Below are 70,930 nucleotides of genomic sequence, written 5' to 3' on the forward strand. Positions count from 1 at the left end.
AGGAAAAAAACGTGAGAAATTAGAAAGGTCTTCAAACCTTTCATTTCCTTAAGACCTTTGGCCTTTCATATGGTGTAACCTTCAAATGCATTATGACATGCCTTAATGCCAAGACCTTTGAGGTGGCCTCCCCTTTCCTATAAATAGGTGGAGCTTTGGGAGATGAGAACACACAATCAAATCATTCTTTTTTCTCTCTAGCTCTCATTAAGCATTCTAGTTCGCATCTTAGGAGCATTGCATTGCTCGGTTCTCGCCTCCAATTCAAGTTCGCCGGTGCCTACGAGTTTGAGGTGCTTCAACTCGGTAGGAGGAAAGTCGTTTCATCTTTGGGGACGTTGCGCCAATCCGTGGGGATGTTTGCATCTTGTTATTTTATTGTATTTCCTTTGTTTTATTTGCCTTCTAGTTTTTGGTTCATTTGTAATAGCAAGAGTTTGCCCGTGTAAAGGCTATACTATTTCCAACAGCTATGATCTTTTGTACTCACTCACAAATCTTCTACTTGTTTTCAAACTCAAAGTTTGATCTTTGTGTAGGCAAAGCTTGTCAAACAAAAAAAGACTAGACTAGAAAACGGATAGATTCCCACTAGAAGGGAAGAGAGATTTTCGATTTTCTCTCCACGGAGATTTCCAAAAATCTCATAATAATATAAGCAAGAATTATTTATGTCTTATCTGAATTTTGGTTTTGTCCATGAACTTAAAACTTTATCGTATATATCACAATCTTTGTTTTTGTTTGTCGATTCCCACAATCCTCAAAAGAGAGATTGGCTTGGCTCAATTAAGGCTAAATTGACAATTTAAATATTGAGCAATTGGTCGCTAATATCACACTTAAGTTTTAATTTAGTGACGACAATTTCGATTATGTGGGTCGTGAGAAATCAGCAAGAACAACAAAGTTCATGATATTTATGACTAATTTTAAAGTTCATGAAAAAATTTAAAGTTCATGATATTTATGATCAAACATTGTAATATTAGCAACCAATTGCTCAATATTTAAATTGTCCATTTAGCTTTTAGTTTAGCCACAATTAGTTTCGATTTTGGGGATCATGAAAAATCAGCAACGAAAACAAAATTCTTCATACCTACAACCAAGTTTTTGGTTCGTGAGAAATTCTATAATTCGACCAAAGTTTATGATATTAACGGTCAAGTTTTAAGTTAGTGGTAAAATTCAAAATTCGATCAAAATTCATGTTATCAGCGACCAATTGGTCATTTGAAAATATAAACTTCATAATGGAATTTAAAGATCTATCTATCCATAGATAACAAAATACAAACAAAAACTACAAGAAAAAACCATGTTCAATCTAATAAAAGTTAAATATAATCTAGAAGGTAGAACCTTTGCTTATATCTTGATCTCCCTAAAATTCTTCTACTTCGATGTCTCTATTTGACATTTCTCCGAATAAGCTTTTATACAGTGTATTCATAGCCTCATCGATCCATCATTTTTATTCACAAATAACACTAGTGCTCTCCATTGTGATATTCAAGGTCGTATGAATCATCGGTTGAGTAACTCTTGTAGTTGAGTCTTTTAACTCTTTCAATTCAAGAAGAGTCGTTCGATACGAAGCCATAGACATTGGTGTTGCATCAGATTTTAGTTCAATGGCAAATTCAGCTCATCTTTCTGATGGCAATCTGCGTATCTATTCTAAAAATACGTATGGGGTGTCGGTTTGCAAGATTGTATCTTAGATTAAATATGTAGTGTGTTTGGTTCGTGAGATTCAGTCCCACAATTCAATCCTAGATGGATAATCATGGGATAATTAGTCATAGCTAATCTCTTATGACTAAAATAATCTCATAACTCAATTTCAGATTGTATGTTAATATTATCATGGGATAATTAGTCATAGCTAATCTCTTATGATTAAAATAATCTCATAACTCAATTTCAGATTGTATCTCAATTTCAGTCCCACAATTCAATCCTAGATGGATAATCATGGGATAATTAGTCATAGCTAATCTCTTATTACTAAAATAATCTCACAACTCAATTTCAGATTGTATCTTAATATTATTTTATCTAGAAAACCGAATACCACCATAATGTATTCATTCGGGTTAAGACATGTGTGATGTGTGACACACCAACTAATTAAAACGATGGGGTAATAATATCATTTGTGGTTTGATTAATACCATTAGTGTAAAGTGTGTCAGCTATGAATGTTAAGTGGCAGTCACTTTTAAATGGAAACTACTACACATCAAGTTGGCTTGAAAATTTTAATAATTCTTCCTGAAAAGTGAAAGAGTAATTTGGTTAGAGTAAATCATGTAGTATAAGGACGTTTTCCGCAGTTTACTCCATATATAAAAGACTTGAAAATAATGCACTTGTTAAGCATACATTTGATTTGGAAATATAACGTTTAGTCAGCGTAGAAGAAGTAATTACTAAGTTGGTGTGTCATTGTTCCACAATTTATACAGAATATTAATTTTTCTCAAGAATTTATGCTTTTGTTTGTGAAGGTATATGAGTGAGACTGGTACACACAACACAATTGTGTAGGTGATTATTGTTGAATGAATAACATTGGAATTTGAGATATTAGTATTAATTGTATACTCTATTAATATAAAGTTCCCCTTGTTTCACGTTATACGAGTTGTTTTATACTCCCTCCGTTCCATAGTAACGGAGGCGTTTCTTTTCGGCATGAAGATTAAAAAAAGTTATGTTAGGTGAGTTAAGCAAAGGGAGAATAAAGTGGAAAATGAAAAAGAGTAGAGAGATGAAAAGAGGAAAAAAAGTAAGAGAGGGTAAAGTAGATGTGGAATAATGTGTTACTAAAAAGAGAAATGACTCAAATACTATTGAACGTATTAAAATGATAAAATGACTCTATTACTATGGAACGGAATGAGTACTACATAAAAATTTAAGAAAGTGATTAAATGAAAAAAATAAAGTAGAAGAGATTAAAAGTGTTACTCCATTTTTTGATGATAAAAGAAACCGAGTAAAGTATAGCGAATTAACGATACAAGAACTTTGGGATGAAGGGAGAATTAAAATATGGCAATATAGTTTTGCTTTACAATATTCAAATATCCAATAGAGATCTTATCTGTTTAACTAATCATAGATTCGGTGAACTAACTGCGATTATTATCGGGACATACCACTATCACAGAATTTTGTTACTATTACACTTTATAGCAAACTACAGTAAGAGTTTGAATCCCATAAATTTTTTTCCAAACTCCCAAGTAAAGGAAGAAATTTCGAGACTAGGTAGTTACAAATTGTTTTCAGATCTCTAAGTCAATTATAACAGTTTGCGGGGCCTACCACCACATTGCAACAGCCAACTAATTTATTCTTAAGAAGTGTAGTGTAGGATAACTAGACACGCTATAGGATAACTAGACACGCTATGTAAAATCAAGTACACATTGAAAACTTAGGCATGTGCATGTGGTTTAATGTCAAAAGTAAATTAATGCCTTTATGTACTAGTAAGGGTGTCTTGCGCTCCTGCCACTAGGACCTCCACTAGCCCTTTTCATAAAAACTGTCTGTCACGTCAGCACTAGTTCTTCCCATTCCACTGCCATATCACTAGCCCTTCCCACTGCACTAGAACTTCCCACTAGGACTTCCACTAGCCCTTCCCACAATTATTCAATTTACGGACTGAAAATTTACGGAATTATTAATACGTCGAAACGGAATACGGGAAAATTCGAAAACTTCATTAAAAAAATTACATAAAAAAAAATTACATAATTAAAAAAAATTACATAATTTTAAAAAAAATACATAGTTTAAAAATAAAATTACATAATACCCTCGGCTCTCACTCCTCCTCCTCGTCCTCGCCCCCGTCGCCCGTGCCGCTGCCGCCTCCGACGTCCCCGCCCTCGATCTCGACGCCATAATCATCAATGGGTGGCAGCCTTAAATCGCGCCGACATTGGTCGACCACCTCCTTGCACAACCTTTTCAACACTGGATCCTGCGTGTTATACCACTTCATAGTGCTCTGCATCAGGGTCTTCGTTTGCTGCGCGGGTGCGAGGCAGTCGTTCTCTGGGCCTCCTAGGGACTCCGATTCGACCTCGTAGGACCCGCTGCCGCTTCCCCTCGCCATCCGCTGCGCAGCCTGTTGCCCCATCGAGCGCCGACGACGACGAGAGTCTGTTCGTGGTAGCGGGGCCACTTCCTCGGCTTCGGGGAGCTCATGCGAACCAGCACTGCTGCTGTACTCACCGGAAGAGTCGATCTTCGTCCGCTTCCAGCCTGATTCGACACCAATCGCAAACTTTTGCGAATCCTTGACCACGAGAAAGGCCTCCCACTGGTCAAACTCTCTGATGTTCAACTCTCGGTTGGGGTACTGGGCCAAGGTTTGTCTCTTCACATCATCCTCAGACATGCCGCTGGTTACCATGCGCATGTTGTTTTGGTAGAGGGCGGCAAAACGACTGAGCTTAGGCCTCAACCGAAGCCACTGTTTCCGGCATTGCTCGGGTGGGCGAGGCTTCACCCCAGACGGTTTCCGGCATCCCCGCCATCTGGGGATTCATCCCCGCAAAATTTTCCTCCGATTCGATGGGAATCGAGGGTGTGTTTCCTCCGCTCGTGGTGGGGGAGTTGCTATTGTACTCCATTGTAGTAGAAATGAAATTTGTAGATTTAGAGAGAGAAACTTTGTCAACACAAGTGGTGTGAATGAAATGAAGTTGGGGGAGCCTTATTTATAGAGTTCATTAAAAAAAAAAAATTAAAAATCTCGGACGTCCGACCTTCGCCACTGTGGCGGACGTCCGGTCGGACGTGCGCGAGAGGGGCGAGCCCATGGGAGGGGCACTCGGGACGGGCGTGGGCGGACGTCCCGCTCACTACGGCGGACGCCCGGTCGGACGTCGGTGAGGGGCGACCGGGACGTCCGCCGGTGGAGACACCCTAATGATATGCACTCTTTTCATTTGAGTTTTGTCCCATAAAAATATACACTTTTTAAAGTAAAATATTTTTTTCTATCCAATGAGATGAGACTATTTATACACTAACAATATTTAATTATTTTTTTTTTCTATTTCCCTCTAATTTTACTAATTACTATTAAAACTCGTATTTAATTAAAAGTGTATATTGGAATTTGGGAGTAGTATACTGCTTCTAATCTGAAGGTGGTGGTCCCTAATTTAGTTGCAACCCAATCATTCTTCACCCACCACCCTTATCCACCTCTATTTTTGTGCTACGTACAGTGCGGGTTAGAAAGTCTACGCAAAAACATTATTAAAATCATTTAATTGGAAACTGAAAAATTGTAAACTATCAAACATATTTTGCATCTGCAAGTAATATCCAAAAAATAAAAGGCCATAAAAGAAAAGTGGAAAGCAAAAGAGTTTAAAGGAATCCCAATGCTGCATGACTTTGAGAAGAAGCAGCTAGAGTTATTGAGTACTAGCAAAGATGGCAGGCAGAGCTAGAAAAGCAGGGGAGACCAAAATGATGCTAAAAAATGATACTAATAAGATTCTCATTGCCAAGAGCAAGATCGCAACGCAGAGATCTGATCCCGGCATCAAGCCAATTAGAGATGAGATTCATTCGGTCAAGCTGAGGAAAATCAAATCCGATTCTGCTAAGATCGATCAACACGAGGATCTCAGGGTTATCGAATCTACATTCGAAGCCGATGAGCCAATCACAATCAATGCAGATCATGGCCTCAAAGAGGAAAAGGAAGAGGAAGAGGAAGTGAAAAAGGAAGAGGAAGTGGAAGAAGAAAAGGAAATCGCAATCGAAGTCGAGATTGAAAAGAAAAGCCTCGAAATCAGTTTGCAAGAGCAGAAGGAGGTTGTGGAAGAGGAGATACCAAATCAGATTCAGGAGGATGGAGCTTCAGCCAGACTTGAGAGTTTGGGTGAGTTACAATACAAATCCAAATGCATTGACATTTGCTTGTCAATTCTGATTGCCTTTTTTTAATTTGCAGCTGATTTGATAATGTGGAGAGATACAGCAAGATCAGCCTTTGTATTTGGTGTTGGAGCATTTGCCATCATCTCCTCTTCATACACCAAAGACCTCAATATTAGGTCACAAATAAATACAAATGAAATTTACTCAACACACATTTTACTCAATTAATTATAGTAGTATGTTTTTTTGGCAGCTGTATCTCTCTTCTTTCCTACCTTGCTCTGCTCTATCTTGCTGTAACTTTTGTTGTCAGATCCCTCAAAAGCAGGTAAAACCTATTGTAGTTGAGTCGTTTCTTTTTTTTTTCATCATTTTTGATAAAATGTCAGTACTAACAAATAGTTAAATTACATTACTTTTTTATAACTCGAACTATTTAATAGTACTACCATTTTCTCAAAACGACTGCAAAAAAAAAACGACTCAACTACACCATTTTGTTTTTATCATACCATATCAGTAAAAAAACTAGTGGTGGAAATTATTAGGGGAAATATTGATGTGGATAGCAAAGATGAGGAATATGTTGTTGGAGAAGAAGAAGCTGTTTGGGTAATAAAGTTGGTTTTGCCCTATGTAAATGGATTCCTTTCCAAATTGAGAAGCCTCTTTTCTGGAGATCCAGCTACCACAATCAAGGTAAAAGAAATTCATTTTTCTTGACTATAGTATTTTCGATTTGAATTGGGCAAAATGTCAACTACTGTCTGTTGCAGTTGGCAGTTGTGCTTTTTGTTTTAGCAAGATGTGGAGGCTCCATAACCATCTGGAAAATGACAAAATTAGGTTGCTTTTTTTTAAAAAATTTAAATCAAATAAATACTATAGTACTTGCATATATTTTTGTAACTATTGGATTTTTTTTATGTTGGTGTCAGGATTCTTTGGAGTTTTCGTGGTGCCAAAACTATCTTCTGCCTACTCCTCAGAGTTAAATGCATATGGTAACAAACAAATCCGTTGCTTTCTTCCATTATTTATTGAATTCATTTTTTAATCTTTTAGGGTCGTATTGCTAAAATAAAATTCAGACTAAATTTGAGATCACATTAAAATCCAATTTCAACGGATAAAAATGGAGATTAAATAAACATATTAGTTTTTTTTGTTATTATTTAATAGATAAATTGGAGGTATATTTATATTTTTAAAGAGGTAAATAAGAAATACATCTTTCAGATTCGTATTATCATTAATAGTATATTTTGTGTTATGGACAAATTTTCATAAGTAGAAGTGCACTAATTTTGTGAGGAAAAAAAAAAAAAAACTATTTTTGTGGACAAGGAGGTATTTTTTGATTAACTGGAACAATTATAATGAATTAATCTTGTTTATTTATCTAACTCTGGGATCAACTGTTTTAATTAATCAATAATTAATTCAATATTGAATACGGTTTACCAGTCATCTCAACCACTCATTAAGGTCATAAAGAGAATGTTGGGCGTGACTGAGGTTGTGTTAAAATTAAATGAAACACATTAGTAGTAGATTAGGTGTTGTAATTATGTAAATGAAAAATGTAGTATTGGTATGAAGGTACATTCTGGATTAGAAGATTCGGAGATGCGTGGGAATCATGTAGTCACAAGAAAGCAGTGGCGTTTGGAATATTCAGTCTTGTCTGGAATTTATCTTCAGTTGTTGCTCGAATTTGGGCTCTTTTTCTTTTATTTGTTGCGTTTAAGTACTATCAACAGTGTAATAAGGCATAGTTGTTAAAGTCTGCTAAATTCTATACTTACAAAATACTCCTACGGTAAAAGACAATACGTAAATTCCTTTTCTTCTTTCTTTTTTCCACTTTTTGTAGTTTGAATTCTAACTTAGGATAATGAAATCATATACTTAGGGCTCGTCTGATACCATAAAAATGTCAAGATAAATATTTGTAACTGTGTATTTTCAGCTGTTTGATATTTAAGAACATCTCCATCCATGCTCTTGCCAAAGAACATGGGTATAGGCCCGAACCCACATTTATTAATTTTTTACTCTCTGCTCTTCCCCAATAGCACAACACCCACATCCATGCTCTTACGTAAGAGCATGCTCAAGGTCCCACCATTCCATTATTTTATTTAAATACTTCAATCACTAAAAGCATTTCTACAATATAAAAATACATTAAAAATACTCGAAATACTATTACAAATTTTAAAAATATAAAAAATTACATAATTAAATCCTAAAAAATAAAAATTACAAACCTAAAATCCTAAAAAATAAAAATTACGTAATTTAAATCCTACAAATTAAAAATTACATAATTAAATGCTAAAAAATACCCCGTGGAAGACTATGTTCTCTGGCCCTATCCTCAATGTTTGTCGGAGACCTCATATCATTGTCCGATGTGCTTCAAGTTGCTCGAGACACATGTGAGACGTCTCGGCCATATTGAGTTGAGCCAAAAGGGTCCACAATGAGTTGGTGGGGGTTGAGGTGCCACAAAGGGAGCGGAAGCGGCGCGACGGCGGTTGACAGTCGCCTGTTCCCTTCCTTGCGAGCGGCGTTGGGAACTGCTTAGGGCTCGCCGGCGTCGGATAGGGATAACGACCTCGACCATTTGCTGGAGGAGGATGATACACCTCCCCTATACTTCGGATGCACACGCACCTCCTGCCAAGCGTTTAGGTACTTGAATGGTTTGTAATGTTGGGATTGGTAGGTTGTCATGGTGGCACTGATGATGTCAAGCTCGCTCCTGCTGCTCATCGTCGACCGCTGTTCCTAGAGGTAATACCCCTGGAACATTTGGATTTCTTCGTTGGCTCTAAAGATGGCATTGCGCACCATACTCTTATTGCGCTCGATGGTTCCATCCTGTCATTGGGCCCAAATCCCTAGGGTAAGCCCATCCTGTCTTGACATTAATGCCCTTGAAATAGCATCTTCTTTTCTCTCTCCTATGACTCATCATATGTGGTGAGCTCCACTTGATCAACTTGTTGGCTAGGCAGGTTTCATTGCTTGTTCGCAACTGATCAACTCATCTTCGATTATGGTCATTTTTCGCTTCTTTCACGAGTTGATCAAGTTGTTCTTGCACTTTTCTGCTACAACGTTGTACAGCTCCTGTACACTCAATTTCACCACTTTTTCGCACATTATCACTCTTGTTAGTATAATAAACCCCTACAAAACCATGCTTGTAACAAGCTCTATCACAAACCAAACCCTCAAATCTTCTCTTGATTTACAACCCTCTCGATCATAAGCTCAAAGCATGAATTTATTCCTATTTGCACTAAATATAACTCATCTCTCCATCCCTTTCTTTTTTCTTCTTCTTTTTTTTCCACTATAATTTCTTATGTGTAGAAAATAATGCTGGCTTAGCCGATTCTTCATCTCTTTTAGAGCATCTCCAATGGTACATAGGCCAGCAATAGGCCAGCAATAGGCTAGCCATTCTCTCCCCTGCCACGTCAGCAGCACTAAAAAATCTACCTGCCACATCAGATTTAGGCCAGCCATACGCCAGCCGCAATAAATATAATTCAAAATATACTACATTTACGGAATTAAAATCACGATTAAATTACCGAATTAAATTTACGAGACATATACGGGAAAATTCATTAATTTTATTTTTTAAAAAAATATATTAACTAAAAATCAAAAAAATTACATAATAAAAAAAAAATCCGGGCTTCCACACACGAGCCACCGCCCCACTCTACTCCTCACTAATTTATTAAAAAAATACATTAAAAAATGTTAGTTTGCCTTGAATTCGTTATAGGTCTTAATTTTGTATTGGGCTAGTTGTTGTTGTCCATCGCTAGATGTTGCTCTTGTACAGAAATTTAGAGATAGAGAATATCGCGTTTATATAGTTTTTCAAAAATTAAAAAAAAAATTTAAAAAAAAGAATTAAAAAAAATTTTAAAAAAAATTAAAAAATACCGCTGGCCGATCGGGCCGCCACAATGGCGGCCAGCGCATCGGCCAGCCACACGCGATCGGCTAGCCCACGCCGGTTTTTTCGCCGAAATTCGGCTAGCCTACTCCAATGGTTCGGCTAGCCACGTCAATCGGCTAGCCGGTGGCTATCCTTGGAGATGCTCTTAGAGTAATGCACCCGAGCACAAAAATCATGCATTTTTTTTTTCCTACTAACACTGTAGTATCCTATTTATTATACTCAAAAGACTTATTATTTTAAAACATAAATAAAATACTTTTAAAAGTCTAAAATTTCATCACTTTGAAAAGCTAGATAAAAATGACATCTCATATGTATACATATAATATATAAAAATAAAATGTCACACATTGCTACAGTTTACTCTACACACGCGTACACACACATGTATGTACGAAACTATATTACTTTCATAATTTATTAAAACATCATTTTGACACTTATTTATTAATTTTATAATGTAAATGATAATTTAATATTTAATCACAATAAAATATGTTATTACGTAAAATAATATATGATTTAGGTTAGAGATGTCACATGATAAGCTCCATCCCGATGGCAATTAAGTGGATCACCAAGGAAAGGCACGAAGTAGTTGTAATGCACAAGGCAAGAAGGCTAACTCTTATGGCGATTGTGAGGCTGACCTGGAAGGCTCGCAATACCTTAGTTTACGATGGGACAATCTTTGAGCCAAGGCATATTGTGTTTGAAGTTAAGAAGATCACTTATGCCACTCTATATTCTATCTACCTGCACGAGATCGTACAACGACATCTTGGTTCATGAGAAGACTGCGTTTGCCAATAAGGGTAATCTTCCTAGCTATGTAATGTGAAGTATCATTAGGTTCTTCTTATATTTGTACAACACCACCAACACTCTCGTGTTGTTTTAATTAAGGGGCACCGAGGTGATTACCTTGGTTTGGTTAGGTGTGTTCACTACTGCCTGCGGAAGTTATCCGTGGTAAGATGATTGCTATGCGTTAATCTTTCGAGGGGTGTTAAAGCAGTGGCAGATCTAGGGGGGCAGGAGGGGTCGATCGCCCCCTCCGTGCGACTATTTTCTCCTTATCGGGACGTAAAATTACCATGTCCGCCCCCTCCATTTGCCTCCGGCGTCGCCCCGAACAACGAAAAAATAGCCATGTTTGCACTAAGTCAAGCTAATACTATATATTCCGCCCCCTCAGTTTCCGGATCCTGGATCCACCACTGTGTTAACGGTACTTGGTGGTGAATACGTAAAGTTGTCAAGTGGGTCGGGCCAGCTCAGCCCAGGCCCACCTATATTGAGGCCCAGCTCGGCCCAATCCCACTTGCCATGTGAGCCCGGGCTGGGTTGGGCTTTGTTTAATTTTTTTTTATGTGTTTTAAAGATATGCTAAATGTATTATATGTAAAATAAAACATATAACTTGTACTCCCTCCGTTCACTCATAGTTGAGGCGAAACTTTTCGGCACGAAGTGTAAGAAATGAATGTTGAGTGTATTAAGGCATCCACAGTGGGACGCCCTAAGCGACGCCCTATGCACCGCCATGTCAGCATTTTATCCTACGCTCATTCCACCTGCAGTGGGGCGGACTATAGCCCGCCCTAAGCGACGCCCTAAGCATTTTATCTATTATTTGAATATTTAAATACTTCAAAATTTAGGAAAAAAAGACTTCATTTCATTAAAATTAAAACATTACAAAACGAAATAAAAAAACTACAAATTCTCAACGGCGGCGGTTGCGGTTCCAAACTTCTTCAATCATGTCGGTCATGAGCTGAGTATGGTCTTGTTGGCTGCGCATTGAGGCCTGTCGTTGTAGAACTGCACCGAAGCCCATCGGTAATCCTCGAGTGACAGACGAGGTCGCCGTGCTGGAGCTAGATCCGGCTTCATCATCCACCCGATCGGTGACATGTACATGTTCTTGTTCGACTATCATGTTATGCATGATGATGCACGCATACATGACGTCGGCAATGACTTCCTTGTACCAGAAACGCGTCGGACCTTTCACGATTGCCCACCGCGATTAGAGCACCCCAAAAGCCTGCTCCACATCCTTCCGTGCGGACTCCTGCTTTGCCGCAAACAAGACTCTCCTCTCACCAATTGGGCAGCTGATCGTCTTCAAAAAAACAGGCCACCTTGGGTATATGCCATCGGCCAAGTAGTACCCCATATAATGTGTGCGGCCGTTGGCAGTGAACTGGATGGCCGGACCGCGACCCCTGCACTGATCGGCGACTAGGGTGGACGAGTTGAGGACGTTGATGTCGTTGTTCGACCCGGCTACACCGAAGTAGGCATGCCAGATCCAGAGGCGGTGGTCAACGACAGCTTCTAGGATCATCGTCGGGTGGCTGCCCTTGTAGCCGTTAGTAAATTGGCATCTCCACGCCGTCGGACAGTTCTTCCACTGCCAGTGCATACAGTCGATGCTCCCTAGCATCCCAGGGAAGCCGTGCACCGTCTCGTGCATCCGCATCAGGCTCTGGCAATCATCAGCAGTCGGGCGTCGCAAATATGTGTCGCCAAAAGTCTCCACAACTAACTTACAAAATTTCTTCAGACATTCGCGGCCAGTTGTATCCCCGACGTGAAGGTACTCGTCGAACATATCCGTTGTTGTGCCATAGGCCAACTGGCGGATCACAACAGTGCACTTCTGCAATGGCGTAAGTCCGGGTCTGCCGATCCCGTCTTCCCGATACTGGAAGTACTCATCACGTCCCTCCAACGTGTGCACAATACTGAGAAAAAGATCCCGACTCATTCTAAAACGCCGGTGAAAAATTTTCAGGCCCCACCTTGGATTCTCGGCAAAATAGTCTGCGAACAGACGTTCGTGTGCTACGTCGTGCTCGCGGGGGACATACGTCCGACGTCGTATCTGGCGAGGGACCCGTGCCTCAGCCGCCGCCGCCGCCGCCTGCTCCCGTTGCATTTGTGCCAAGCATTCTTCCTTGGCTTCATTAACAGCATCGAACAAGGCTCGAGTCAAGGCCCGTCTGCAGCCATCCGATGTACTCAAATCGGGATTCATTTTTTAGACGATGAGAGAGAATAATTGAAGAGAAATTGAAGAGATGTGAAATTGGAGTGTGTGAAATGGTAGAGAATTGTAGTGTTTAAATAAGAAAAAATTTTGGAAAAAAATCGAAAAACAAAACAAAACGCGTGAGCATCGTCCGACCCATCGTCCGCGTCGTCCACAGTGGCGGACGATGCGAAGGACGATGGGGTATCCTCCGCGCATCGTCCGCGGACGATGTATCGGGCACGGACGATGGTTAACCCATCGTCCGCACCATTGCGTATGCCCTTAAAAATAGATAAAAAAGTAAGAAAGAGAAAAAAGTAGAGAGAATAAAGTAAAAAGTGAATAAAGTAGAGAGAATAAAGTAAGAGAGAGTAAAGTAAGAAAGAGAAAAAAGTTACTATGTATGGAAATGATTCAACTATGAGGGAACTTCCCGAAATGAAAAAATGACTCCACTATAAAGGAACAGAGGGAGTAGTATTTATATCTCATTAACTAAATCTAAATTTATATAATGTCTTTCAGTTCATTTATTGACTTTGTATTAATAATATTTTTCATGATCTTTATTCTATTTAATAGTAAGTGTATAACTAAAGGAATAACCAATATTGTTAGTTTTGTTAGTAGATGATGACATATGAGTTGATGTTGTATTTTTAAAACTACAAGTATATGAGCTAACTACAAATTTAAAGAATTCTATAACCATTCATCAAATATTAAGGTTTGAATACGTAATATTCTTAAATTTAAACTTTAGAACCGTCTTTTTTACATATTGGATTAAAAAATACAATAAAAAAAATTTAGATGTAGTCAAGATTGAATGTTGCATTCATGATTTGATTGGAAACTTATACTGTTTAAGTCCATTTCGAAGACATCCAAAAAATTGGAATAATACGGACAAAATTAACATGTCTCGTGCATAATATGACATGCATAAATAGAGAAATATACTATTTTTAGTGATTAATCACTTAATTACATTAAAAAAACTAATTATAGAAGGTGGGCGTCTGGTGGACCCGGGCCGGTCCTAGGCATGGGCTGGGCTCTAAATGGTCCTGGGCATGGATTTACAAAATGGCCCAATTGGAGCCCGTCTCAACTAATGAGCCCAGCCCAGGCCCGCTTTGCTTCACTGGTGGCCCTGCCTATAATGGGCTTGGGTCGAGTTGGGCCCGGCCAGCCCGACTAAGTTGACAACTCTATGCGCACGACTTAATTTATTGGCTCGTGGAACATGCCTCATTGATGGAGTTTTTTATGATCCATTTCGGGGGATCTGACACCTCTACAAAAATGAGTACCTACTATTCCGAGGCAATCAGTATAAGAATCTTTTATATGATAAACAACATGCAAAGGTTAAGGGGTCGTGTGCTCAATACTATCATCAACATTGATATCATTGGTTTCCACCAGCAGGCTTAGAGCTTGGGTAATTGTTTTGGGTCCAAAATACGTGCATGGCTCGTGTTTAGTGTCTCCATGATGCAATTTTTTTGACCCAATTTGGTGGATCCGACACCTCTACCTAAAGGTGCCCCTACCTTTTCGAAGTTATCAGTATAAGAATCTTTTATATGATAAACAACATGTCAATGTTCAAGGGGTTGGGTGCTTCATTCTATCTTCAAACAATCACCTTCCCACATTCCCCCATTTAGGCTACTCTTTTTCCTCTGGGAGATTTTATCTCATTGGGTTTTGCCTCAAGAGGTTTTAATGAGGCCCGCCCTCCACTGTCGCAGGGTCTTTGTTTGTGGTTTCGGGATAGGCTCGGACTATCCCACATGGGTATGCGGTATGCCTATGTTCTCTTGTAAACCTCTATCTGAAAAGGGCGTTTCTCTAAGCCATTAGGCTATCTAGGGACCTTTCTTAAAGTTTGGTTTATGGAATGTGCTATTGTATTATGGCTTGATACAAACCCTTGGGTATACCCAAGTTTATTTGTATTGTGTTACTTCCCCCTCTTCGGCTCGCTAGCTTAGGCTAGTTGATTGTATCCCTCAAGCGTACCTGAGTCATGCTTGTATCTTACGTACATTTATAAAATTCATTGATTCATAAAAAAAAAAAAGAATTTTTTCATTTTCTGCATTCATTTAGAAAAATAATAATAAATAAGTAAAGTAGAGAAAGAGGAAAATAAAAAAATATATAGATAAAAATCTTATCTATATTATTATATCTCTTACTCTATTCTTTATTCATTTCAATTATTTATTATAATATTTTAAAAATGAATGAAGAAAATTAAATAACTCTAATAATATAAAACAAAGAGAGTATTATTTATTATGAGTAAAAAGTACCACTTCAATAAAATAAAATTTATGGCATAAAACCCCAACATGGAGTGAATAAAAAGTCGCATATAGTTGTTGGCGTGATGGAATAAGAATAGTGAAATGTAATAATGAGATCAAGTTGGAATGAAACTTAAGGAAGACGATGTTCCCAAACGTGGACGTTAAAGAAGACGATGCTTTGATGGTTTGATTGGTCCCCATGCATACATATATTTTGTGAATTATTTTTTATACTAAATTAAATGAATAATTTTAGTCCCCGTGCTTTCGCATATTATTTTATTTTTTATTTGGGTTTTTATATTTTGTTTGTTTTACTTTTAAGTAAAATGATATACTTTAGAGACATGGGATCTTAACCAAAATGAAGTGTAGGGATTTAAAGTACGGTCGCACGTTGACAGCGGGAGGCAACTTAGTTCATTTTAATTAGTAATTGTCAATTTTAATTATAAATAGTTATGAGTTCTATTACGGATTATTAACTTAATTAAAATTCTAATTAATTCTTAATAAATTATTTTGTCAATAATTATGCGGCCATCTTTGAAGCTTTTTAAACTCAGTTGCTAAACATTCTCATTTTACAAGGGCATGTCCAACTATTTATACCAAACTCAAATCTATTTTGAGTGTATATTCACACCAAAATATAATTTTATTCTAATTATTTATATTAAATTTAAATTTTACACCATTTTTGAGTATGTCTTACAAAATTTTTGCAGTAGAAGTTATAGTACACACTCATCATATTTAACGTTGTTTCATAAAAAACGTAAAAATGAGTTTGAATTTGTAGTATGATTGGAAAAGTATTTTATATTAAAAATGAGATTTGATGTACAGTTGATAGACTATTAGCATATTTATTATGAAAGTGCGTATTAATGCTATGCATGGAAGATGAAACAATTTGGCATAAATTGAATAAATTGACATAATATTAATTATTTTATTAGTCAATTGTATTTTCCCATTTTCTAAAGTATTGCAAAACACATTAAAGTAGCAAAAGAACAATTAGGTAATAGTTCAGTTAAGGGTTGAACAAACTTTTCCAAGACAGAAAGCACTTTGAAGTTTTCGGAAAATATATTGGTTGGTTGGCATAAAGATTTCCCGAACAAGGTTGGTTTTTCATTCAAACCATAGTAGTAATATTTTTCTTTGATAAGTTTTACATTATTCACATGCAACTCAGATCTCATTTCATATTTCAACTCTGTTAAGATCTCATCATACCCAACTTTTGCGTCAAATTCCAATTTTATATTTATTTCACTTCTCCCTCCATGCTCATACTAATACGAGAACTTTTTTTTTTCCTTTTTCTTTAATTATTATCTAATTTCATATTTATTTAAAATTATTTGTTAAATGTAAATGAAACTAAAGAATTTAAAATTATATAGTAATTAAAATTTATAAAATTAAATTCGTTATATAAAAAAACTATACATTTAAATTTATTACTTATACTCCCTTCGTCCTACTTTAGGAGTTCCATTTGAGTTCGGCACGTGTTTTAAGAAATGTAAAGAAAAGTATATGTGAAAAAGGATAGTGGAATGTGAGTCCTACTTTTATATAGTAATAATTTTATAATAAAATGTTAGTGGAAAAAGATTAGTAGAATGTGCGGCCTATTATCGGGGACTCCTAAAGTGGGACATCCAAAAATGATACTCCCTCCGTCCCATAGTAGATGTCACACTTGGGCATTGGCCCGGGATTTTAGGAGGTTTTGTTTTGTATGTTAAGTGAAAAGAGAAAATAATATATTTATATTAATGTGAGAGGGAACTTTTCCAAAAAAAGGAAAGAGTCATCTTTTGTGAGACAAACTAAAAAGGAAAGTATGACATCTATTATGGGACAGAGTGAGTAGAAGACAATTAAAGTGGGACAGAGGGATCATTAATTTAAATTTCCTAACGTAAAAAATTTAAATACTCCATCCGTTCCACTCAAGATGTCTACATTTTTTAGTGGCACGAGATTTTAGGAGAAGTTAGTAGGAGTAAGTAGAGAGATAAAAATAGTTGAATATTTGAATGAGGAGAGATGAGAGAGAAATTTATTTCTAAATATAGAAACCGGACATCTTGAGTCAGACAAACTAAAAAAGAAAAATGGACAACTGAATGTGACGGATAGAGTACTACTCACTTCATTCCTGAAAAGTATGAACATTTGGTTTGACACGAGTTTTAATGTATAATTTGTAAAGAGAGAGATAAACAGTAGTGTTAGTTAGAGTGAGCTCCACATTATTAGTACTGTAGTTTAATGGTATAAGTTGTAAATAAAATTATGTGTAGAGTAATGTATTGTTTAAATATTCGAAAAGTTCATACTCCCTCCGTTCCATAGTAATGGATGCGTTTCTTTTCGGCACGAAGATTAAGAAAATTGTGTTAGGTGAGTTAGGTAAAGAGAGAATAAAGTGGAAAATGAAAAAAGTAGAGAAATGAAGAGAGAATAAAGTAAGAGAGAACAAAGTAGTTGTGGAGAAATGTGTTCACTTTTACTAAAAAAAGAAATGACTCTATTACTATAGAACGTACCGAAGTGGCAAAATGACTCTATTATTATGAAACGGAGGGAGTACTTTTTTACGGCCCGACTAATAAAGAAATAGTTAGTACTTTTAAGGAATTGAGTATATTGTAAAATTCGCATCAAAACATACAACTGATAAGATCATTAGCAATAGGGGTTACTTCCTCCGTCTCATAAAAATATGTGCTCTTTCCATTTTCGTCCGTCCCACAAAAATATGTGCATTCCATTTTTAGAAAGTTATACTACCTCCGTCCCACAAAATTTGTCCCACTTTGACCCGGCGCGGGTTTTAAGAAATGTAATGGAAAGTGAGTTCAAAAAGTTAGTGGATTGTGGGTCCTACTTTTACATATTAGTTTTATAATAAAATGTGAGTAGAAAAGAGTTAGTGGAATATGAGGTCCATTACCAAAAATGATAAAAGTGAAATTGGACAAATTTTGGGGGACGGACGGAAATGGAAAAATGGGACAAATTTTCAGGAACGAAGGTAGTATCAATTTAATAATGTAGGTCCGTCCCGCTATCTACTAACACTACTTTAACTATTATTCATTTCCTCTCTCTTACTTTACTATACCATTCTTCTACTCTCTCTTATTTTACCAATTTTTTCTTAATACCTGTCTGTCCCAAATGTATATATTTTTTGGGACGGGGAGAGTAGCTTTTTTATCCATATATACAATCATTTCTCACCTCATTTCATTATATATTTATTCATTTCATCATCTATTTATTCTGCACTAATTTTTTGAATGGGAAGTAAACAAATTTTCATGTTCAAAACAAGTGGGATGTGAACTTCATTGAAAGTAAATAAAATAGAAAGTACATTTAGTTCAGTATTTAATACTTCATTCATTTTATAGTAATGAAGACAATTTTTTTAACATGAAAGTTAAAAAAAATAAATAATATATTAAATTAAAAAATACTAGGAAAAAGTAGATAAAATAAATAAGAGTAAAAAAAATAGATAACTTTTTAATAAAAAAAAAGTAATGACTCTATATTATAAAACGTTTAAAATAGAAAACTGATTTTATTAACATTATTTCACAAAATATAGATAAAAATACTTAAACAAAGTCTTACTTTTTTATCTTAATAACGACTTACCAAAATGATTTTATATATAATCATAACATAAATCCATCAAATCAATGATGTGAAATCTACGTTCAAAATTATAGTGCGATTAATTACACTAAACAGTATTTTCATCTTATTAAGGTTATAACAAGACAGAATCAACACGACAGAAGAGAGCCGCAAAATCATGACTAATTGCGGAAATCACCCAAAATCTCGTTAACTCTGATTGACAATCCGGAAAATGATGTGTTTATTCCTTTCAGGCATTAATGACCTCAACTAGTAAATCATCACCTCCCCTCCCAAAAAAAAAACTGTTGGTTTAATACACCAAACCCTACACCACAATCACTCTCCATTTTTTTATTGCATTAAACAATGACTATTTGAGTGGGTTTGATATGTTTCTTTTTCACTCTGACCCATAAAAAATTTCAGTCAGTTGGAGCTGGAGCTCTTCTCTTTCTTGCAAGAAAACCACCACCTGACAGGCAGGTATGCTTATTCAGTCACTACTCAATTTGCATTCACTCTCTCTGCATCTCTTATGGTTCAACATTAAAAAAATCAAATTGTTATCTGTTTTCTTGCGGTGGCGGTGACTGTGGATTTCTTGGTGTTTTTCAGGTCGCAGAGAAATGGCTACAAGATTCTTTGTATTGAAATTGTAGGCCTTTTTGGGGGGAAAGATTTGATTTTTCTTGGTTTTATTGTGACAAAATGGGTGTTGAAATAGTGGGTTACTACTTTTTAGTGGTGGCTCTGCTATTTAGGCCATTGGTTTGCCAACAACCCAACACAGACGAGTCATTTCTTCTTGAATTATTTGTAAAAATGGGCTTAAACCCACCTCAAAAATATGGATTTTCGGGATCATTCTGTTCTTGGAGAGGTGTGGTTTGTGATGATGAGGGACAAAATGTTGTGAAGCTAGAAGCTTCTGGAGTGGGTTTATCTGGTGTGATTCCTGATACAACTATTGGGAAATTGACAAAGCTTGAATCTTTGGATCTTAGCAGTAACAAGATTACTACCTTGCCTTCTGATTTCTGGAGTTTGGGTTCTCTCATATTTCTTAATCTTTCACACAACTTAATCTGTGGGAGTCTTTCTAGCAACATAGGAAATTTTGGGCACCTTCAAAGTTTGGACCTTTCATTTAACAAATTTAATGGGATCATTCCTGAAGCAGTCAGCTCATTAACCAAGTTGCAGGCTTTGAATCTCAGTCACAATGGGTTTGAATCCAGTGTTCCATTAGGGATGTTGCAGTGCTTAAACTTGGTTTCTGTTGATCTCTCTGAAAACAAGCTCAATGGCTCTCTTCCTAGTGGCTTTGCTGCTGCATTGCCACAGCTCAAGCTGTTGAGCTTAGCAGAAAACAAGGTTGTTGGCCGGGATTCGGACTTTACGGGGATGAAAAGCGTGAGCTTTCTGAATCTCTCAGGCAATTTGTTCAGGGGTTCTGTTTTAGGTGTGTTTGAAGGGGAGTTGAAGGTGGTGGATTTGAGCAGGAATCAGTTCCAAGGCCACATTCCTCAGGTAAACCTTACATCATCTTTCAATTGGTCCAACTTGCTGTATTTGGATATGTCTGAGAATGAGTTGAGTGGTGAGCTTTTCTTCTCAGGATTGCATCACTCTATCAATCTTAGACACCTTAATCTTGCACACAACAGATTCACCAAGCAGCACTTTCTGATCAATGTTGATATGCTTACACATTTAGAGTATCTGAATTTGTCTTCTACCAATTTGGTTGGTGAGATTCCTAGCAACATCTCACGCCTAACTAGTTTAGCAACCCTTGATCTCTCTGATAACCATCTCAGCTCCCACATTCCTCGTCTCGCGTTTAAAAGCCTCAAGTTTCTTGACCTTTCACACAACAATCTAACAGGAGACATCCCATTGGTGGTGATTGATGAGCTCCATCATATGGATACCTTCAATTTCTCTTACAACAACCTTAGCTTTTGTGCATCCCGGTTTTCCCCCAAAACCCTCGAAGCTTCTTTCATAGGATCGACTAATAGCTGTCCCATTGCTGCCAACCCGGACTTCTTTAGGAAAAAGTCTCCAAAGCATAGAGGGCTAAAGATTGCTCTGGCTCTGACTGTCTCCATGGTGTTTTTGCTCTTGGGGTTGCTTGTTCTCGCCTTTCGATGTCGTAGAAAGACAAGTATGTGGGCTGTGAAACAGGATTCTTATAAGGAGGAGCAGGCAGTCTCGGGGCCCTTCTCGTTCCAGACGGATTCAACCACTTGGGTGGCTGATGTTAAGCAGGCAACATCAGTGCCCGTGGTCATTTTTGAGAAGCCGCTGCTGAACTTTACATTCGCGGACTTGCTGTCTGCGACCTCTCATTTTGACCGGGGCACCTTGCTGGCAGAAGGGAGATTCGGGCCTGTGTATGGTGGACTGCTGCCAGGGGGATTACATGTTGCTGTTAAGGTTTTGGTCCATGGTTCCACGATGACAGACCACGAAGCTGCAAGAGAGCTCGAGTATCTTGGTCGAATCAAGCACCCTAATCTTGTTCCATTAACCGGATATTGCTTGGCTGGTGAGCAGAGGATAGCTATCTATGATTACATGGAGAATGGGAACTTGCAGAACTTGCTCTACGATCTGCCACTCGGGATTCAAAGAACGGAAGATTGGAGCACAGACACATGGGAAGATGAGAACAGCGGGATACAAAACGTTGGCCCTGAAGGATCACTAACAACATGGAGATTCAGACACAAGATCGCACTTGGCACTGCTCGTGCACTTGCGTTCCTCCACCATGGCTGCTCGCCTCCCATCATCCACAGAGACGTCAAAGCAAGCAGCATCTATCTGGACTCCAACTTAGAGCCCAGGCTGTCAGATTTTGGGATTTCCAAGATTTTTGGCAATGGGGCTGAAGATGAGATTGCTCGTGGATCGCCAGGGTACGTACCCCCAGAGTTTCTCGAGCCAGAGAGCAGCTCATCGCCAAAGGCTCCAACACCCAAATCAGACATATATGGATTTGGAGTCATCCTGTTTGAGCTCATCACCGGGAAGAAGCCAGTTGAAGATGTGTATGGAGAAGAGAAAGAAACAAACTTGACTAGTTGGGCGAGGGGACTAGTGAGGACGAACCAAGCATCACGTGCTATCGACCCCAGGATCCGTGGGAGTGCACCGGACGCACAGATCATCGAGGCTTTGAAGATCGGATACCTTTGCACAGCCGAAAACCCTTCCAAGAGGCCAACCATGCAACAGGTAGTTGGCCTGCTCAAGGATCTTGAACAAATTACACACATTTGAGCAAAATTATTGTTTTTTTGAATTCCTTGTTTTGTTTATTTTTAGTATCATGAGCTCTATGCTGCCATGATTAGATTGTATAGCAGCTTGAGTTTTACTTTTCTGACCTATCAAAGTTTCTCATTTTCTCTATGTTTGTTTGTGGCTATTAATAGTATCTATCTTTTGTTTTCTTGCTCAAAACTAGACATGAAAAGATATTTGTGTGAAACTAGGAGGAACTTGTTTGTGGCATTGAAACCACACAAATCTATGTACAGATTTGGTGGACCTAAAAAATGAACTCAAACTGAGGGACCTATGCTCATCACCTTTTCATGTACAAACTCTTAGAAATGTTACCATTCGTTATTCGTATCAATCTAAATGGGCAAAATTTACTCACTATTCAAAATTGGATTTTAAGGCTTTAATTTCAAATCCATTATTTGGTACTTCAAAAAATTTAGATTAGAAATTGAATTACAATTCCAATTCATCTCATTTCCATGGCAACTATGCACACTACACACACAACACTACACACTACACATGCGCGCGCACACACACACACTACACACAAAACACGCACACACAACACATGCGCGCGTGCGTGCGCACACACACACGCGCACTTGCACACACACTAAAATAATTTCTTAAAATTCAATTTCATATCAATTACTCCTACGTCATTTTTACCAAATAAAGTATTTGGAATTGGATTAATTCCTTCAAATTCAATGCCATAGAGCACTCGCGTAGTTTATAAGGTTGACACATGATGACAACCTACAATTGATACTTATGTCGTAGGGTTCTGCTTCTGGGACAAAGAATACTCGTGTTGTTTATTACACAATAATGCTATATCATTGTATAAGCTAGCTACTAAAATTTGTCTTTGAACAATTACTTTTTAATGAGGGCTACTTTGTATCCTAATGTGTGATTATTGAGACAGAAGTTAGCTTCTAGATGGGAATAAGAAGATTTTCTAAATAAGGATGGACGTGTCATACATGTGATCACAAGCTGATATTGCTAGGTTTCCATCAATCACGAATTATTCTAATAGACTGGTCATTTAATAAATTATCTTTGCATTATTGGCTTCAAAGGTCAATTCTAGTCGTCATGGTCATGAATATTACTTGCACTTCAACATGGAATAGATATTTGTTTATTTATTTTTGGTTGTACAGCGTATATATGTTGGGAACTTGAGATTCTAATCTTCTTAAAAAAAATGAATTGATTCTTGCGGTGCCTGGCGAGGGAAGGAGGGACCATCACCTATTTCCAAGAATAAATAAAATAAAATAAACATTATTTATGGAAGTGATTATTTGGACTAATTCTATTCGTACAATATGAACATATAGCATGCTAGGAAATATAAACAATATACGCAAAAGGCAAATAGAACCCTAAAACATGAATTCTTCCTATAAACAATATACGCAATAAGCAAAATATAACCTAAAACATGAATTCTACCGAGAGAAATTATACCTTCAAGATTTTTCAAAGAATCGAGATTGTTTGCTACTTCTTTCGGTGACGATATTCAGAACTCGATCACAGATCTTTTGACTGTTCCCAAACTTTAATTTTAATCTTAGAGTGTGTTAAGAGCTTGTCAAAATTATCTAGGTCTTAAATAGAAGAGACATAATCCTATCAAAGAGAGAAGAGAGAAAAATCTATTTTGTGGGGATGGAAATTTTGACTGAAGCCTTAGGACTTCAGTCTCTCATTCTCTTATCTATTCACCTACTTATAAAGTCATCAACACATGCAACTCACTTAAACAGCGATAGAGCTAACTCAAACAAGTGTAAATCAACTGCTTAAAGCATCCAACATAAACTAAGAAATGAGATAAACCTTAAAACCAACAAAAACTTCAAATAGATTTAGAACGTGAGTCAAGGTTCAAAACATCCAAATCTAGATGATCCAACACAATAAGAGATTAACTAGAAAAGTTTCATTTACTAAATACCAAACGATATCCAAAACAAAGGTAAATGCAAAAACTGAAATCTAAATTGTTTCTTTCTCCTCGGAGCTGTAACACTGCTGAGATAGCTAAGATTACCCTTGCATGTGTTTCTACCCCCTTTCCTGCACACTACACAACTTATTTGCGCATATTATCTATTAAAGCACGTCAAACTGACCAGTAACCAACGCACGAAACACGTCTTATCAATAATCTACTTGCATAATTTTTGTTTTTCGATGGGATAAAATATTTTGTTTAGGACGAATTCAGAATATTGTATAATCGAAATAAATACCATAAGAGCGATGTAAACAGATTATGATTCATATATTTAATCATCAACGACCAGCTTATCTCACATTTGATATAAACGAAATAAAAAAGACTAAACTTGTAGCTCATACTACAAGATATATTAAGATAATGATGAGTCTTTATCTGGAGTGCAATTCCCATATATGTAAGAAGCAAATCCCCAGAAGGTGACAATGAGAGATAGGATCTTGAAACCACTCATTGGATCATGGAGTATCACAACGGCTGCGATGCTCGTAAGGGGCACTCGTATCGAGTTGAGCACACCAGCCAGCACGGTCGATGCCAGAAACAGCGCGGCCGTGGCTCCAAGAATCCCTAGCTGGAATGTAACCACACCCCAGATGAGGACAGACAGATATGCACTCCTACCGCCTTTAAAACTTTTTGCCTCAGACGCCATATTCTGGAAGTCGTTGTTGATCACGAGCCCCATTGTCGTGAACACAAATCCCAGCAAAGAAACCATCACTTGCTGCTCCAGCACGACGTGGAAGGACCTCCTCCCGAGCAGCCTCACAAAGACCAGCTCCGAAAGAGCAAATATGAGTCCGTGCAGCATGGACCCCAGCACGTTCCAGATAAATCCCATCGCGTACTGTCTGTCTGTCACATTCCCATACCTATCAGAATCTGAATCCAGGGCTATAATCACCATTGCAGCCGTGATGATCACAATCGCATTTATGATGGAAGCATTGATCTTGTTCTTCACCAAGAGGCATCCGAAGAGTGTTGAGAAGATCAAGGACGTTGATCCCAACAGAGAAGCAGTTGATGCGGGTAAGTAAGCATATCCATACGCGTACATGAGGTTGTCAGCCGCACTTAGGAAGCCCAGAACAATGTAGGACACGACGAGCTTCAGGTTCAGAGGAGTCGGAGACACTCCCAAAACGAAATAAGTAGGAACCAAGACCAATGCAGGGATAGGCCATCCGGCAACAGCCACCCAAGAGATTATCCACTTGCTCTCCCCGCCATCAGAGTAATAAACACGCGATAGCAGAGATGAGGCAGGGAACGCCACGAGCATTGCTCCACTGCTTAGAGCTAAGAGAATCCAATGCGAGATAGGTTTGGTGTTGAATGTATTCAAAGCCATGGCCTTGTAAGCCTCGAGCTTTTCTCGGAACGTTTTCGGCCTCGGATCTTCCATATCTGCACTCATATACATATCATTAGCATTGCATCAAAGAAACAAAATAGATTTGGTTAAGATATGAGTATATATATACATATATGCCGTAACAAAGGTAATTGTAACAATGGTATAAACTAGTCTTCAAGTTTATTAAAGAAGGAAAAATCTAAACTTTGTTGAGCACTTATACTACAAAGTGAAGTGATGATTGATTTATTTAGTAAGCATATAACTTCATCCACCACCATCAACCAAAAATAAAATATATATGCAGAATGATATAAGGCAGAATTCAAATCTATTGACGGGAATGAACAATTAATTCAATTGAAATCAAGAATCCTCTTAATTTGATGTTGAAATCCAATTTTCATAAACTTCAGCACACTCAAACAGTACAGCTCTCACCCACCATGAAACAGAAGCTAATATACCCCCTAATTCATGAAATTGCATAATCAAGATGAAGAAAGAGGGAACAAGCCACTTTCTTGACATAATAATTTTTATTTTATTTTTTTAAACAGAAAATAAATACAAGATCTCAGTGTTGTAGCTATAGAAATAACAAGCAAATATCACTTGAATCTGAGAAGCCCAATTCTGAATTTAGAGCTAACCTGGCATTAGTAGTTGATGCTGCATACTCACTTTGTATCAAAGCCCCCTTCTTCAGAAGTAAATAACACTGCACATACATGATAATTAGGAACTCTTAATCTCAAGATATTTTGCTGATAAAGGCAAAGCGCCCACGATTCTTTCCATTAGTAGTAATTAATGAAGTTTAGAACGAATGTGGGTGGCCATGGAAAACACACGTACTGATCATTATACTGTTAAGAAGAAAAAAGTAAAAGGCAAAAAAAACTTTATAAATAGGTCCCTTAACTACTCCCTTAATTAATTCAATTTTAAGTTGGAGAAACGAATGGCAATTCACCTCAAAATTCGTTCAACCAAAACATTTGTCCGATTAGTTGAATTGAACCAAAACACACAATATTATTAAAATAAGGTTATAAATAATGTAATAATATACCTCCGCCTATTATTAAGGAGTTTATTTCATTTAGGTCCCTAAGAAATTTGATTTGCACTTTTTAGGTATAAAAAATATTACCACAAATCTAAAAAATCATAAATCACATTTTATATTCTTCTCAATTTTTTCTTTCCCATTATATCTTTGAATCTCTTGAGGGTATATTTAACCTAAAATTCATTAATATTTCCTGGATTTTAATCTAACATTAAATATTAACATGCACCACTTTTAAAATATTATTATATGATTATATTTATATATTTTTCAATATAGTACAAAATACATTTAACAAAGTAGAAGCGTGATCAATTGCTAACTTTCTTAAGTTGCTAACTCTGCTAATTCATCAACACAGTATATTAAAAATGTCAACACGATGATATTACATTGTCAACACATAATTTTGTTAATATTTCAATATACTGTGTTGACATTATGTATTTACATATTTTAATGTTATCGTGTTGACATTTTTAATATAATGCGTTGATGAGTTAGCAGAAGTAGCAACATAAAATGTTAGCAATATAGAGCAGCCCAAGTATATATAACGGGATGTAATCAAATTTAAACTCTAAGTACGTGCAAAATGTCAATCAATGTACACTTTAGGTTCCATTATGTGAATTTTATCTATATATAATGTACTATCACTTATAATGAACATTATATATAATGTTCATTAATATATGTTCAATATCTTTAACACGGAAAATGATTTAATTAAAGAGGAAGTTTAAAATTATTTGTAATCTTCATTTGGACGGGAATCTATATTATATCCATAGTGTCTAATAATAATTACGTTTGGGCTTAAATTAAATATTTTTTTTAATTAGTGAAAGCTTAAACTGTGACTCAATCCTATCCTCCATAGTAGGGTTGTCGAAACGGGTAGCAGGTAATTCCTGTCCCGACCCGATATCCGGCGGGTAACAGGTACCCGCTACCCGACAGAAGCGGGACACGGGGCGGGTGCGGGTATTTAAAATCTGATGTTTGCGGGTATCGGGTAACCCGATACCCGACCGGGTATACCCGTTACACCCGCTTAATACCCGATAATTCTTAAAATTAGGGATTTTCTTTTTTAATATTAGGATTTTAGGGTTTATTAACTTATTTCTCTTCCCTTCCATTCTATACCATTCTATATTTGAATATATTTCTTCCAAGTTACACCCGCCGCACACCCAGCACCTGCCCTTCCACCCGCCGAGAGTTGAGAGAGAAGATGATAAGGGTCGGAGTAGTATATTTGTTACTAGTTCACAGTTCACATATATACACTACTAGTATATATATTTGATATTTTATAGTTCACACTCATTTGTTGGTTCACAGACCACTGTACACACACATATATGTATATTGCATAGATCACAATACACACACACATATATATATATATATATATATATATATATATTGGATATGTCAAAGTTTGGGTCGGGTACCTGCAGCATCGGGTCCGGGATATCCGACTCGGGTATCGGAATATACTCGACTCAGTGCGGGACGGGTATCGGGACTGTCATTGTGTCTGAAATCGGGTGCGGGTACCTGACTCGTCGGGTGCAGGTACCCGCGGGTACCCGTTTCGACACCCCTACTCCATAGATCGTTGATCTGGCCCAAAATACAAAGCATAAAATTAGGGTTCTTCTGTCTTCAATTCTTTTCTAGTCTTTAAGGTTCAACAAGCTTTTCCCACACAAAGGTCCATTCCAAGTTTGGTGAAACAGATCAGAAGATCCATTGTTCATATCGAAGTCAAGGGGCGATTTCTGATATCAAAGTCAAGAGGTGATCAAATTAATTACTTGAATACTGATACGCTCATACTTTGAACAGTTTTAAGGCTATTATTTGGACCATTTTGAGTATCAAAGTTGCATTACATGTCCATTATTTGCATACTTTATCTTTTTTGGTATTTTTGCTGCCCTTCACACTTTGTAAGTGGGGTCTCTCGCTCTATCTTCCAATGCAGAACTCCGGCTGGTTCCATTTGATTTCTGACTTGATCCGCTCAATTGCCGCAGTTTTCACCTTCTTTTCTCGATTCTTGTATCTGCCCAACTGATTTGTTCTTTCCTCTGAAAATGGCGGATTACACACACCTAGCTCAAAATCAGACGTTAGTTCATGGATTTGGGTGCAGTTTTACTATGGAACACATGCATGAAACGAGCCTCATCACAGCCCCAGCCCAGGCCCGCTCTATTTCACTAGTGGGCCGGGCCTACTGGGCCATCCCACTAGACATCTCTAGTTCCACTACGGGGCATAGTTCATAAATTGTGTTTGGTGCATTATTATTAGTTTTGACTATTATGGAGCTTGCTATCAAGTATCAAAATATTTAGAGACCATCCCACTACGGGCCTGCTGGGCCTTCCCACTAGACATTGCTAGTTCCACTACGGGACATAGTGTGTTTGGTGCATTATTATTAGTTTTGACTGTTATGGAGCTTTCTATCAAGTATCAAAATATTTAGAGCAACATAATACCTGCATACATATTTTTTTAATGTAATATTTACCTTATATATTTATCTTTTTTTGGTTTTTATAAATATATGCATTAATCTTGTCATTGATAAATTTGAGTTCAAACACTTATTTTAAGCCTAGAACTGGTATTGAATTTGATAGTTTAGATGATGCTTGGATGTTTTGGTTCAATAAGAAGGGAAAGCTAGATTCGTATATAGATAACATTATTTTAACAAATGCAAAAGAACTAGTCGTACAACATCATATAAATACGTTTTTTGTAAGGAAGGTGTGCGCCAAGAAGACAAAAGAGATTTTTTGACTCTGAGACTTAAACAAATTATAGTGTAAGATTGGGGGTTACCTATATGAATGGTATGTATTAAGTACATGAGTTTATCGAAGAGCATAATCATCCCCTTCACTTCCCAAACACAATAAATATGTTATCTTCTCAATGTCACATTACAGAAGTTCAAGCACATGAGATTAATTTGGCAGATGATGTTTGGCTCAATCAAAAATCATCTTTTAATTTAATGAGTAGACAAGTTAGAGGAAGAGATGGAATTGGTTACACTATATTGGATGATAAGAATCTTCGTACTAAGAGACAAAGAAGCATTATATATGGCGAAGTCGGTTGTCTAATGAGATACTTTTAGGACCAATTATCCAGTAATCTTTATTCTATTATACGAACCAAATGGATATGGAAGAGCATATAACTAATGTTTTTTTGGGCAAATGCAAGAATGTTGATTGATTATGAGTACTTTGGTGATGTTGTGTCATTGGATACCACTTATTGCGTGATAATATGCCACTTGATGTTCTCTCGGGTTTCAATCATCATAGTTCATAGAAGAGCTGTGATTTTCGGTGCATCACGTTGTAGTTTCATCATACAAAGTGTCTTAGCTTAAAAATGTTTGGTTCTGTTTGGATTTACTTAGATCTGATGTTTCCTGGTTAAGAGTCCTTAGTATGTTTAGATCTAGTCGTTTCTGTGCCGTTCATGCATGAGTATGGGTTAGTTTTCTGTTTTACGTAGTCGTAGCTTGGATCTTAGGAGTAGATTAAGTTTTATGTGTTTTCTGATGTTTCGTCTTCCTTAGCCTTCCAGATTTGTTCTCTGTTCTGTTTTCTATGTTGTTTTGTTAAGGAAGATGAAGTTGTTAGAAAGTTTTTATTTTACAGTGTTTTTTGCAGGGACCCCTATTTATTTTGTTTGTCCATTTATGGAAATTTTGTTTAAGTCAAGTAGTTTAGATTCGTCATGCAAGTTGATCAGTTTAGTTAAGTTTTATATTTTCCAAAGCCTAGTAGTTAACTTAACCCACCCCTAGAAACGTGGCAGCAGCCAAGCCCCAAGTCGTGTCATGCAAACAAATGTCCAACGCCTCATCTTTGTGGGATCGATCCTTACTTCCCTATACTAGTTAAATAATATTAATGGGTTAAGGTTTTGAGTACACACTTTTGAGTTCTTCGTTTCTTCTCACTTGAGTCGGAGTAAGCCGAGTTGATCAGCCTGAGCTTTTACTGGATCCACTCACTTGCAGTTTGCAGGTAGCAGACAGAAATAGGCTGGCTTTGATCAGGTCGACGGTCCAACTTGAGCAATCAACAACGATATTAAGATACGAAAAGAGAATGAAGGAGAGCATACGAAAGCTGCACGTTTCAGGCTCCAATTGGGCTGTTTTATAAAGCCAACACTAGCCCGGCCTTGAAGCCCGACCCAGGCTCAGGCCCTGTACAACTCACTTATGCAATGAGTAGTACTCCCTCCGTCCCATGTTACTTGAGGCGCTTCTTTTTTACACGGGATTTAAGAAAGTTGTGTTTAGTGAGTTAAATAAAGTAAAGTAAGGTAGAGGAGTGAATAAAATAAGAGAAAGGGAGAATATATTTTACGAATTCAAGATTAATATGTGAAAAGTTCTATCAATAGAACAAGTATGACAATATAAAAAAAGTTTAATTGTTACTTTGAGAGCACCGAGTAATTTGAATTATTTGATGCACTAATTTTTATAATTATAAAGATTAGTTGTTAACTAACTTGAAATAGTTGTTCTTATTTTAAGATTTAATCATGATTTCTATAATTATAAAGATTAATTTTTTAACTAATATTATGTGATAACAAATTTGATTTGAATAGCTATAGAGATTAGTTGTTAATTAGTTTTTCTTTATAAAAAATATTTTTATATTTATAACAAATTTAATTTCCACAATTATACTGATTAGTTGTTAACTAATTTTCTCTATAAAAAATAGTGGATCCTACTTCTAGAATTAATCATGACTTCCATAATTATAGAGATTCATTAACTAATATCTCTCTTTACAAAATAGTGGATTCTAGAACTAAAAATGATTTGCATAATTATAGAGATTAATCGTTCCATAATTATAGTAAAGGAGTGAATAAAGTAAGAGAGAGGGGAGAGAATAGAATAAGTATGATTAGATGTTTTGTTTTTAGCCAAAAGGAAAAATGACTCAAGTAACTTGGAACAATCCAAAACGAAATACGATTCAAGTAATTTAGCACGGAGGGAGTATATATTTTATGAATTCAAGATTAATATGTGAAAAATTCTATCAATAGATACAAGTATAACAATATAAAAAAATTTAATTGTTACTTTGAGACCACCGAGTAATTTGGAATATTTGATGCACTAATTTTTATAATTATAAAGATTAGTTGTTAACTAATTTTTATCTTTCAAGAATAGTTGTTCTTATTTTAAGATTTAATCATGATTTATATAATTATAGAGATTAATTTTTTAACTAATACTTTCTAAAATTGATCGATCTTGTAATCCTGTGATAACAAATTTGATTTGAATAGCTATAGAGATTAGTTGTTAATTAGTTTTTCTTTATAAAAAATATTTTCATATTTATAACAAATTTGATTTCCATAATTATAGTGATTAATGTTAACTAATTTTCTCTATAAATATAGTAGATCCTACTTCTAGAATTAATCACGACTTCCGTAATTATAGAGATTCATTAACTAATATCTCTTTATAGTGGATTCTAGAACTAAAAATGATTTGCATAATTATAGAGATTAATCGTTCCATAATTATATTGATGAATTAGTTAAATTTTGTATGCGTATGTATATGTTATAGTAATATGTATATAGTAAATCGTGTATTTTAGTAGATCTTGATTCCTGATTTGAGGGGATTATATAAACTACATGGTATTACAATTTTGCATGTATATATATCTACGGTGTGATCAATTGCTAACTTTCTAACTTTCTTAAGTTGATAACCTGTTAACTCATCAATGCAGTGTATTAAAAATGTCAACACGATGATATTAAAATGTCAAAGCATAATTTTGTTGAACTTCAATATAATGTGTTGATATTATGTGTTAACATTTTGATGTCACTGTGTTGACATTTTTAATAAATTGTATTGATGAGTTAGCAGAGTTAGCAACTTAAATAGTTAACAATATAACAAACCCCTATATATCTATCTATATACATATGAAGACAATAATATATAGTATAGTTTATGCGTGTGAAGAATGTTATATTGCTAACTCAATACTTAATTGTTAACTGCAACTAAATAATAACCATTAGATATTCAAATTAAGGGCCTAGATCATCAACCCTGAAATGTCAATACGATAAAAAAAAAAACCGTCAATAAAGGTATTAAGATCAATTTACAATAAATTAGTTGTAACTAACTTTTGAAAAATATCCCTTAACTTTAAAACACATATAACTTTCTCGATTTAAATTATTTTTCCGCACAACATATATCAAATTAAAGATAATTTCATAGGGATACTAACGAGATCTCACTTGCATATGTTCCGCCGTCAAAATTTGAAAAAATATTCGAAAATTTTTAATTTTTTCGTACAACAAAAATGTCAACACAGTATAGAAAATATGTCAATATAATACATGTAGAATGTCAATATAAGTAATGGGTTAACATTCTCAAAGCATTGTGTTGATATTTTCGAAACACTATACTAACATTTTCATCCAAAACCCTAATTTGGTAGTTTTTTTTTTATCTTTTTCGATTTAATTAATAAAAACGAAAATTACTTGTGGAAAATTGTAGACCACAAATTTTCTAAAATCCTATGATCTTAAATTAGTTGTAGTTAGCTATTAAATGATTAGTTACCAATTGATTACTCCTCTTATGCGTGTATTATGGTCATAGTTCCAATTAATCTTTCCATGATTTTAGCTGTTTCCTGTAATACTATTAATAAACATAATTATTTAGTTGTTTCCCTATAATATTATCCTTAGACAAGCTAGAGACGCGATAATTAGGGATGAGAGATCTGTCTGCGTCTCTATTCTCCTTCCAAGAATTAAACTGCTAATTTTTTCACTTCTCATGTTCTCCTATAAATATAGGTTAATAACTTTCTGCATGTTCATCTGCTCCCTACTCTATCTTATTCTCTAGTTCTATTACGGTAACTCCAATGCTTGATTGATTGAACTGTTGTGAACCTAACACAGTGTCAAAATAATTCGATAGATATTGGTTGTTCTCGGAGCACGATTCGATTGTTGTAGAGGAGGAACACGGTGTCAAAACAATTCGATATTGGTTGTTCTCGGATCACTATTCGATTGTTGTAGAGGAGGAACCATGTCTATTGTCGCCAAGTTATTATTGTTTTAGAAGAGACGTTTGATATTGTCTGCTTTGGGTCAAGCCCGCACGATTTTGTTTTAGGGTCACCCCAAAAGGCCTCAAACTGATTAGGGTTGGACAAGATTATATACACCTTCCAACTTCCCTCAGACTCCCGACGTGGGATGAGTTTGTACATAACAAACCTCTCCCTTAAACCAGATCACATCGGGAACGTAGTCGACTTGGCTCTGATACCACTTGTTCGAATTGTCGATGCAACAGACGTTTGATATTGTCCGCTTTGGGTCAAGCCTGTACGGTTTTGTTTTTGGGTCACCCCAAAAAGTCTCAAACTGATTAGGGGTTGGATAGATAAACTATACGGATTCAAGACATACTAACAATGAACAAGATGCCTTTGCAGGATCTCAAACTTCTTCTTCTTATGCTAAAAAACCACCAAATAGATTCAAGACTAGTAAAGTGTGGAATTATTTTGATTTAAAGAATGATAGAGCAAAGTGTAAGATATGCAAATCTGCTATCACCTTTAAACTTAAATAGTGGTACGGGTACTCTAACTAGACATTTTAATAATCAGCACAAGAATTGGGATGATAATGACTTGTTAGACAATAGTAGACAACAAAATTTAGATGTTTATAGTGGCACCGTCGCAAATTATGTTTATAAACAAAATGAGGTGAAGGTTGAATGGGATAATTGATTATAGGAGCCGAACTTCCCTTTAATTTGATTGCAAATTATTATTTCTCAAATTTTATAAAAAAATCTCAACCTCGTTTTAAAAATATTTCGCGAAATACGTGTTATAGAGATGGTAAACTGTATGAAAATAAAACTATTTTGAAAACTTTGTTTTCTAAATTAACTTCAAAACATTAACTACGACTTATGATTTAGAAAACAAGGTTTGCATATTTATTTGTTATGGCTCATTGGGATGTTAGAAAAAAAAGAATTGAATTTTCATCACTTGAGCATCTACATGATGGTCTATCTATATATTAAACTAGTATGTCTTTTCTAATTATTGGAAAATAAGTAATAAAATCATGTCTATTACACTGGATAATGCTTCAAATAATAGTAAAACTATAGAATATTAAAAAAAAAAATTGAAGCCAAATTTTGATGCAATTTTTTTATATATTCGTTGTGTTTGCCGTTGTGTATTTGATGGAATGAAAAGTGTTAGACATCATATAGATCTTAGTGTTTAACGAACAAGAAGGTGAACCGACTATAGTGCTTAATGAACAAGATGGTGAACCGGATATAGTGTTCAATAAACAACAAGATCAAGAGTCGGTTATAGAGAGAGTTTATCTTTCGATTACATATTATCAGTATTCAAGTTCTCTAAGAGCCTAATTTCATTTATGATTGATAAAATTATCTGTATTAACCAAGATTTATGAATTTATATTTTTAGATATGAAATTATGAAGACATCATTTGTTTTTTCATTTACATACACATACAATTTCATTTCTTATAAAAATATGTACCTGGCCCAGCCAACTTGCTAACTGGGCTCGGGTTGGGGCCATTTATGTAAACCAAAACCCAGACCCACTTGCTAACCGGGCCCGGGGCATGCCAGGCCGGCCCGACCCATTTGACACCTATGAGTGGAACTTGCATGTTTTATATATTTATAGCTCTGACCATTTTCGTTGAAAACAAACAACCAATCAAAAGAAAGTGAAAGACATGAAGGAAGTTAATGTAATAATTTTTCTCTAGCAGTAAATGATTTAAAAATGATTGTAAATTGTACTCTCTAAATGATTCATTTTTCTTTTGGGGATGTTCCATTACATGTAAGTCATTTCCATTTTAAGAAAAAAATTATCTCTCTTATTTTATTTTCCCACCTATTATATTCTTTTCATTCCTCTACTTTTTCCTCTTTTATACTTTCTTCTATCTACTTTAACTCTTTAAATATTAATTCTTTAAATCTTGTGCTAAAAGAAGTGGCTTGTTTATAGCGCGACGAAGGGAGTAATTAAGAACAAAAATAAAAGAAGTAGTAGTGTGAGAAAATGAGAGCAGAAAAAGATGGAAAGAAAGATATTTTGGGAAAGAGAGAAAATCGCGGTAAAATAAATCGTATTAGTAACTTAGAATTGATTTGAGAAATTTGCAAAATGGCGCTATTTCGGGAAGGATGAAACATTGCGTTTTTAGCACAACCGTCTATGCTATGATTCCTCTCCAGAGTAGATGATTCATTTCCTTTATATTCTCTTCATTAACTCACAAGTCAACATTACATCAAATTCGTGACGAAAAACAAATGTGTCATATTTAATGGAACGAGTGGAGTATAAAATTATTGAGTCTGATTGACCTAGTGAGTCAGTTCGAAACTCGAAAGTTTAATGTTATGATTGAAAATTTGTAACCCCAAAATATTCCGAATTAGCCGTACTCGAATTGCTCGACGATCCGAATAGCTTAACTTGAATCCGAGCAAGTTGGCCCGATTGAAATCCGTAATGCCACCCCTAAATCACATTGATGGAATTGATCAAGGCACTGAGAGAGAAGAGAAAAAAATTATTATCTCAATTCTCATCCATCTGAGTCCCCTTTCTGTGTGTATCTGTGACGGCGTTGTTTCTCTTGTACATATGTTTCTCTCTTAGCACAGACTCGCTCCCTTTTTTGTTTACTTTCTCCAACTATCAGATCAACGGATAGATTTTGATTTGGGCGATGCGGCGCGGCAGAGCGGCGGCGAGGCAGCCGGAGTCGATTCACGGCGGCGAACTCAACGGATCTGGTGTTTCTAATAAGGATGTGAGATTCCGCGGCGTGAGGAAGAGACCATGGGGCCGATTCGCGGCTGAGATCAGAGACCCCTTGAAGAAGACTCGCGTGTGGCTCGGCACCTTTGACTCCGCCGAGGACGCCGCCCGCGCCTACGACGCCGCCGCTCGCTCCCTCCGCGGCTCCAAGGCCAAAACGAACTTCCCCCTCCCCCCCAATTTCAATCTCCAAAACCCTAATTTTAATCCTAACCTTGCCGATCCGTTAATAAATCACCAGAGACCAACCTCTAGCGGCATGAGCAGCACCGTAGAGTCCTTCAGTGGGCCCCGCCAGCTGCCCCTCCCGCCGCCGAGGAGGTATAATCCGCGTATGGCACCAGATGATTGTGGCAGCGATTGTGATTCTTCCTCCTCCGTGGTTGATGACATCGCTTCTTCCTCTTGTAAAAACCCTCTGCCTTTTGATCTTAACATGCCGCCGCCTCCCGACGCCCCTGATTCCGATTTCGAAGAGCTAGCTTGCACGGCGCTCCGCCTCTGACGCGCTGTTGAAACCATTTGGTTAAATTACCAATTTTATTTTTTTTCGTTTGGGGCTTCTTTGCCCCATTTTTCTTTTTTACTGGTGAAAAAAACCAAAAAAAAGAGAGATGAGAATGCTCATTGATAAGGATGGATGACTGTTTGAAGAGAATTCAATATATAAAAACTCTAATGTGATCGATACAAGGATGTTCTGATGTACAAGGTCGTGTTTGTTGTTGTGTTTGTGATGTTATTTGAGATGATAGTGAACTTTGTTGCCATATCACCTCTTAATTTGATTGTGTATTGGTTAGTGATAGCTAGATGTCTCTGGTTAGTAAAGAACCTTATGATACTTGTGCATTTAGCACTCAATTTTGGTATGCTAGCCTTTAGATTTGTGGGGTTGTTTATATGAGATTCATGTCAAGATAAATGGAGAATTATTCTGCCTTTATTATGTTGTTGTGCTGCTATGGTACAAATGATGAAATTTCAATGTCAGGCTATTGTTTTCTACTTGTTCTTTGAATTTAAGCTCTCGCACGATCTTGTACTCTACTTGTTCTTTGAATTTAAGCTCTCTTCGCCGCACGATCTTGTATTGGGTTGTATACCCTAGTGGCTTACATGAAGACTTGCTAGTTTATCAGGTTTTTCATATGCCTCTACACCTTCATGTGTTTCCTTTGGTTTATTATGTGTGTGTTTTATGTAAATCCCTACTAGTCTTCTTTCAGTGATTGTTTATCAATATGATGTGACTATTTTTTTTACAAAGGTATTCCATTTGCGGTCTAAATGTGGTTGCTTCACCAGAATGCGTGGGGATGGGGGATTTTTTTTACCTATGTTTGTTCACTTGGTAATTTTGATTGTAACTGATTGTGAAGCTATTCCTGTTACCATGCTGATTGGTTTCTATTGGTCTTTCTTGGTTGTCTTTTTAGAACTGGAAAGAAGAGAAGAAACACTTGAATAATTAATGTGAGTTTAACTGAAGGGATATCAAGTTTTAATAGCAGCTATGTTGAGCTTCAATCACTCTTGTTTAGCTGAGGTGGTATCGAGTTTTATTAACGGATAGGTTGAGCTCCGGTTGGTCTTGTTGAGCTGAGCTGGAGTTGAACTCAAGACTTGTGTTGTGGTTATGTGCATTTAGGATGATCATTAAGCTGTTGAATAAGATAATAATGCAGAGTATTAGACTTTCTTGTAGCTGTTGACTATGAATAATATTGTGGAGTAGTGTTTATTGAAATCATAGGGTCAGGTTATGTCAGTGTACATGTAAATGCAGAATGAATGTTTGATTTTTGTCAGTTTTTAGAGCCCCATCCATGCTTTCCTGACAAATTGCTCTAGGGTTTTCTGAAATATAGTAGTAGAACTTTTTTTTTTTTAGTTTTAGCCTATCAATATGTATTTGTGTTAGTATTGATTTCAGAGGTAATCAAAAATATGGCATTTGATGATGATTTAAGTAGTACTGTCCTGTATCTGTATGGTTGGTGATTATTGTTTCTTTGGGTTTACTAACTTAATGGCTATGTTGATGTTCGATTGTCAACATGGGTAGAAATTTTTGAATTTAACTTCACTCAATCAAATAGTTATACAGTCAATTTGACACCTTACTTGTAAATTTGTTGACTTTTCGGTCTTGGTATATATATGCTCCACTTGTTTGAATATTTGATGGGATGTTATATAATGAAAGGGTGAATATCACTTCAATTTTAAACCTTTATCTTATAACTATGCATTATAAAAAGGGTTTTTGGCTTTTTAAACCAAAACCTTTCCCTGAATTCCGGTTTTTCCCATGAACTATGAGATTTGTTTTTAAAATCACTAACTTTCATTTCGTTAGGATTTTTCCAACCCGACCCGAATAACATATTTCTGGTAGAGAAGTTGTCGAAAAAATGACATGGACGCCGGATATAGGACCCTAAAACGACGTCGTTTTACGACTCAATCACATTTAAATATTACCCAACTCACCTAAAATCGAATTCAGCCAGCCAATTAAACCCTAAAATCGAATTCCGGCATCTTCATTCATCCGCTCACTTTGAAATCGGGCGTCTTCATTCTATCTCAGGTAGGTGAGGAGGTTGCTTTTGGGCGTCCTCGTTTTGGGCCTGCCGGCTGCGGATGTCCTGGCAGTGGGCGACCTGGCCATTAATGACAAATAGGATTAAAATTAACACGTAGACAACACGGGTTTCGCCGTTGATCCGGCAGGGGAAAATCCTAACGAAATGAAAGTTCGTGGTTTTAAAAACAAATCTCATAGTTCATGGGAAAAATCGGAATTCGGGGAAAGGTTTTGGTTTAAAAAGCCAAAAACCCTTATAAAAACGCTGTGAACTATTCAAAATGTTTGTTTAAATTGAACGCCGGTAAAAATGGAGCGTTGCTTGCTTCTCACTGGAGACGGTGAAGGAAGAACTGAAATAAGTGGCGTCGTGAGTGCATGTGATGTCAGTGCTCTATCATACCGCAATTAGTTATCACAAGTTGTCTTGCTCGGATTTTAAGAAAAATATGGAGAACAGTTATTAAAAAAAGTTAGTGAAAAATGATTCCTATTTTATAGAGTGCTTTGTATGTACGGTGATAATTTAGTTATTTTATGATGGAAGTTTTTTTTTATGAAGTACAATATTCTAACAATGTATGATAGTATATTTCAATAAAACAAAAATCGTTGGAAATTGACTTTGAATATAATGAACATTACTTGAATTACAATGTATGTAACGCGAGAAGTGTATATCCCATGAAATTTGAGACTAAGCTTAATATTATAATCCATAATTTAATGTACTTACATTTACGCAACATATTAAACTCAATAGTGATTTGCAATACATAAATGAATAGTTATGGACACTAAAATGGATACATTTAATAAATGGGTAAAATAAACCCAATTAATATAAACTAGAACCATTTTTGAAAATACAAAATTTCCATCATGAACATGTACATTTCCGCATAAACGGCCAATTGATTTAACAAGATAAAAAGTTGATAACTAAGGGCCGCCCTGTCTCGGTCTCGTCCCGGCGAGACGAGCCAATGCTGCAGCTGGGCCGTCTCGCCAAGTGACTCGTGTTGGGGAAGGGGACGAGCCCATGCACCATGCCGCCCCCCCCTTCCACATGGCGTGCTGGTTGTGGGCGTCGAAATTTGACCGTTTTAATAATTTGCTAAAAAATATCAGAAAATTTAAGAATTACTTAAAAAAATTCCTCATTTAAAAAATGTAGCTGTTTTTTTTACCCTTTTTCTTTAAATTCATTTTTTTTTATTATTCAAGTTATCTTGAGTTTATCTCTAAATACTACATTTATCAATAATTTTATTTCACCAAATGTTAGTACAAACCTATCCCACATCGGACATTTGAGGGAAGTTGGAAGGTGTATAAAATTCCTATCCAACCCCAATTAGTTTGAGGCCTTTTGAGAGTGACCCAAAAATAAATCCGTGCGGGCTTGACCCAAAGCGGACAATATCAAACTAATGTTTGTCGACACTGACAACCCTGACAAGTGGTATCAGAGCCAGGTTGGCGTCGGGTCTGGTCCGATTTGCGAGACCCATGTTTGAGTGGGGTCGACGATCCGTCTGAGTCGGAGCCCATTATGTGTTTCGATGTGGTCTCGGTTTGAGGGGGATCTTGTTAGTACAAACCTATCCCACATCGGACATTTGAGGGAAGTTGGAAGGTGTATATAATTCATGTCCAACCCCAACTAGTTTGAGGCCTTTTAGGAGTGACCCAAAAACAAATCCGTGCGGGCTTGACCCAAAGCGGACAATATCAAACTAATGTTTGCCGATGCCGACAATCCTGACAAGTGGTATCAGAGCCAGGTTGGCGTCGGGTCTGGTCCGATTCGCGAGACCCATGTTTGAGTAGGGCCGACGATCCGTCTGAGTCGGAGCCCATTATGTGTTTCGATGTGGTCTCGGTTTGAGGGGGAGGTTTGTTGGTACAAACCTATCCCACATCGGACATTTGAGGGAAGTTGGAAGGTGTATATAATTCCTTTCCAGCCCCAATTAGTTTGAGGTCTTTTGGGAGTGACCCAAAAATAAATCCGTGTGGGCTTGACCCAAAGCGGACAATATCAAATGTCGACGCTGACAATCCTGACACCAAATAAACTCTGTCTCATTTGTCATCCAATTCATCATCCTACAATTTTTAATTCTCATTTTATATCAAAGAGAATGGGCCCACTTAAGGAAATGCATCGAATCCTAACGGAATCGCTAGAAGAAGAATCCGGTGATACGTCCATTGTGAGTGGGAGGTAGCCGCCAAAAGGCTCTTTCGGGATTATTTTCTCTAAGCAACCACGATGGGGAGATGAGTACTCCCATCGCCGTTTTCGCATGCCCCAAAAATTATTTTAATGCATCATCGCAAATACATTGGCGGCTCAGGAAGAGCTCTTTCAAGAACGAGACACTCTCGGTTGGCCAAGTCTCACGACACTGCCAAAGTGTACGTTCGCAATCTAACAGCTCACAACTTGGAAAACCTCATATTTGTGCGACGAGTACCTACACGTTGCATGAACCAACAGGTTGTGAATGTTTGAAATTTTTTTTTAGTACTCGGGCAGCCTTCGATGACGAATATCTTCAAACTCCTAACACCGATGATTGTCAATTATTGCTTCGTCTTATCGAACCAGTGCTACTACATGTCACCCAACAGTGTAATTTCATGATTTGGTAATGGTGGGTAGCCTCCTTAGCCTTCACATTTCCTCTTTATTAAACCTCTTTTATGCACTTAGTTTCCACCTTTCCTCATTCATATATCATTCTCCTTCACATACTATGTATGTTACTGATTGTGACAATTAGATGGCAGCGGTACAAATGGTTGGGTGTGAAAGAATTCGAATTCGATTGATCGCCAGGAACGCGTTGGAGAACGGGTCACTATGCTACCTTCTTTGAATCCATATTTGCAAGAAACTAATGAAAATTTTTGCATTTGCTTTGAGTTTGTCCCTACTCATAACATAATGAATTAAGGTACCAAACAGTAAGGTCCCCCCTTTCTCCTTTCCGAAAAATGATCGCACCGACGACTCCATTACCACAGGAAGTGAATCACAACCTGAGAGGGTGTAGCTATATCTTGCTTCTTCACATATAGCCATATTTCTGGTCTTGGAATATTTGACCAAGCATTGCATATAGTTTTTGTTGCTCTTCATGGCTCAAGCTTCTTTCTATCTGCAAATCGAATAAATCCATGATTCGTTGCATACTAGTTTTTATATTAGTATTGTCAGGTATAATTCACTCACCTGATCCAATATCATCTCTACCGAGCTTCCTGGAGCGAGGACAAATGATTGAAAATAAATGTAGGCAAAAATGGCCATCACCATCTGCAAACAAAAACAACTTCAAACGTTATGCAAAAAAGAAAATAACAACTAAGAATGAAAGCCGGCATAGATTTTAAAAATACTACTAGTTCTCAGATGGATTTTTATTTTGGGATAATTTTACTTGATTAACATTCCATTACAAGGTGGGAGATTGGACTAGTTTTAGTAAAAGGATAAAAATATTAAATCATGAAAAATTAAACATCCCTGTCAAAACAACAGTGTGGGATCTAACCTGGCAATCCATCCGATCTGTAAAGCCGCCATGCCCGGGTATACTGTCACCAAAATCCTGGGAGGTTGTGATGCAGAATTAGTAACTACTATAAAAACTTGGTTGAGAAAAATGGAAAAAAAAGCAGACACCTTGATCTTAAAAGCTCTCTTTAAGCCACTCGCAAAGAAGCCTCCAAATGGTGCAATAATTGATGCGAATAAACCTAACCATAAAGCGTGCCACTGCACTGGCGAGATCCACATTCCCTTCCAAGGTAACTGTTACAACATGTATCAGAATAGGAAACACAGTTATACAATGAATAATGTTATGCCTATAATATCATCGGTCGATATGTGATTTCTGATATCTTCCTAGGATACATTTGACATAGGTGAATTTGTGTTGCATACTTAATTAATAATTCAGCCTACAAAACGTGAGTTTATATTGTCGATTTTTTACCACTAGAAATTCAATGGTAAAGAATCTACCTAATGCGGATGGATGATTTCAATGTATTGCAATAGTAGTAAAATCTGGATGCTAATGCAAATATTTGTAGCTGGATACAAACTCACCAATTCGGCAATATTATTAGGAAATGGATAATACTCGAGTTTGAAAAGTGGGCCAGGATCACAATGAAGCCAACCTGTGGATAGATCCTGCACTTACTATCAACACAATAACTATCCATCGCACAATTACATGCTTCGTTGTAGAGATCCTCTTAACGGGATTACCTTTCTTGGGCATGTCATCCACCGGAACTGTCCCAAAATATTTGCAAGCTACAAATGCAAAATATGAGTCATATTCTCATGGTTTTTATATATCCTGTCATGTGTTGATGTGTACGTTTACCATAAAAGCAAACAGTACAGTAGCAAAAGATCCTCCGATGAAGCCCTCCCAAGTTTTCTTTGGGGATAGCTTGATTAAAGGTGTCCTCCCAAAGAAGAACCCGAAAAAGTAAGCTGCTACGTCGTTGATTGCTATAAGAGAAGCCGGAAGAATAAACCTGCATTAATTAATACCATTAAAACTAGTAGCTAGGAGACATCAAGTTGGTAAATTGTTGCGGTACCAGAAAATTCCTTCGAATATATTAGCAACGGTGAAGGAAGACTGTGTGAAGACCACTATAAGAATCATGTGTGTCCATGCATACTGTCCAAATTGATACTTGTACATTCTCTTCTTTAGTGTAAGAATGAACCACATCACTCCTACAACGGAAAACAATAATGATAACTTTTCGAGCAAAATAAACTGACGAGTAGAGAAGGTGAATTAATTCAAACCTGCAATGTAGAGGAAATAACAAATAACCATGTGATACTTGAAAAGGCCATTCACGAGTTTACAGAAGAATTTATCAGAAGTAACAGTATTGACAAGATGTTGACGAAGAATTCGGCCATACACATAAAGCATCGCTGTAAAGAAAAAATACCTGCACGTGGAAGGGAATGTAGAGACTGAATTTCAAACACAAGATGCCGAAGGGAATATAGTAGTAGAAAGAACGGTCGTGATGCTTTACCAATTGATAAGCCAGAATCCCGGAAGGCGCTTACTTTCATGAACTATTCTACGTAAATGAAATAGCTCGGCTGCCATTAATATTTGTATAACGACCACCATAGCACAAATATACAAATGTCCTAAATACAGAATCAGTATAACTCCCCCGAGCATCCAAAAAGATGATAACGTCCGCACCCACATGGATCTATATTTATTTTGATCATCGACAAGTAAGTTGCTGCCTCCATTCAATTTGCTTACATCTGGGAATACCTGCAACCGAAAACCAGTCCTAGCTAAGTAAAGCCTTTCTTGTGAGTAACAATAAACATATGCAAAACACCTCTTGTGACTTGGTATGTTTGCGGTGACGAAGTCGAGCGGAAGGTGGTGTGAAAGGAGAAGGTGGTGGACTTTGTTCCTTTTGCCTCATGTTGAAACTAATTTACACTCCCCTTGGGCCTCAAGGCTTGCTCATGAGTAACATATATATAGTAAATGAAAAGCCCCTGCAGAGGAGACACTACAACAAAAAAATCGGATAAGAACATTTTTCAATGCTACTAAGGATGTTAATCAGTGTGTCTAAGTATACCAGCAAAGCTTCATAAAGTATCCTTATTGTTAGTGTCTCCACTAAACTTAAAGGACACAAATAAAAGCGTCCTACAAAGCAAAAGATTAAGATCATTTGCCTTCAACTTAGGGGGAAGCTTTCTTTTGCAACCTAAATTATGGTTATTTTAAAAAGTTTCCACACGATAGTAATCGCGTCTCAATTTTTGTGTCCAAAGGTAAGTTTTTTTAGTGAGAGGGGAATCTATGTAACATTAACAAGGCTCTTAGATTGGAAGATAAACAACACAAACAAAAATACATGTACAACAAGTATAGCCCTATTTGTTGAATGATTTCCAAGCAATTAAGATATTGTGCACTAGTTGGAGTAGGGATACAAATAATATTGTTTAGACAAATAATTAAAACAATCCTTTTCTCGTCTAATTCAAATTTCCAATCAGCAGTAAATACCATCTCAAGGATTAAATTTGTTTGTGAGAGAAACTTGAACATCATAATCTAATCCTAATGTAATTTTAACATGCCAAGTTAATAATATCTGATAAAAATGATTGAGAAGAACATAAAAAAGTTAAAAAGGTGATGCATAAAAACACATTTCATCATACCTGTATGACAAATTCATATGTGATTGATGACTGCAAAATCTGGTTTCTGAATGAAGAGAGGAATAAGAAATCAGAGCAAAAACAGCATCGCTGATTAACAATAATGAAGTTTAATTGTGTGGATGAACAATAATCGGTGCTACTTCGATGGCTACATGTCTGCCACGCGTCGAGTTTTATTTTTTGTCCATGCAACAAGTTTATACTACTATAATTTTCATTGCATATTAATATTAGTATAACCAATATTTCAAACCGACAAAATCACGCGAAAATTCCTATTCTTATTTTCACCGAACAAATTTTCCTTTTTTTTTTAGCAAATAATCGCCTCTCTTTCTCCGGCTAGTTTATTCTCTCTGCATTTATCTATTTTTCTCTCTCTTATATTCTCTCAACTTTAATTATTTAAATATTAATTTTTTATATTTCATGTCCAAAATGTATTTCGCTTATTTGGGATAGAAGGAGTTAATTTTTTTAGAAAAACTAAAACACATGATGCTAGCTGGACGTATATTCTCCAACAGTTTTCATTAGCGTCACCCTAAGGAAATATTCCTGCTATTCAAGAAAAATAATTTTACTGAATGACACGAGTTTTAATAAGAAATTAATAAAGTAAGAAGAAAAAGAAGAAAAAATAGGTAGTGTAAAAGGTGGATAAATTATTTCTCTCATTAGAGAAAAGATAAGACAGAGAAAATGAGAATCAATAAATAAAATATCAGAGAAAGTTTTTATTTTTAAAATAAAAATATTTTTTCGTTAACAATCCAAAATGATACTACAAAATAAAATTGTTTTTCATGGACAGAAGTTGAAAAGAAACATGTATATAGAAAGTGGTTTTAGCCCACTTCATTGATTTGGTGGGTCGACTCATATCGGGCATGGGCCTAGCTGCCCAATCCGACTCATTGACATCAATAATGGTGCCGACTATCCTTTTAGCATTTTAAGTTGGTTAATAATTTTAGTTATGCGTTGCATTACAAAACATTCTCAATATCCTGTTTTTTATTGTGAAACTATAACTCGTTTGTACTTTTAGTACTAGTCGATTAAATTACTTAATGATAAGTTGGACTACAAATCTTGATTACTTTGATTAAACAATTATAAGGTAGATTCTAACACTTTCTTTGGGAAAGGGATACTTACTATTAAGTTCCTAACTATATTAAATTGTTAACTATGTCAACAGTCTATGTTATATTTTTTCTGTTCGTTAACAATTGATAAATTTATAAATGGCACAGATTTTAATCTGTAATTGAAAAGGTAAGAGAGAGAGATAGTTGAATGAGTGTTAGTGAATTGTGGGATCCACATTTTAAATGTTGTGCAAAATTATTATTTGTTAAAAAAAATTTCATATTTAAGCTTTGTCTAATTTTTGGGAATGACCCTAAATGGTAAAACTAGTCTATTTTTTTAGGGATGCAGTAATTATATATCAATACGAAGTCATTCATGTTGACATAGTCCATATACAAATGCATTCATGTTGACATCTATAGCATAGGCTATTGACATCAATAGTAGTTAGAACTTAGCAAATACTCCCTCCTTTCCAAAGTAGTAGTAGAATCAATTTGCTATTATGGTACGTTTTATAATAGTGAAGTCATTTCTTTTTGTGGTAAAAGTCAACACATTTCTTTTCACTTACTTTATTCTCTCTTCATGTCTCTACGTTTTTCATTTTTTATTTTATATGTTTCTTAACTCACTTAACAAAGTTATTCTTAAATCGCGTGTTGAAAAGAAACGCCTCCACTATTACAGAATGGAGGGAAGAGTTCGCAACAGAACTGATCCCGAAAGGGATATGTGTAATTGTTTCATTACTCGTACATAGAGGTACCCACGGGTCCGGAATCGGCGGTTACGGCTGGGAACCGCCGGTTTCGGTTTTGGAAATGGCTGAACCGGAACCGAACTGTGAGGGTGTTTCGCGGTTACGGTTACGGTTCCGGTTCCAAAATCGCCGGTTTCGGTTTTGGTTCCAAACCGACGATTTTTCCGACATTTTTTATGGTTCCAAACCGCCAGTTTTCGGCGATTTTGCGGTTCCGACTCGATTTTCGCGGTTCCAATTTGGAACTGCCTAAAACCGGCTGTTCCGGCACGGTTTTTAGTTTGGATATTTTTGAACCTAAATCGAACCAGGATTCTAAATCAACGGTTTTGGTTCGGGTAAATTCTCACGATTTCGTTCGGAAATTTTTGAACCTGAACCGAATCACAATTCTAAAATCGACGATTTCGGTTCAGATAAATTCTCACGGTTCCGATTCAGAACCATAACCGCCGGCCACAGTTTGTGGTTAACCGCTGGAACAATCCTTAAGCACCTTTACCCGTATAGTCTTTTGTATAATTAACATATCGAATCATTTCTAATGGTTGCGGTACATTATAAATTAATACTCCCTCCGTCCCACTTTAGGAGTCCCGGTTTGCTATTTTTGGGTGTCTCACTTTAGGAGTCCCGGCTGGAATATTCCATAAATAGTATTAGATCTCAAATTCCATTAACAATTTCCCACTCACATTTTATTATAAAACTAATATAAAAAAATAGGACTCACATTCCACTATTTCTCACCAACTTTTCTTTACATTTCTTAAAACTCGTGTCGAACTCAACCGGGACTCCTAAAATGGGACGAAGAGAGTAATTTCGATTTCAAAAGTTGCGAATAACTAGAAAAGAAGAAAATATATTCTCAAAATAAAATAAATAAGTGGTGGGCGCAGGACAAAATTGAAAGTCCTTTATCAGAGTGGGCAAATGTTGAACAATCAGATGGAGGGAGAAATCAAGAAGATCGCTTATGTCTGGCTGTCGGCGGTGGCTGCCCTCTCCTATTCCCGATTGGTCTCCGCAAAACTCCCCAAGGGCAAATGGCGCTTGATCTCAATCATCCCCGTCCTCTTCCTCTTCGCAATCCTCCCTCTCCACACCCCCTCCGCCTTCATCAGAGCACTCACCGCCTTCTTCCTCACCTGGCTCACCTCCTTCAAGCTCCTCCTCTTCTCCTTCGATTCAGGCCCTCTCCACTCCGATCCCCCCAAATCCCTCCCCGTTTTCATCGCCGTCGCCACTCTCCCCTTCACCCTCGCCGCCGCCCCAAGAAAGCCCCCTAAACTGCCCCTCAATTTACCCGCCCAAATCGCAATCGCAGCTTTACTGGTCTCTCTCCTCTTCGAGCAGCGGCGGAATCTGCACCCCGTCGCCGTGATGCTCCTATACTGCCTATTGCTGTTTCTGATGATAGAGATTTTGGTGGGACTATCCAGCAAGGTGGTGTGGGCCCTCCTGGGGGAGGAGCTGCAGTCGCCCTCGGACGAGCCCTACCTCGCGGCCTCGCTGCGGGAGTTCTGGGGCCGCCGCTGGAACCTCACGGTCAACAGCATCCTGCGCGAGGCCGTGTTCCAGCCTGTGCGGTCGCTGGTGGGAGGTGGGCAAGCGGGGCCGATGATTGGGGTGCTGGCGTCGTTCGCTGTGTCGGGTATAATGCATGAACTCTTGTTTTGGTACTTGACTCCCGGGGCTAGGCCCACGTGGGAGATGACCGCGTTTTTCGTGCTCCATGGCGTCTGTGTGGTGGCGGAGTTCGCTGGGAAGGGGAGGTGGCGCTTGCCGGGGTTCGTCACGGTTGCGTTTGTGATCGGGACGAGTTTCTGGCTATTCTTTCCGCCGGTCATGAGGAACGGCGCCGATGTCAGAGTCATTGAAGAAATTCGATTTGCAGGGGAGCTTTTACTCAACTTCCTTTTCAGTTTCACAACTTAGATTGATTATCTCATAGAACTCATTGGTGAGTTACAACTTTGTATTTGGACCGGTTGAATGGCAGATGTTAGTTAAAGTATGAAATGATAAGCGTATGAAATGGTTACAAGTATGAAATATTTATTGCATATTCATAATAGCTCACATGAATTGGTAAATGTTAGACCAAGTAGAAGTTGGGTGAAGCTTTTATTTTTCCATGTTTTAATTGTCATAAGGGTGTCCACTATACATGGTCGGGCCAAGCCACAAAGTGTGACCGGGCCACCAATGTCCATGTTTCCCACTATAGTGGACATGACCAAGCCACCAAAAATTTTATTTTTTCCATTTTGTCTATATTTTAATTCTACTACAATTAAAATTGTTAGACTACAATAATTAAATAAAATGCATAATTTAATGAAAACTAAATCGAAAACCAAATCTTCGTTGTATTATAGAACGTGGTAAAATTATACAACGAAAATTGTTTAGGAACACGCAAACAAAAACATAAAAAAACACCACCATCGCCGACTACTCGGTCTCATCATCAGAATCCGCCACTTCATCTTCACCCGTTGCATCGTCACCGCCAACGTCATCATCGTCACCACCACCGCCACCGCTTTGAGGTCCCGTCGCCGCCGCCGCCGTGTCCCACCCCAACAACGACCTCAGCCTCACTATGAGGTCGTAGTACATCATCTTGGTAGTCGGGTCGGTCGACTTCTCATACAAGGCCAGAGTGTCCTTGAGTTCCTTTATCATCTGCACGGCTAGGGTGTTTTTGCAACGCCGCTCGGGCCGATCCGGGAGGGGGTGCAGACGGGCCCACAGCAGAGTGTTGGGAGGCAGCGGCGGAGGCGGATCTAGCGGCTCGGATGGCGGACTGTTGACCCAGGGGCCGTGGACGCCGGGATAGTGACGGGGGGGAGGGGGGGGCTCCTCCATGACCTCGTCGTTGAGGTCGAAGGTCCTTGAACCGCCGCTACTACTGCTATAGTTGCCGCCCCTGCTCCGTCTTGTACGGCTTGGCCCAGAATCAGACGCGTTCTCGCAGATGGCTCTGAATTTTGGGGAGTCCCGCAGAACGAGGAATTCTGCCCAGTAGGTAAACTTCTTGCCTACTTGCACATTGAACAACTGCATCGACAGGGATTTTATGTCGGCTTCGCTGCGGCCACTCTCAGCAGTGCGCAGTTGGTTCTCGTATATACCAATGAACTTCCGAAGAGCTGTAGTGATCCTGTCGAACTTCTTCCAAATCTGATCGGGTCTACGGTCGACGCTCCCCGACAGTTTGAATTCATTGTACACCACCAAGACTTTCCGCCAGAAGTATAAGTCGGTCTGATCCGTGCCAACTATGGCATCTCTCGTCACCGCGTCCCATGCCCTAGCAATAGCAACGGACTTGACATCTGTGTACAAAAACCCTCGTCGACCACCGCCGCCGCCGCCGCCTTCCTGCCCGCCGCCGCCATCGCCGCGACCACCGCGGCCGCCGCCCTGCCCGCCGTCGCCATCGCCACCACCTCGCGCGGATCCTCAGCCATGCCCGCCGCCGCCCCTTCGCCCGCCATTCCCGCCGCCACTTCGGCCGCCGCCGCCACCACCGCTTCTTCCACCGCCTCCTCTCCCCGTCTCTACACGACCGGGCGTCGGCGTTGGGGTATCAGGCGACCCCATCAATTGTTCCCATGTGAATCTATCAGATTCATCAAGCGGAGAATGAATGCTCTGAAATGGGGAGGCTTGAAATTGGGACGGGAAGTTAATTGCGTTCATGTTGGGTCGATAGTCGCCCGTCCCTGGTTGGGTACGACCCGCATATCTCTGCTGATAGGCCGAGGACTGCCCCCGGTTTTGGGGTGTTTGTAGCCACGGCGCCGGCGATGGCAGACTCCACATCTGGGATGGAGGAGGGGTGGGACTCGATCCCCAGCGTTGGGGGGGTGGAAAGCCCCCCTGTCCCGAATCTCCATAACCGGGATCGTCTCCGCCTTGCATTTCACAAAAATTCAAATTGAAGGGAATAGGGTAAATTGTGTGTGAGAGTAGAGTAAAAATAAGATATGAATTTTAGGTATAAATAGAAAAAATTTCGAAATTTAAAAAAAAAAAAAAAATCTGAAAAGGGGAGAGCCGCGGCTCGTGGCCATCACTATAGGAGGGCCGCGGCTCGCGCCCAAGCGCCGCGGCCAGGCCACGATCGTGGCGCGCCCACATCCACCCCCCCCCCCCCCCCGCACTATAGGGAGCCGCGGCTCGCGGCTCTCCCGTGGCCCGGCCGCGGCTCCCCTATAGTGGACACTCTAATGCCCCTCACAATTTGTGGATGTCTCGCTGTGATATTGTGATACTGTATTTAGTTCCTAAAATCATAAACTTTGATCAAATTTTGGTATTCTCCATAATTATACAATTTGTTTAAAATATCACAAGTTTTGTAGTGTTTTGTTTGTTATTTTCTAATATCTTCAGAGACAAAAACCATGTTGATCTAGTAGCGCTAAGTTGGATAAAAAACATGTATGTTAGTCGGATATGATGATTTACCTACCATGCGTAATATCAAACAAAATGTACTACCTCCGCCCCCAAAACTTTGACACACTTTGACCCAGCATGGATTTTAAGAAATGTAATAGAAAGTGAGTTGAAAAAATTGGTGGGATGTGGGTCCTACTTTTAAAGTATTAGTTTTATAATAAAATGTAAGTAGAAATGAGTTAATGGAATATGGGGTCCACTACCAAAAATGGTAAAAAGTGAAGTGTGTCAATTTTTCAGGGACGGATTGAAATAGTAAACAGTGTCAAAATTTGGGGGACTGAGGTAGTAATAATGATTATGGAAAATCATCCATATTTAAAGTTCGTGGAAAATACTAAAATTTGGCAAAAATTTATGATTTTAGGGACCAATATCTCTACGGCATAATGACATGTCTTGTAAGGGAGTATTTTTTTTTCCTTTTAATCTTGACAGCAGGAGTATGAAATTTCTTGGATAAACACTGTTTTTGTTTCAACAACAAAATATTTGATTCATTCACTATACCATGAGAAATGTTGGTAAGAATATCTCAATAAAAGGCAAGAATTAAAGATTGATTATGAAAAATCAAATTAATATGATATTTTTCAAAAATGTACTAGTATAGCTATAATTGAAGTTTATAAAAGATTATGTAACGATTGAGAGAATCCTTTAAATAGTAAATCATCAAGGACACGTGGTTCTAATTCTGCACATGATTGTTTAGGTCATATTTCTCATATTTATAAATTTGCAGTACTCATTGGTGAGGTAGTTATGGCTACTATTTTGCCTTTCGTACTTGGACCGGTTGAATGGTAGATGTCTAGTTTAATTGTTAAATGATAAGCATATGAGATGCTAGTAGTGTTACCGGTATAAAGTGTTGCATATTCATAACAATGGTGTAACCCAACGGCGGATCCAGAAATTAAAAATGGTGGGGTCGGACGAGAAAATTAATACAAGGAGTAATATTTAAATATATAAAAGTAATAAAAATACATTGCAAATGAAATATCTCTATTGTATATTAAGTGTGATAGTTGACTTCTACGAGTATTCATGTTTTGAAACTAACTTAAACTTATTTCATTGAAAATAGCTATGAATATATCTTTTAGTTGTTGTTCGTGTTCAACATTAGTACTAGAAGAATAGACGAAAGCGCAAAATCATTATAAAAAAATTGTATCCATTAATCTAAATGAAAAGTAATTAAAATCAATGATAAAAAGCAATTATTATATTTATTAAAACTAGATAAAAATTTTATTAGTTACTACTCCTAATAGTTTAAAATAAAAGTAAAATATAATAAAACAAGATTAAAAGATAATCAATAAACAACTAAAAAATAAAACTAAAAAGTAATAAATCATGATTAAAAGATGATAAATAAACTAAAAACCGAGAATTCTTATTTATAAATAAAGTTTAAATACTTATATAAAGATAAAATTGTTAAAAAAAAGTATTGATTGTATTTTTAATTAATAGAAAGCCCAAACAGCCCAATACAATAGAAGGGAAAAGCTGCACTGCTTGAGGTCATCGAAAAAGCTGCGCTGCTTGAGGTCTGAGGATGAATCGTGGGGCGGAGTTCCGAATGCCGTGGGGTCGGAGGCTGTTGGGAGGAGTCTTCCGGCGGTTCTCCGGAGATGGCGGTGGGGTCGGCCGACCCCGCGCAACCCCGCCTGCATCCGCCGCTGGTGTAACCAAATTGGTCAGGTGTAACCAAATTGGTCATTAACTTTACACAATCTATTAATTCTTAGCAAGCATTTTTAATCGATTTCGCTTTAATGTTATAGACCATTAGACGTTAGAGCATCCGCAATGGTGCATAGGCCAGCCATAGGCCAGCCATTCTCTCCTCTGCCACGTCAGCAACACTAAAAAAACCACCTGCCACGTCAGATTTAGGCCAGCCATAGGCCAACCGCAATAAAAACAATTCAAAATATACTACATTTACGGAATTAAAATTACGATTAAAATACGGAATTAAATTTAGACACGTGTACGGGAAAATTCATTAATTGCATTTAAAAAAGTTACATAGATTAAAAAAAAAGTACATGCATAATAAAGAAAAAAAACTATCGTCGTGCAGTCCTCCGTGCCCACAACTCTTCAATTATATCCTTTTGGAGTTGAATATGAGCATCCACTTGGCACATGCTGGCAAATTCCTTGAGTCGGCCGGCTTCATCGAGGGGTACCCCCTGTCGTACACTAGGGGTGGCCGTTCCGTGGCTTGGACCGGCTTCATCGTCACTGACCCAACTAGTCAGTTGTACGCCTTCGTCTTCGACGATCATGTTGTGCAGGATAATGCAGGCGTACATTATCTCGGAAACGCATCCGACATCCCACAAACGCGTTGGGCCCTTGATTGCCGCCCATCGAGACTGGAGCGCACCAAATGCGCGCTCCACGTCCTTGCGCGCCGACTCCTGTCGTTGCGCAAAGTAGGCCTTCTTTTCATCACTTGTTTGTCGGATCGTCTTCACAAAGACCGGCCACCGAGGGTATATCCCATCCGCCAAGTAGTAGCCCATATCATGCCGGTTGCCGTTGGCCACGAATGAGACGGCTGGACCGACGCCCTGGCACTTCTCGTTGAAGAGGGGAGACGAGTTCAGGACGTTGAGGTCGTTGTTCGACCCGGCTACCCCAAAATACGCATGCCAGATCCACAGCCGGTAATCAGCTACGGCCTCGAGGATTATTGTGGGGTTCTTTGACTTGTAGCCGGTCGTGTAGGCCCCCTTCCAGGCAGTCGGACAGTTCTTCCACTCCCAATGCATACAGTCTATGCTGCCTAACATCCCGGGGAACCCATGCTTCTCCCCGTGCATCTGCATCAAATTCTGACAATCTTCGGGAGTAGGGCTTCGAAGGTACTGCTCACCGAAAATGCTGATCACGCCCCTACAGAACTCCTTTAGACATTTCAGGGCTGACGACTCACCGATGTGGAGGTACTCATCCCACATGTCTGCCGCGCCTCCGTAGGCCAACTGCCTGATTGCCACCGTGCACTTTTGGATAGGGGTGTGGCCGGGTCTGCCAGCCGCATCGTGCCTGAAGCGGAAACACATATATTGACGCTCCAATGCCCTAACGATGCGCATAAACAACTCCCTGCGCATTCTGAAACGCCGCCGGAACATGTTGGCGGGAAACCGCGGGTACTCTGCAAAGTAGTCCTCGTACAGCCGCTGATGTGCAGCTACGTGATCCCGATCAATCACTGCTCGGTGGTGGACAACTCGTGGAGGGCGAGGTATCGCCTGCTGTTCCACCATACGCATGTACCGCTCCATCCCGCGGTTCATGTAGGCCTCCATAGCCTCGTTCATCCTCCGTTCGTACTCCTCAGGATCCCCACCACTACCGCTACCGCTACCACCCGCGTGATCCATCGCTCGATGATGCTCTTGAATAGAAAGTTAGAGAGAGAGAAAACTCGTTAAATCAAGTGGTGCAAATGAAAATGAAACGAAATCGCGTTTATATATGATTTAAAAAAAAAAAAAAATCTGAAAATCGGCGCTGGCCGATCGCTGGCCGATCGGGCCTCCACAATGGCGGCTAGCCGATCGGCTAGCGTTTCGGCCAGCGACGAGCGATCGGCGAGCCCACGCCGATCCGCTCGCCGATTTTGTGCTGGCTGACTGCAATGGTTCGGCTAGCCGATCGGCCAGCGCGACGAATCGGCTAGCCGGTCACTAGCCGACCATTGCGGATGCTCTTAAGTGAAGTTTTCATTTTGAGATGTTTATAATACATTCAGAATTATGGATGTTTAGTTGTTATACTATGTGGTATGTGCACAATGATTAATTTACTTTGCAAGGGAGTACATCCTCCGTCATATTTTTTTTAAAAAAATATTAATGAATAATTATTTTGTTAGTTGGATTGTTAATAGTAAGTGAGAAAGAATAAAATAGACAAATTATAAAATAATAATATAGAAGAGAGTAAAGTAGATGAGAGAATAAAATAAAAGAAATTTTTATTGGAAATTATGAAAAAAAGAAAAGACTCAATTGTAATGGTACAGTTCAAAAAGAATACTACACATAAAATATTACACTTCATTTATGTTGAACGAGATATGAAATTTCTTATATAGACACTAATCGTGTTACAGCAACAAAATATTTGATTTATACATGCCACATATCTTATCCAAATGTGACAGCCAAATCTAATGAAGTTTGTTATATTGCATACAATGAATTTAAAATTCAAATTATATTTAAAGCAATTGGATATATGACATAGTAGTACAATTTTGAAACAAAAGTATCATTTTTAGTGACGGGTCATTGGTCAACTAGTTTATAATATAATTTTTTATAACTTCATGATATTTAATTTAACCTAAAAAATCGTTAAATTTATAAATTATGAAGATATATTTTCGATATGAAAGTTCATAATTCATCTTTATCAATTCATATTACAAATCAGAAGTGATATCGCTTTCTTAATTAAATTCCAACTCAAAAATCTATGCATATATCGTCGGAAATGACTTATAAAGGACAACTAGGCTGATCTGCAATAATAACGAGAAGGCCCACCAAATAAAAAAGGAAATGCACAAATAAATCAATAGTGATAAGTTCATGGACATGGTAAAAATTTAAAAATATCATCAAAAAGTGTATTTAAGGAAAATTACCTGTAAAACAAACTGGAGTTTTAAAATTGGACTTGACCGCCAACTTGACAGATTTATCCGCGAACCAAAGCTTGGTCCGGTCCGATTGCACAGTAAAACCAGTAATCTTCGAACTCTTTTTGAATCGGGTTATCTCTTTCTAAATTTTTTTATTTAAAAATTATTATTCTTACAAATCATTTTTTATATATTCTCTCTGTCCCATAAAAATAAGTCATATTTTCTTTTTCGTTCGTACCATAGAAATAGTTCATATTCATTTATGTGAACCTTTTTCTCCTTCTCATTTACTTTATTATTTATGGGTCCAACCATCCACTATACAATTTCAACTATTTTTTCTCCTTCTCTCTTACTTTACTAATTATACATAAAAACTCGTGTGAATCCCAAATGGATTGTATCTATGGGACGAAGGGAGTAAAAAATAGTTAAGTTACATAATGGCTCATGGTTAAAGTTAGGCCTTCTTTTTTCAATGTGGAATAAAATTCATTGTTTTATAGTTATATCAAACATTAGTTCGCCTTTATTTTCAAGTGTGGTACAAGTTTTTTGTTAATATATATGACCATAAATTTTGGGCTAATTTATGATATAGTTAAAATTAAGAAGTAGCTCTATTATTAAAAAAAAAAATATAACCAATTTTATTTTGCTACCTCTAAATAAAACAAAAAGAAGGATAAAGAAAACTTTGTCAAGAAAGCAATGAAACAACAATTTGCTGACTACCTCTATATGGAAAATGGAGGGCTGGACGACATAAGCAACATTGATGAGACTGAAAATGTGCCCGAGACACCACCTGAGTCATCAAGTGATACCATTAAATCTTGTGTTGAGCCAAATACATAAATTTATAATGTGTCATATGTATGATTTGTTCGTTTGTTAGGGCAAAATCTGGTAAAATAAGATAAGATAAATCGATGTTAAAATTACAAAATTGGATCTCGGAGATTTAATGATGTTACTAATTTTGTGCATTAATATAATTCGTCAATAAGAAGGCAAAAGTGAAGTTAGAAGAAACAATTAAATCTTATTTTGGTAGTATTAAATCTATTTTCAATTTGTCAGTGCATGTTAAACAATTTTAAATTAAATAGGCTATTAGCCCATTATATCATAATAATTCCTTACACTTTTATATGAGATATACTTCCTCCTCAGTACAATAAAAATAGAGACACTTTCCTTTTCTGTCCGTCCAATAAACATAGCACATTTTTTATGGAAAATTCTCACCAACTTACTATTTATACTATATATTAATTTATTTACAACTTATATTATTATGGTCCACCATTAAACACTAATAATGATGCGGGTCTTATTATCGACTACCAATTACGCATTAATTCCTAAGCATTCAAATTGTTCTAATTTTTATGGGATGGATGGAGTATTAAGTTGCATGTACACGAACTTTGACATTTTCCAAAATTGCACACGGGATTTTTTTTTTCTGAACAAAAATATACGACCAATTTGATTTGTTTGATTTTACACAATAGATTTGATTGACTTGACAATGTTAAAATCGAGTTAACAATCAAAATTCAAAATATTATTACTTCAAGCAGTGGTTTTGATTACTACTACATGATATTCAAAAAATACAACAGAATTCCATATGATCTCATTATATTGTCATTGATAACATGCACGGAAGTGTAACATACACAACACATTAGCATATATATATCCTAGAACTGCTGAGAATTGAGATGAAAAAGACAAGATTTGATATACGTAAAATCGGACGAAGTACAGCAAGTATAAACAAACACACAAGACAACACCATCATACAAATACAATAGATGTGCCTATTTATTCCACACAAATACAACACACGCACACTCAAACATCTTAAGTACTTGAGCTAATTGTGATGTCCATCTCCGCCAGCCTCATCACAGTGGCCGCGATGGCAATGGCGGCGTCGGCGGCGGTGGCCGTGGCGGTCTTCATGCTGCCATCCTTCTACTTCAACACCCTCTGCGCAAGTTAAGATATTGCGTAGATTTTATAACTATTTTAAGTTAATACTCACTCCGTCACATGTTACTCGCACTTTTCATTTTAGGTCTCAAATTTGGGATTGGTTTTTTAGTGTAATTAAATTAGTAGTAGTATTTTAAGTGTAACGAGAGATCACTTAATAAGGGAACACTTAAATAACTCTAATATACAGAGTATTAGTTAAAATACCTTAATTCTTATTTAAAATAAAAATAATGTAAGTAGTTTGATATGAGTTGAAATAGAAAAGTGCGAGTAACATGGAACAGAGGGAGTATGATTTTTTTTCAAATGTACCCTAAACCTCTCAGTAAATAGGAAGAAGAGAAGAGAGTAGTAGTTACGAGTAGTGTCGGCGGCCACAACAGCAGCAGGGTCAGTACGAGCTGATGAAGCGACGTCGGAAGAGATGATAAGGACTATGGCGAAGAGAAGAAGCAAATTCTTGGAAGCCATTTCTGAGCTGTGTAGTGAGGTACAATTGAAAGCTCAAAGTGATCACTATTTATAGACTTAATTTGAACAAAGGGGTCAAGGTATTACAATAAATTAAGGCAAAGCTTATGCTCATAAGTTAACTAAACAATTATATCTACCTACTCTATTTTCGTGCACTTCATCTGATCTTGACAAATCACATTTCTTATAACATATCAATGTATTAATTAGTGCATAGGTTTCGTGTATTTCTTGTTCTTTCGTCCTTTTTTCATTATAGAATTATGTATATAAGAAATACTACCTCCGTTCCAAATTAGTTAATGCATTTCGTTTGATCAAATATTTAAAAAATTAATTTTTAAAAATTAAAATTGAGAGAAAATAAATAGCAGATAATATAGGAGAAAGGAAAAGGAAATTAAAAAAAAAATAAAGTTTTTTTTAAAAAAAAGAAAGAAAAGAAACCACTCAATTATTTCGGAACGTCTCAAAAAGAAAAACCTACTATAGACGGAGGAAAGTCACTTTTATATTTGAAATTGTATTTGTATACAATGAACTATTGTTTGAAAATACTAATTAAAAATCACGACCGATTGATACTTTATTGTTGGGCTCTTTTTTCAGTCACGCATGACTTTGTCAAATATATGTCGGGATTAACTTTTTAGCCCTCAATTGTCGACTTTGTTAGCATAATTAAAATTAAATTATACAGTATTAAAAAAGTGATATGGCCCTAAAGTAGATTTTGGGTGTGAACTGTGAAGCGGGTCATTGTAATTTTTTTTAAAAGCTAATTTTAATTCTTCACACTACAAAAATAAATTATCTTATAAAAGTACAAAAATTAAATGCAATTATTTACTTTGGAAAATTTTAAAATAACAATTAGAATGCAGAACAAAGTGTTACTAAATTAGAGACAAATTAATTAACTTAATCTCTTACTTTTTAAGACGCTTCTATTTGTATTTTCTAATTTTAATTGGGACACCAACAATTATAGTGTTTTTTGAAGCATTGGTAGTATATTTGAAAATACATATTAGCATTCTTAATTGGATTAAAAAATGTCCTTAATAATTTTTCTATTGTTGTAGTGTCAGCTAAAATATTAACGGAGGACACTTTTGATAAATTGACAATTAGTTCGCGACTCGAAATAATTAATATCGATAGTGTATTTTACATATGAAACTGTAATAGTTTGTGACTGAAAATCCTAGTGCTTTTTATATTTTAAAAATATGTTTATACACCAAAATCACTTATAAGGTATGTTTCGTGCATTAATTTTATTCTGTATTCAGGAAATAGTGCACAAGCTGGTAAGTTAATGTGTAGGATAAGGCTACAGGTCCTAGGAGGTGCAAATTGAGCAAGTAAAATGAAGAAAAGAAATGAGCTTCACAAATTGTCGTGATCGCGCCTTGCTAAGGATAGCATTGCTCGGTAAATAATGACCAGAGGAGAGGAATAAGAAGAGGGGATAGGAGTTAACTGAGGAAAGTGAAAATGTTCTGAAAATAAATATAATTCTTTTATTTGTTTGAAAATATATGGCATTTAGATGCCACAAATCTACAATACAACTCCCACGAACAGGTAATTTGGTCACCTTTATGCAAACAAATAGTCCAAGTTTCTATTAAAAAACAATATGGACAGTGATATTCTTAGTTTGTTTTTGAAACAAAGAAATTAGTTAATTAACTTCACTTTCATATTATTTATAATTCACATTTCAAGTTGAACTACGGTTTTTTGCTGCAAACCATGTAGCTTTTGAAAGGCATAATAAATTCTATACCATGACTTTTGCTTCAATGATAATGAAGCTACCATAAACATTAGATCCACTACATTGTCATCATGTCATAATGTATGTGAGTTGGCCAAATGGCAGAGAGGTTAATGTCTGAGACCAGTGGCGGAACCACGGTCCACGTAGTGCCAAGCCCCTGCGCCAGCGGGAGCTCGGCCGGAACCAGACCCCGTTCCACCCTTATACGGCCTTCCTTCGACCGGTTTCCGCCCCAGAAGAGCCCTGCATTCCAACCGTCCGGAATCCAAACTCCAGCCGCAGCGCCGCTGTTCTGGAAATGAAAATTGAATTAGGTTAGGACAGAGAAGACAACCTGGGCTTTTTAGTGTTGGGCCAAATATTTTATTGTTGGGCTCTTTTTTTTGTCCATAGTTTGTCCTTTTGGGCTATGATAAAACTGATATTATTGCCCTAAGCACAACGCACGGTTGTCGTATGTCCGTATCAGGGTATATATTTCACTCTTTGATATAATTGTAAAAATAATTTTATTTGCAGCAAGTGTTAGTGCAGTATGTCTCATGTTTTTTAATATATTTTATTTGCCTAAATGCCTATTAATTTGATTGGTAATTGGATTTGAACCACTTCGTAGTTTTTTAATTGAATTAAAATTAATATAAAATTATTTGTATCGTGCAAGTAATATTTAGTAAAATGATTAGTGTATGAAGTAATATAATCTAACACTAAAATATCATGTTGTTATTGATTATAGTTCTGCATCGGAATTTTATTGTAGGATGAATTTTATTGTAGGAATGATTCAATTGTAAAGTGCTTGTTAAGGATGAAGTTCCTTAACTCGATAATTTGCGTCGAACGTCGCGGGAGCTTTTGCCCGTCGATCAATCCGGCGTCAAATTTAGGGATAAAAGGTAGTCGTCGGAGCTTTGCCGTTCGATCAAACCAAGAATGATACGATAAATGCGTAAAAATAAAATAAAAGGATAATTGATATTTCTTTGATTGCCATAGAAGAATACTATATCTCCTATTTATAAGACTATTCTGACTTAGGAAGAAGAAATAAAGATACTAAGAATATATGGAAAGATATGCAAAATAATACTAAACTAAATAATAGAGATATGAGATATTTGTAGAGATATTCTCGTATCAACTCCCCCACGGTTAAAATCCACCTTGTCCTCAAGGTGAGATCCACAACCCAACGAAGAGCGGCGAAAACCAAAGCTTCATCAAGATATCCCCTCCTGGATCAAATGTACAAGATCGCTCTGTCCAATTACATTTTCCAACACCGAATCCCATCCTAATTGGGGCAGACACAACCCGCTAACTCTGATTGAACCGAAGTTCACAAATATATATTCCTTCACCACCAATAGACCGTGACTCCTTAGAGATACAATCCACTGAAGTTGTTACTCCATCATCATTGCTGATCTGCCGACACAAATCCAGCCCAATTTGAATGCACTCTAAAGCTTCGTGTTGAGGCATCGGAGAAAGTGATAAAGTTTTTAGAAATCCATCCTCCTCTCCGTATTCCATCAATGCATCTTCCTCCGCATAGAGGTTTCCAGTCTGCCTCGTAGTAGCAGATTTCAGTTTCTCCTCTACTGATACATTAGGAGCGTCCTCTGCCATGGGCCGATCAACAAAATCCATGGGCTGAATACCGCCATCATTGCTTTTATTGTCCTCAGGCATCACTGTATCGAAATTCTGAGGGCAAGTGGCAGCAACTTCATCAGGAGTGAACCCATTCGTGGATTTCAAACTTCCATAAACTGCATCTATGTTAAGGATGTCGATGCGGCGGTCGGTTGCATCAAGTCGAGCCTCTATCCTGTTGCATGCATCCAATAGTTGATCAAGCATTGCTTGAATCGGGTTCACCGTTGTGGAGGCTAAATGAGGCTGCCAAGGCACGGGCTGGTTCCTACTTGAGTTAGAGTCGGGGGGCAACGCCTGATTGTATGCCGAGACCTCGTGGAGGGGTTGTCCTGGTGTGTCCCAGTAGGCTGGTGGGTCCCAGCTGGTAGGACGTCGGCTAGGCGATGGTGGCGAGTACATATCTGGCTCGTAGAACAGTGATTGCTGATATGTGGTGGTCTGGCGCAGCCATGGTGGGTCCCAACTAGTGGGCTGTCGAAACTGGTAGGGGTGACGCTGTTGGTGCCCGTCCGGTCGGTAGGGCAGCGACTGTCGACTGGTTGATGATTGGACGGCAACGGCTCCTTCAGACATAGGTGGTGCCTAGCGGTTGTATATTGCTGATGTCCAAAGGTCCTTGTTGGATACATAGATGGAGAGTAAGATAGTGATTTCCGTCGTGGTGGTGGTGGTGGTGGTGGTGGAGGATGAGTCGAAAATGGAAGCACCAATTTGTTAAGGATGAAGTTACTTAACTCGATAATTTGCGTCGAACGTTGCGGGAGGTTTTGCCCGTCGATCAATCCGGCGTCAAATTTAGGGATAAAAGGTAGTCGTCGGAGTTTTGCCGGTCGATCAAACCAAGAATGATACGATAAATGCGTAAAAATAAAATAAAAGGATAATTGATATTTCTTTGATTGCCATAGAAGAATACTATATCTTCTATTTATAAAACTATTCTGACTTAGGGATCAAGAAATAAAGATACTAAGAATATATGGAAAGATATGTTAAATAATACTAAACTAAATAATAGAGATATGAGATATTTGTAGAGATATTCTCGTATTAGTGCTTCAATGAAACTTGTTAAAATATAGTACTCCACTCTGTTCCACTTTAGGAGTCCCGGTTCACTATTTTTGGGTGTCCCATTTGATTAGTAGTAGTAGGTCTCACATTCCACTAACATTTTTTTTCACTCACATTTGATTATAAAACTAATATATAAAAATATGACTCACATTCCACTATCATTTTTATCAACTTTCCTTTACATTTCTTAAAATCCGTGTTGAATTCAAATGAGACTCTTAAAGTAAGACGAAGGAAGTAGTATTTTGCGCAATAGAATGAGAGACATAATGAATGAATGATATCTTAGACTCTTAGTAGTACTCCCTCATTTCCATAGTAATAGAGTCATTTTGCCATTTTGGTACGTTCCATAGTAATAGAGTCATTTCCTTTTTAGTAAAAGCAACACATTTTTCCACACCTACTTTACTCTCTCTTACTTTTTTCTCTCTTCATCTCTCTACCTTTTTCATTTTCCATTTTATTCTCTCTTTACTTAACTTACCTAACACAATTTTTCTTAATCTCCGTGCCGAAAAGAAACGCCTCCATTACTATAGAACGGAGGGAGTAGTATATAATGACAGAGAGTTTTTCAAAATAATTGGAAATGAGACTATTCTTCGGCGATTTCAAGACATGGCGATTCGTCGAAAACAATTATCATCTAGTGTGTCGTAAAAGTTGAACAGACATTACATGTAAAACTGAATTCAGCCCCGGCTTGTTCAATTTTCTGGTTCCGCCACTGTCTGATACCAAAAGTCTCTAGTTCAAGTCTTCCGTGGCGCCGCCTTTAAATTTAAATTCATTTACCCATTAAAAAAAAAGAAGAAGGTCGATATTAATCCGTGGTGTTTTAGCATGAACGCAACATCGAAAAAAATTGGTAACATACAAATTGAAGCTAATGTGGTTTGTTTGTAAGAGATTGTTTAAGTATATTAAGATATTTATGCTTACTAAGTTTATTGTCCATTTTTGAGTTCATGATGTTGTTGATTAAAATGATAATAAAATAAGTAAATGATTATAATTTCCGAACTTAAAATTAGTATAGAAAATGCAAAAGACAAAATGGTTAAATTTAAATGTGATAACAAAAAGGTATTTATAATTGATACACATATTTTAGTTTAATTACATGTTTATTATCACAAATAATGTTAGTATCTTATTTTTCAAATTTTTAAATTTGCTATTCCATTATTTTTACAATGCTAAATTATTAGTGAATATATGTTACTCCCTCCGTCCCGGCTAAGATGACACATTGCTTAGCCGACACGGGATTTTAGGAGTTATTGGTTAAAGTGTTTAATTGGAGAGAGAGAGAAGGTGGGTGTAAGTATTAAAGTAGAGAGATGAAGAAAGATAGATATTTTAGGAGTGAGAAAAAGTGGTTGAGTGTATTAATTGGAGAGAGAAAGTTACCAAAAAAGGAAATGTGTCATCTTAGTTGGGACAAACTAAAAAGGAAAACATGTCATTTTAAGCGGGATGGAGGGAGTAGTTTAGTACTCCCTCTGTCCACGAAAAATAGGACACTTTGTAAATGATACGAGTTTTAATGTAGAATTGGTAAAGTAAATGAGAAGAGAAAAAAAGTAAGAGAGAAGTAGTGTTAGTGAAATGTCGGGTCCATATCTATAAATATATAAAAGGGGAGTTTTGTGAATAATTACATGAATGTCATTGATAATATAAAAAGATATTTCTAATATACTTACTATATTATTAAATTTAAATATCAAGTTATGAATATTAATAGTATGATTTTTCATTTTTTCCATGATTAACTACCCACTAGCATTCATGGCCACTTACCCACTAACCTATTATTACGTGAAAGTCTTATATTTATACAATCTTTTTCATTTTTTTGCATATGATGAATAAATGGGGAAGTCAAAAGGATGGAGGAAGTGAAAAAGGTTTTGGAAATAAATTTTGATGCTTATATTTGGAATATAAATGAGGGAAACGAGCCATAAAAAGATTGCAAAAATTTCAGCCTAACGATAGTGGGGTTTAGTTTCAGTTTTGTTTGCCACCTGCTTCGTATCTGCAATGGGATTAAAAAACAAAGGTACAATAATTTTGTTTGATTTCCTCACTTTTCCTTTATTTAATTGTGTTATGCGTTATTGGAATCAACTACGCTCAAGTTTAACTATTTCCACAAAAATTGTTTTTAAATAAATTTGATTTTGTGGTTAATGATTTTTTTTCTTTAATTTATTAATTAATACTTAGTATTATTTTATTGCCTTAAATACACTCTTAACTCTAATTTTTATATGTTGGTAATGTGCATTTGCATTTTTTTATTGGATATCTAAAAGATTTTAACCGATACTTGTGGACTAATTTTAATAATACATAATTTTATTTTTTACTTTAAGTGCATAATAATTTTATACTCCCTCCGTCCACGAAAATTTGTCCCAGTTTTCCATTTCCGTCCGTCCCCCAAAATTTGTCCCATTTCACTTTTATCATTTTTGGTAGTGGACCCCATATTCCACTAACTCATTCTTACTCACATTTTATTATAAAACTAATACTTTAAAAGTAGGACCCACATCCCACCAACTTTTTCAACTCACTTTCCATTACTTTTCTTAAAACCCGTGCCCGGTCAAATCGGGACGAATTTTCGTGGACGGAGGGAGTATTATATATTCAATTTTATAAATAAATATAATGTACCGTGCATCGGGAGATATACTAGTTATTAGTAAGAGAGAAGTTGTTGAAAACTTTCCTTTTTTGAATGTGCCCTATTTTTCGCGGACAACCAAAAATGACAAATGTGCCCTATTTTTCGTGGACGGAGGGAGTATTATTTTTATACCATGTAATACTGCTTAATATTTATAAAATTTGGATTAGTCTAAAATAAATTAATGGTCCGTGCATCGTGTTATACTAGTAATAAAACAAAACCTACAACAAATTTGGAATCCATGCATGTCTGAAAGAATGAATCTCCAACGTCTATGGTATCGCTCCTCCTCACAATTCCATCCACATTTTGTATCCTTCTCCTGCTTTTCATTGCCTCTTCACCCCATTATCACACACACAACAAACTGGGAAAATAAATTAAAAAGAGAGAGAGAGAGAGAGAGAAACGGAGGAAGGCGTCTTCCTCTCGCGTGGTCCTTGGAATTCTCCATTCCAACGGTATCTCATTCCCCTTGAGAAACCTAACAGTTTCCGGGGATAGAGATGCCGAGCGCCATGAAGGAGGAGGACGCCTTGAATTTGAAGAAGCTTGTCCGAAAGGTTTTGCGCAATAATTCCATGAAGAACCTCTTCAAATCCAAAAAACCGCGCCCTCCCGCTCAGATCGTGCGTGATATTAACAGACTGCTCTCTTACATTGCTTCTGATTTCGAAGATAGCAGCCCCAGGCTCCATGTTAAGGTCTGTATGTTTTTAAATAATATTCTGTGTGTTTATTTTAATTTTATTATAAGGAGGCTTTTGATTGCAGTTGGAGCAATTGGATGCGGACATTAGGGAGCTCAAATCAATCCTATACGGAATTGAGGAATCGGAACCTGTTGCAGAAGCGTGTGCGCAAGTGACTCAAGAGTTCTTTGCTGATGACACTATGCGGCTGCTCATTCTTTGCCTCCCCAAAATAAACTTCGAGGTATAACAATTATTTTGTTTTTTTTCATTTTTTTGATGGTATGGTGATTTTTTCGTTGTGAAGACTCGCAAGGATGCAACGAGAGTAATTGCTAATCTGCAAAGGCAACCAGTTCAATCACGGTTAATTGCTTCCGACTACTTAGGACAGAATCTTGATCTTTTGGACGTTATGATTACCGGGTGAGTAATCCATAGACATTCCTTGTTCAAATTCATTATATATGCTGGTTTTACATACATTTTTGGCAGGTACGAAGATCCTTCCAACGCTCTGCATTACGGAGGAATGTTAAGGGACTGCATACGGCATCAGGTGGTCGCTTGGTAAGAAAAAGAAGCTTCCATATTTCTACATCTTGCATTCTCTCAAGCATTCCATTAATTCTTCATCTTTCTTTGCTGGTAGCTATGTTTTGCAGTCATGCCACATGAAGAAGTTTTTCGACTACATTCAACTTCCAAACTTTGATGTTGCTTCAGATGCTGCTGCTACCTTTAAGGTTATCCAATATTCTTTTAGTTTCTTGAGTATCTCTTTATTGATGTTCCCTTGCCTTATCTCTGTGCATTCCCGATAATACTATCCCGTATGGCTGAAGCTATATGTTATGTTGCTTTATTTCCCAGGAGCTTATGACGCGGCATAAATCCACCGTTGCAAATTTTCTCACAGAAAATTATAGCTGGGTAAGGTTTTCTTTCCCTCTGTGGTTGTTTTGCATGCATTGAATATGAAGTAGTAAATGAGCTCCTTGCTTTGTTTGTGTAATATACTTTTTCGTAGTTCTTTTCCAAATTCAACTCAAAGTTGTTGGAGTCTCCAAACTACATGACCCGCCGACATGCTGTCAAGGTATCCATTGGAATAAAAGTGATAAATGACTACTAATGTTGATCTTGTTGTAAGGCTAATGGTATCTTGGCTTTCAGCTTCTAGGAGACATGTTGCTTGATAGATCTAACTCGGTGGTCATGGTGCGCTACGTCAGTTGCAAGAACAATATGATAGTTCTCATGAATCTTCTGAGGGTAATATCTCTTTAAAAGCTCAATGGATGATATTGCAACGTCTAACGTTTATGTTGCAGGAAACACACAAGTGCATACAGATCGATGCATTCCATGTTTTCAAGGTATCGATCCATCTCACTGTAATCAATTTCTGTGGTGAAACTACTCTTGCTAACTCAGTCGTGTTTGCTTGCAGCTATTCGTGGCGAATCAGAACAAGCCTGCAGATATCGTCAACATTCTGTGTGCCAACGAAAACAAACTTTTGCGATTTTTTGATGGCTTCAACTCTGACAAAGGTAGTATATAGTAACGTAACGTTTCAACATATTGTGATAGTGTTGGGGCTAAGTATGGAATTGTTGTGCAGAGGATGAGATGTTTGAGGCAGACAAAGCTCAGGTGGTGAAAGAGATCATGGAACTCGTGGCGGCGACGCCAGTGGTCTGCTCTGGTGAATTGTCCAAACCCATTGTAGACTAACTTCAACAATCTGTTCAAGAGTGTGTTTGAACTGATATTATTATCACAATTAAAATCAAACCAGTTTTGTTTGCATTTGACTGCATAATTGCTTATCTTTTAGATATCAAAATCTGTCACTCCCTATTACAACCCTTATCCTTTTATAGCGATTCAAAAATCGGTTGTTATTTTTGTAAAAAACATTATTTTGTTAATGTTATTTAATATTGTGTGATTTTTAATTGTTGGAGTTTTATTAATTTGGATAATTATTTATTTGATATTTTATGTATAAATCAGCACTTTAGGTAAAATTTCAATATGCGAGATACCATACTTCAATAGTATACCAGTGTACCGGATTTCAATATCTCAAAATCCGATATGGTATCAGAATTGAAAATTCTCATATTGTAATTCAGCATTCCAAAATAAAATTCAGCACAATAAAGATATGACATTTTTTCATACCAATATTTTCAATTTGTATACGGTATAACATTTTTCATTACGGTGTACCTTTGATACGATCATGGAAGCCGTGCATCAAAGATTTCAACTACAGCTGGATTCAACCAGAAACCGTCCTATCGAGATGATATCCGAAAGATATGAAACTACTACCAACGTCTTCGTCTTGGAAACAGCTTCGCGTGGGTATCTTGCACATCTCAATCGGAGTCCGAATGAGGGAGTTATGGCTGTTTTACAGAAGTCGCGCAGAACTGGCGAGGGAGTCCAGAGTGAACACCCGGGCGGGTGTTTTGCACCCTGCAATTCACCCGACCGGGTGAATCACCCGAGATTTAGTTTTTGAGGGCCTTTTTCCACATTTTGGGCCCTTAGTATAAATACCTTTTGGTGTCATTTTTCATTCTAGATTTAGATAAGATTGTGATTAAGATATCTCCTTTGTGAGTTTTTCCTCTTTGAGGAATGTATCCAATTCCTTCCTTGAAGGTTGCTTGTCTCAATTTCATAGATTGATTCAAGTAGAGGTATGCATCAATGGAGTGTATCCATTGAGTAGTGGAGCCAAGGGGTGATAGAGCTAATGAAAGTTGTCTAGGGTTGTCTCCATCCTTTTGGTTAAGGTCCTATGGTTGTAGCTCTCTTATCTCATCTTTATACACATGCTTTTCATTCCTAATCTATCATCCTTTCTTGTTTAGATTCAATTTTTGTTGGTAGGGTCTACCTTATCCTTTGTTTTATTGATAAATTGAAAATCAATCTCACAAAAATAGTTAGATCAAGCATCATTAAATGGGTAATCCTTGGGAAATGGATCATGAAATACATGGATCCTTATCATTTGGTATCTAGAGCCTAGTACCCACTAGGTGTTTGATCTATTGTTGCTTTGGGTTGGGTTATTTTTCCTTTTATTCTTTGTTTTTGCTCTGTTTTTGTTGGGATGATCGGATTGATCAATTGTGCTTAGATTAAGCTGAAATTTGGTGTGTATGATCTATGTTATGTGACCTAGCTTCCTGCAAAGTTTCATCAAAAAATTCCTTCGTTTGCCTAGTTAACTGTGGAGATTAACAACATTACCCTGTTTTGGCATAGTTGGGGAAAACCATACAAAACCTATCAAATTATCAAATCTGACTATATATGGCTATTTTTCCCTTGATCTAGAATTTGTTGGGAATCTATCCACCAAAATTCATCCAAATTGGGCGCGGGGATCAATACCAAAAAAATTCATAAAGATCAGCCAGATTTCAGCAAAAAGCTTCATCCCATGTCTTGTGTTCGTTAGTGTGTGTGTTTGCTCTAGGCCTAGTTTTCCTTGCTTTCATATGTTTAATCATTATTACTTTGGTATTTACTACTTGGTGTCCATCTGTTCTTGAGGTGTATACCTTGATTGAGTTGTCCGGGCGCCAACGAGTGGGAATTGGATCGAGAGTGTGTGATACTAGCCCCACTATATTCTAAGCCTACCGAGTGACATTGGTGAGTGACTTGGGGGGTATTGGGATACTACATTGGGGTGAGTTAGCTTCTTAAATCTCTCTTTCTTAATTTTACTAATCTCTAAGACTAGTCCCTAGTCTTTGTTTTTGTGTTTGTAGGAAACTTTGATGCCTCCTATGACTCGATCCAACAAAA

General features: G+C 37.2%; 7 protein-coding genes, 1 long non-coding RNA gene, 1 other non-coding gene and 1 pseudogene across 12 annotated transcripts in view; 7 read left to right on the forward strand and 3 right to left on the reverse strand.

The window, feature by feature from the left end:
• The first annotated feature begins 5,330 nt into the window (after positions 1 to 5,330).
• Positions 5,331 to 7,781, forward strand: LOC125187691 (reticulon-like protein B21). 2 transcript variants are annotated; one of them, XM_089058441.1, is made up of 7 exons: positions 5,331 to 5,929; positions 6,002 to 6,104; positions 6,182 to 6,256; positions 6,477 to 6,627; positions 6,705 to 6,774; positions 6,867 to 6,932; positions 7,518 to 7,684. In XM_089058441.1, exons 1-7 carry the CDS (start codon positions 5,476 to 5,478, stop codon positions 7,526 to 7,528), a joined length of 930 nt encoding a protein of 309 aa, XP_088914567.1. In that variant the 5' UTR covers positions 5,331 to 5,475; the 3' UTR covers positions 7,529 to 7,684. The 2 variants fall into 2 exon arrangements, with proteins under 2 accessions (XP_088914567.1, XP_047940277.1); XM_048084320.2 differs by having other exon boundaries at positions 5,332 to 5,929; positions 7,531 to 7,781.
• Positions 7,782 to 13,838: 6,057 nt separating this feature from the next.
• On the forward strand, positions 13,839 to 13,940 carry LOC125191491 (U6 spliceosomal RNA). The gene has a single exon (XR_007171167.1). It is a non-coding gene; the product is annotated as a U6 spliceosomal RNA (small nuclear RNA).
• A 5,278-nt stretch (positions 13,941 to 19,218) lies between these two features.
• LOC125190338 (putative LRR receptor-like serine/threonine-protein kinase At2g24230) lies at positions 19,219 to 22,393 on the forward strand. 2 transcript variants are annotated; one of them, XM_048087615.2, is made up of 2 exons: positions 19,219 to 19,453; positions 19,586 to 22,393. In XM_048087615.2, the coding sequence occupies exon 2, from the start codon at positions 19,679 to 19,681 to the stop codon at positions 22,259 to 22,261; it is 2,583 nt and encodes an 860-aa protein (XP_047943572.1). In that variant the 5' UTR covers positions 19,219 to 19,453; positions 19,586 to 19,678; the 3' UTR covers positions 22,262 to 22,393. The 2 variants fall into 2 exon arrangements, with proteins under 2 accessions (XP_047943572.1, XP_047943573.1); XM_048087616.2 differs by having other exon boundaries at positions 19,219 to 19,449.
• Positions 22,394 to 24,559: 2,166 nt separating this feature from the next.
• Positions 24,560 to 26,536, reverse strand: PUP5 (purine permease 5). Of its 2 annotated transcripts, none has more exons than XM_048083865.2 (2): positions 26,331 to 26,536; positions 24,560 to 25,727 (listed from the first exon to the last, which is right to left on the reverse strand). In XM_048083865.2, exons 1-2 carry the CDS (start codon positions 26,353 to 26,355, stop codon positions 24,667 to 24,669), a joined length of 1,086 nt encoding a protein of 361 aa, XP_047939822.1. In that variant the 5' UTR covers positions 26,356 to 26,536; the 3' UTR covers positions 24,560 to 24,666. The 2 variants fall into 2 exon arrangements, with proteins under 2 accessions (XP_047939822.1, XP_088914462.1); XM_089058336.1 differs by lacking the exon at positions 26,331 to 26,536 and adding an exon at positions 26,123 to 26,303.
• A 9,904-nt stretch (positions 26,537 to 36,440) lies between these two features.
• Positions 36,441 to 37,539, forward strand: LOC125186371 (ethylene-responsive transcription factor 3-like). Its single transcript, XM_048082729.2, has one exon. It carries the CDS (start codon positions 36,678 to 36,680, stop codon positions 37,272 to 37,274), a length of 597 nt encoding a protein of 198 aa, XP_047938686.1. The 5' UTR covers positions 36,441 to 36,677; the 3' UTR covers positions 37,275 to 37,539.
• A 4,639-nt stretch (positions 37,540 to 42,178) lies between these two features.
• Positions 42,179 to 45,771, reverse strand: LOC125190529 (phosphatidate cytidylyltransferase 3-like). The gene is made up of 12 exons (XM_048087851.2): positions 45,634 to 45,771; positions 44,787 to 44,966; positions 44,460 to 44,716; positions 44,218 to 44,369; positions 44,001 to 44,142; positions 43,778 to 43,934; positions 43,657 to 43,704; positions 43,492 to 43,578; positions 43,060 to 43,188; positions 42,929 to 42,985; positions 42,607 to 42,690; positions 42,179 to 42,532 (listed from the first exon to the last, which is right to left on the reverse strand). Exons 2-12 carry the CDS (start codon positions 44,874 to 44,876, stop codon positions 42,443 to 42,445), a joined length of 1,293 nt encoding a protein of 430 aa, XP_047943808.1. The 5' UTR covers positions 44,877 to 44,966; positions 45,634 to 45,771; the 3' UTR covers positions 42,179 to 42,442.
• A 2,620-nt stretch (positions 45,772 to 48,391) lies between these two features.
• On the forward strand, positions 48,392 to 49,568 carry LOC125187440 (putative long-chain-alcohol O-fatty-acyltransferase 5 pseudogene; annotated as a pseudogene).
• An 8,826-nt stretch (positions 49,569 to 58,394) lies between these two features.
• On the reverse strand, positions 58,395 to 59,200 carry LOC148926570 (uncharacterized). Its single transcript, XR_016130970.1, has 2 exons — positions 59,040 to 59,200; positions 58,395 to 58,671 (listed from the first exon to the last, which is right to left on the reverse strand). It is a non-coding gene; the product is annotated as an uncharacterized LOC148926570 (long non-coding RNA).
• A 7,565-nt stretch (positions 59,201 to 66,765) lies between these two features.
• Positions 66,766 to 69,051, forward strand: LOC125191353 (putative MO25-like protein At5g47540). Its single transcript, XM_048088898.2, has 11 exons — positions 66,766 to 67,099; positions 67,170 to 67,331; positions 67,395 to 67,513; positions 67,583 to 67,657; positions 67,740 to 67,833; positions 67,961 to 68,020; positions 68,118 to 68,186; positions 68,264 to 68,362; positions 68,422 to 68,466; positions 68,541 to 68,643; positions 68,715 to 69,051. Exons 1-11 carry the CDS (start codon positions 66,902 to 66,904, stop codon positions 68,825 to 68,827), a joined length of 1,137 nt encoding a protein of 378 aa, XP_047944855.1. The 5' UTR covers positions 66,766 to 66,901; the 3' UTR covers positions 68,828 to 69,051.
• Positions 69,052 to 70,929: 1,878 nt separating this feature from the next.
• LOC148926571 (uncharacterized) overlaps position 70,930 on the forward strand; it is a 2,857-nt gene continuing 2,856 nt past the window's right edge. Inside the window, exon 1 of the mRNA XM_089059175.1 lies at position 70,930. This exon is cut by the window's right edge and continues 647 nt beyond it. Within this exon, the coding sequence (XP_088915301.1) occupies position 70,930 (1 nt within the window).

Source organism: Salvia hispanica, chromosome 5 (assembly GCF_029641045.1).
Source record: "Salvia hispanica isolate PSC_SH4W2 chromosome 5, Shi_PSC_v1, whole genome shotgun sequence".
In the NCBI taxonomy this organism is placed as follows: domain Eukaryota; kingdom Viridiplantae; phylum Streptophyta; class Magnoliopsida; order Lamiales; family Lamiaceae; genus Salvia; species Salvia hispanica.

Bases quoted from the DNA above. Each gene is read 5' to 3' on its own strand.
- LOC125191353 (XM_048088898.2), top strand. From the start codon at position 66,902: ATGCCGAGCGCCATGAAGGAGGAGGACGCCTTGAATTTGAAGAAGCTT. The intron at 67,514-67,582 runs GTGAGTAATCCA...CATTTTTGGCAG, and splicing joins TTGGACGTTATGATTACCGG to GTACGAAGATCCTTCCAACG. The intron at 68,187-68,263 runs GTATCCATTGGA...CTTGGCTTTCAG, and splicing joins CCCGCCGACATGCTGTCAAG to CTTCTAGGAGACATGTTGCT.
- LOC125186371 (XM_048082729.2), top strand. From the start codon at position 36,678: ATGCGGCGCGGCAGAGCGGCGGCGAGGCAGCCGGAGTCGATTCACGGC.
- LOC125190529 (XM_048087851.2), bottom strand. From the start codon at position 44,876: ATGAGGCAAAAGGAACAAAGTCCACCACCTTCTCCTTTCACACCACCT. The intron at 44,370-44,459 runs GTAAAGCATCAC...TTCCACGTGCAG, and splicing joins GGATTCTGGCTTATCAATTG to GTATTTTTTCTTTACAGCGA. The intron at 44,143-44,217 runs GTTTGAATTAAT...TTTCCGTTGTAG, and splicing joins TTATTTCCTCTACATTGCAG to GAGTGATGTGGTTCATTCTT.
- LOC125190338 (XM_048087615.2), top strand. From the start codon at position 19,679: ATGGGTGTTGAAATAGTGGGTTACTACTTTTTAGTGGTGGCTCTGCTA.
- PUP5 (XM_048083865.2), bottom strand. From the start codon at position 26,355: ATGCAGCATCAACTACTAATGCCAG. The intron at 25,728-26,330 runs GTTAGCTCTAAA...ATATGAGTGCAG, and splicing joins GCATCAACTACTAATGCCAG to ATATGGAAGATCCGAGGCCG.
- LOC125187691 (XM_048084320.2), top strand. From the start codon at position 5,476: ATGGCAGGCAGAGCTAGAAAAGCAGGGGAGACCAAAATGATGCTAAAA. The intron at 6,105-6,181 runs GTCACAAATAAA...TTTTTTTGGCAG, and splicing joins ACCAAAGACCTCAATATTAG to CTGTATCTCTCTTCTTTCCT. The intron at 6,257-6,476 runs GTAAAACCTATT...GGAAATTATTAG, and splicing joins GTCAGATCCCTCAAAAGCAG to GGGAAATATTGATGTGGATA.